This window comes from Juglans microcarpa x Juglans regia, chromosome 5S, assembly GCF_004785595.1.
Source record: "Juglans microcarpa x Juglans regia isolate MS1-56 chromosome 5S, Jm3101_v1.0, whole genome shotgun sequence".
Classification (NCBI taxonomy): Eukaryota; Viridiplantae; Streptophyta; class Magnoliopsida; order Fagales; family Juglandaceae; genus Juglans; species Juglans microcarpa x Juglans regia.
In genome coordinates, this window is record NC_054603.1 from 27,015,366 (window position 1) to 27,087,106 (window position 71,741).

Sequence of the window (71,741 nt, forward strand, 5' to 3'; positions counted from 1 at the left end):
AATTTAGTTCGAAATGAATATATATTGTTCGTACTTATAGTTAACTGTTTGAATGGGTCAGTAAATTTATTCAAACGACATGAATTTGATTGCTCCCATTAGAATAAAAAAGTGTTCGAACGCTTTCTTGTTGTTTGAACATAGATAATCTGATCGAACGTCCATGAACATAGTTTGAATGAAACTTTGTGTTTGAACGTTCAGACCGATCAAATAAGTTCGAACGGTTAAGTTACCGTTGGAATATTGATGGTTTAGTTCAAAGTAATTTTATGTGTTCAAATGCACACCATGCACTATATTTGAATGTATTAGAAATCCATTCGAATTGGATTGATGATTTTATTTTCATTCGAATGGTTTTTTATGTTGATTGTTCAGATGGTGGCACTTAATGTGTTCAAATATTAATAAATAATGATTATCGTTTGAACCGAATATTTTTAGTTCAAACAGTAAGAAATTGCACAGTAAATTATGAATTTAAAATAATAAAACCATATTTAAAAGTTATAATTAAAATATCACAATTGTTCAATTGTTTCATTAGTATAATAATTTCAAAAGACATAAATAATATGAGAATAATTTCTAAGTTGATGGTGGCATAAAGTTCTGTGACATCATTAATTGCACGCGTTTGAACATTTGTTGTGTTTGAACTTCCATCTACCCCCGCAAGTCTTCTTGGTGTTGTTCTCTTAATCATGCCTCCATATCTGATGCGTGATGTAATTATCCTCCAACTCTCATTGGTTGGACTTCAAATGTTTGATCTCGAGCCTTGCTTCATGTAAGTCCTTAGAGTTGTTATTCAATTAGCTTTGAGAATAGGATGAGGTTGAGAAGAAAGGCATTATACAACGTCCTAAACCTCTCAAATATCCAAAATGAAATCTAAAAACTTGAGTAAAAATTTGGACATCGTTAATTGAGGATTCATCATACACAACATTTTACCAAAGTGCAACCATTTTCTCCTGAAAAAAAAGAAAAAAAAAAAAGAAAAAAGAAAAATCATTATAGGTACTATAAATAACATAAATATTATTAGGCAATAAAAATGGAGTAAACTTACATAATTTGCTTCTACTTCAAGATTGGTCCAAACAGCATCGCTATTTGTATGTGAGTCCAAAGACTCGCAGTACAACCAATGGGCTTGGAGGTCAAGAGGCCCCACAACCCCTTTACTTAGCTACCAAATGCGAGTCTTAAGACTTGTGGTGCAACCAATGAGCATGGAGGTCAAGAGACCCCACGACCCCCTTACTTAGCCACCAAAGTCGAGTCCAAAGACTTGTGGTGCAGCCAATGGACATGGAGATCAAGAGACCCCACGACCCCTTTACTTAGCCACCAAAGTTGAGTTCTAAGATTCATAGTGCAGCCAATGGACGTGGAGGTCTAGAGGCCCCACAACCCTTTTACTTAGCCACCAAAGTCGAGTCCAAAGGCTCGCGGTGTAGCCAATGGGCGTGGAAGTCAAGAGGCTCCACAACCCCTTTACTTAGCCACCAAAGTCAAGTCCTAAGACTCACGATGCAACCAATGGGCGTGGAGGTCAAGCGGCTCCACAACCCCTTTACTTAGCCACCAAAGTCGAATCCAAAGACTCGCGGTGTAGCCAATGGGCGTGGAGGTCAAGAGATCCCACAATCACTTTACTTAACCACCAAAATCGAGTACAAAGACTCGCGGTTTGCGTTGCCAGCAGGCGGTGAACATGTATATCAATAACACAAAACAAAGACAAACCAAGCACCAATGTTACAAAAAGAAACCTCAAAGGAAGCTGCATATTAGTAGTGCAAAACGAGGCTAAACCAAGAGCCAACATTATAAAAGGCACAAATAGAGGTTTATCACTACAGTGGTCTAAAATATTGTTTGAAACAAGAAGAAAAAGAAAAGAAGAAGAAAGAAACAAAGAATCTTCATGAAGGTGGAGCCGCCAGAGGCTTCGAATGTAAAGGAGCGAACAAGAAGGCGTCGGGCATAGTATTGCGCTCCAAAGCGTCCACGAACTAGCTTGAAACATCATCAAGTCTGAAGGAGTCAAGGTCCAACCGCCTCAAGCTAGTCCAAGGATTAGCTAGTAGGTGAGATTGTAAGCGGGCCACGCCAGCCCCAGATCCATATCCAAAGGCCTGATCCCTAATAGTCTTGGCGGTCACTAGTTGTGGAAGCAAACGAGCCAGCTCGCCCCTTGAAGCGGCCAATTCTGATTCCATTTCCAACAATCGATGCTTTTGCTCCTTCACTTTCGTATTTAAGTGTAGCATGGTTTGGTTTATTTTGCCTTACTTGGCATCTACTTCTTCTCTGTCCATCTTGTAAGCAGTAAACTTGCCGCGTAGATCCTTATAGGACCCCCTCCATTTCCGACAATTAAAGGCCAAATTGCCTACGAGCTTCCTCATGCGATGCCTTCAATTCTGAAAGGTCAAGGGCAAGTTGCCTTCGGGCTTCCTCAAAAGAAGACAACGCTTGAGTAGACTCCAAGCATCGTTGCTCTAGGTCAGCCAACAACTATTGAGAGGAGTCCAACTCTCCACTCATGCGGGATAGCTGGGCACGAGTAGAATCTCTTTTAGAATCTGCCAATTGCAATGCAAAGTTGTTACTCACGTTGAGGGATTTGTCACAAAGTAACTCACCACGAAGCTCAGATGCTTCATCGCACAAGAGCTTGAGGTCGCCCCTCCAATGAGCGGATGTGCCTATCAGACTGCTCTAGGTGAGATTCCACCTTAATTTTCTTAGCCAATAGCCGACTCAGTTTCTTCTTAGCAAAGAACTCAAACATTTTCTTGGTACTTACCTACGACTCCAGGTTGTCACAATCATCCACAATCTAAGTCGCTAAGTCATCCACGCCCTGCAAAGCACAAGGAAACAATAAGGTATGGGTCATACATGTAAAGGAAAGTACAATCAAGCCAACAATGTCAAACTGAAGACAAAAAAATTTTAAGCGTTGAGACATCTCCGCCACTTCTCCATCCTGAGGAAGGGAACGCAGGTGAGAAGGCCCCTCAACCCCTCCCACTATGGCACGATGCCCTTCCACATGAGCTCTCCCCAAAGAATGCGTTTAAGGCGTATAAGAGATGGCTGGAACCTCGACCTCAGGCATAGATGCACGCTGGTCCGTGAAGGTGTCAAATTCAAAATTGCCAATGGGGCTGCCATCTCCTCCATCGCCATCTCCTCCATCGCCATCTCCTCCGTCTCCATCTCCTCCATCTCGATCCCCTATGTCCCCCCTTCCATTTCACCTTCCCAGGATGACCCAACCCTTCCCTAGGGTTGAGGAATCCAGATCACCACCGAAGGAAGATGGGGAAGAGGAAGGAATGGAGACACTTTCATGGTCTGTAGGTGAAATCTCACCCCCCGAGACGGTTGTAGGGAGGGAACTTAGATTGGAGCCTTAATCCCCATGATCATCAAGGTTTCGCCCTCGGGAACAAAGAGTCCACGTTATAACTTTGGGTGCCACCATTAGTAGAAGTCACAACTTCAAACGCCATAAACCCAACAATGCCCATAGAGAAGGCGTCATATATGTCAGATGCAAATTCGCTGCCATTGGAAGTCAAAACTAATGAGAGGAGAGAAGGAAACTCGAAAGGGGGTATACCTATTAAGTCCAGATCAAAGTCAAAGGCTATAGCCAAGTCGACAAGGGCATGGCCCATGAGCCCATCAAGGTCGTCAAGCCCAAGAGACGCAAGCGGCAACACCCCTGGTAGACGGGTTGGCACCAGAATCAACGGCCACTTCTGGCCCCAAATCGTCAGCTACACCTTCAACGTTTTTAGCATGGCAATTAGCAGGTGCCTTGCCCTTAGTGCAATAAAGACGTTTTTTAGGAGTCTCAGAAGGTAGAGAAGCAGGCCTCTTCTTTGAAGGAGGCGTCACGGCCTGTAATTTACATCCCTTAACATGGGAGAGGTCAGACACAACAAAGAATCTGTCCATGTTGATGAGAGTTAAGAGCTTCTCAATCCACAGGGCATCCTCATTATCTTTGGCCTAATTAAGGACTATGTCGACACAAAAATATTCTCAGTCAGTCAAATCTATAAGAATCTTTTTGTCATCAGGGACCCTGCCCCAATTAGCCCAGATAGAGAAGTCCTGAATTGTCATTTTAAAGGCGGGAAATTCTCAGCCACCACTAGAAATAAGAAAAAATTTCTTTTGCCACTATTTGACATTCGAATATTGCTGAATGTTGTGAGCGAACACAAAAACTACAGATATTACCTGGTAGCCCTTTCACAAAATAGAACGAAAGGAATTTGCAAGTAGTCAGATTTGGGTATATCTCCCCCAGAGGTTCCAGAACCATACGAAATACCACACAAGAGCACAAAAGCATAGGCCAAGCCTGTGAATGAAGTTGGGCAGTTGCTAATTGAAGGAAATCAAGGACATCGCGAACAGGGCAGATGAATGGAAGGCGCAAACCATGCATTAGGGCACAAACTGTGAGGACAACTCTCCCCAAGAAGCCTTCCTCGTCGACAGCGCCCTCCAAAGGAAGAGTGTGAACCATGGTGTCAGGGATGCGATACAAAGTCCTCAACTTTGTCAAGTCTTTGGCGATAAGTGTGGAGCGCTACGTGAACCCCTCAAAGAAAGGTAAAGTTTGACTGTCAAAGGATTCGGGCACAAAATGGCGGTAAACCCTTGATAGGACTTAGGCAGAAGCTCGACTGGGAACACGAAAAGAACCACGCTGAGCCATTGTTATATGAACTGGAAGAAACGAGGTCAAAATGGTGAAGGGTGGAGAGTGTTTCTTGAAACTTGAGAAGAGAGTCAAGGAAGGAAAAGAAATGAGAAGAGGAAATGACGCAAAAAGATAAAGAAGTGAAGCGGGAAAAAGAAACAATGATGAATAAAAGCGTCGCTGGTTATCATTTTTTGAATAAAAAAATTAATGAATAAAAGTGCAGGAACAATTACGGATGACGTGGGCACATCTTTAACATAATGGAAAGTTGAATCTTCCAAAGCCCACACCTTAGTTAGCATAGACCCCTCAACGTGGTAAAAGGAGTTACTATCTCAAGGGTCGTCCATCTACCCCAAACTAGCAGGGTAGAGTGAAAGCATGAATTGATGAATTTCCCACGTACAGGCACGAAAGAAATTAGCGGGGTAACTGGAAGGGATATTTAGGGTCTCGGAGGAATAAGCCCATGTGTTGGAGGGCCCAAGTCTGAGGCCCCAAGAATCGAGGCTGATATGCAAGCCCAGAGATTGAACCTACGGACATTTGGTGGATAATATAGAGAATAGATGTAACGCCCCAAGCCCGGTTGGCCTGGAGAATTATTACTTGTCACTTAAGAACATGAACTAAAATAAAACTCCAAAACTTTATTAGCAAAACTCAATCTCAAGTACTCTAAATAACCACATTGAAACTCTACAAAGTCATTACTGCAGCAACATAAACTAAGGAGTCCAAAATCTCCCGGTAGTCATAACAAATCAAACTAATAACTTCAAAAATCTTATTAAGCCCAAGCCCAAGATAAAATTAAATCTAAAAGACATTAAAACTAAAGGACATCAGAATTCCTTTTTCTAACATCCTCTCCCAGCTTAAACATGCTCACCAATCTAATCTAGGTCCTCAGTTGGACTTTCCACATCATCTGAAAAATATTATGAAGATAGGGGTGAGTTATCAACAACTCAGTAAACAGAAATCATATGCTAGCGTGCAAGCATGAGCATTTACAAAGTATAGCATGCAGAACAAAATATTTTCCAGAGTTATCATGCAGAACAGAACATACTTTCAAAAGTAACAGAGCGATAGTTTTAAGACAAGTAAAACCCATAATACTTTGGCATAACATAAACTGAGTATCATCATCAGATCCAAACAGAGCAGAGACCATGTTTCACCCCCGTGGTAGGGTTGTGCTAACCCCGGTGGCCAAACCAGGCAGAGACAGAGGTGAAATCTTTCATTTATTCTTCTTAGAGCCCCGAGTGTGCACACAGGAAAGACCACAATAAAACCACTTTGTTTCTAAAGTGGGTGCACTCAGAGACAGAGGAGTTGGTACCAACCCAAACAGAGCAGAGCATAACAGAACAGAGCAGAGCAAAGCAGAGACAGAGTCAGATACGAAAACCAGTACACCTTGCCAAAGGTTTTTAGATGTTATATCAAAATAATACAGAGTATCAAAACAGAATCAGACAGTTTACACACACTGAACACAAATGCCAGAATATCTTTTCAAATAAATGCACAACTTTTCATATTCTCAATATCGCTCATTTTTCAGATTTCAGAAATCACATGACAGAATTTAGCTCATGTCTACACAATGCATGCCAGAACATATTTTTCTCTTTTTCGTACAGATTTCATGAGTATGCAAATAAACGACCGAGGTTGGTTTTTTGTTTTTTTCCCAAGTTCTCATTTCACCACAAAAATATTCAAAGTTTTCAAAAAATCAACGTCAGTCTCAAATAATTCGTGTAAGGCCTAGCATAGAAACCCCGCTTACCTGACTCCTGCAGCGCATTATCTATGACTTGAATACGGTCTCTATCTGTCTCGTCACCTATTCATAAAAATAATATAAACTAAATATTAAAGTCCAACAACACAAAATTGGTCTTAGACAACTTAAGACCCAATTTCTAGACCATAATTCAGCAAGTTTAATCCAACTCAAACAACCAAATAACAATCTGGACAGCCCACACTTTGAACCAAAATATTCTATACCAATCTCAGTATTGTCCAATACAAGCATCATAACCAATGTCAACTCCGGTTATCACTAACTCACACTTATTTCAGCAGCTCATACTCCCAAGCAATCGTCAACAATTTAACCAAGACAACACTACACACTACTCTCTCTCTGTTCCCAACTCCACAACAGGAAAAAAATATCTCAACACTTCTAGATGTTAAAAGGCCCCAACAAACCCTTCTAAACATTTCCAAAACACTAAACCAATAATCCAAAAATATATCATCACTTCCTAAAATCACCAATATTCACCATGAACAACGTCAAACTCAAAACACCAATATTTAAACCCGAAACAGCCAACAAATTTCCTAGCATAAACCAATCTCACACAAACAACTCCATCATCCAATCCAATCGATCCCCTTACTCCTCGGACTCAGTCCGACACAACCAATAAATTCACAGTAAATATGAATTAGCGCAGAAATACATTTAAATCTCAAAAGTTTTTTGGGAAAAATACTTACAATGCTATAATATAATTTTTGAAAGATCACGGAGGTGCTAGAAGTGGCAACGCAGCAACAAAACAGTGCCAAAAGCACTGTGGCCGTGGGTCTCAAAAATTCACTTTTGAACGGGTGTAAACGAAGACCCGAGATTAATAGGGTAGGGCTTAGGGATGTCAGTGAAGGTAGTGGTGGTGGTGGTTGGTCGTGGGTGGCGGTGCAGAGGGCGGTCGAAGTCTAAAATACCCAAAATAGAAATATTAATGGTGTGGCTTCACCGGTGACAGATCGGAGGTGGGGTTGGGTCTATTGAGTTGCTAGGAGGTCAAGGATGATGTGGTGAAGAGATGGTGGTCGGAGGTGGCGCGACGGCAACACAGCGGCGCAAGGAATGTCGCGGCTTCAATGGGCTCGTGGTGGCTAACGGCGGTGCGGCTAGGACTGGAAATGGAGGGGTGGCATCGCCGGCGGCTGGGGAAGCTGGGGAGTCGGGCAGTGTCAGCCACTGCCGGCTCACGGCGACGCTGGGGTGAGAAGGAGGATCGGACGGAGAGAGGGAAGGGGGGTTGCGGCGCGCGGGAAAGAAACCAGGGGAGAAGAAAAAAAAAAAAGAAAGAAAAGAAGAAAAAAGAAAAAGGAAGAAAAGAAAAGAGGAAAGAGAAAAAATTAGGGAAAGAAATGAAGTCCAATTCTCACATCTTGGGTCACAAAAAAATGATCCAACGGAAACGATTTTAAAACAACAAGTGAAATAAAATAATTCAAACGCAGTGATTAAAATAAAAATAAATAATTAAACGCAACAACAAGTTAATTTAATTTGAGAAGAAATTTAAACATATAACAATAATTAATTTAAATAAAGCACTTCAAAAATAATTTTTTAAAACAAAAGAATAAATTTTGAATCAATAAAAATAATTCCTTCATTAAAAATACACTAAAAAATACGGGGTGTTACGATAGATAATACCTCCGATGGATCAGAAAAGCTATCCTACAAATTTATTCGAGACTTATCCAAGATAAACTCTGGATCTAGCCGTTATCAACACATTCATACTCTTATAAATAACACCTAAATGTAACGTATTTGTCATTCATTCATATACTTATATTGAGACAACTTCTCTCTAAGTTAGGCATCGGAGTTCCACTGAGCACCCTATGCCGCGCGCCATCTCATCTATTGCAGGCTGTCATCCGTGCAGTTGGTGGTGTGAAATACGTCCTTAATTAATAGTGATGAAAACAGAAAGATACAATACCAAAATGCAATATTAACTGGAACCAAATGGCAATGTTTTTTTTTTCTTTAAAGAATATATAACATGCAGTTCATGTGCTTCAGCATTCAACATATAATGATAAAAAAACAAAAAAGAATTTAATTTAGAGATGACAAAAACTTTTTAAAACTGAAGCATTTGTGACACAAAGAAGCTAACTATAAGCTGTGCCCAACTTTTGTGATGCGTCAATAATGATGGAAAGCTCTAGTAGTCCCAAAGGATGGATCTTAGGCTTGTTCACGATGAAACTGATTAAAAGCGGGGAATTGCACCTTCTGAAAGTCCTCCAATAACGTCTTTCTTCAAGATTAGTGGAAGGGCCTTACACATGGCTTCGCCGGAGATCAGTTGGTACTCCAAAGCATCTTTGGTTCTATCAAATTATTCGATGAACAACATATTGAACTTTTTGGCAATGGGTGATCCATGATTGCTCAGGAGAATGGAAGATCAGTCTGCAGATGAGGTCATCGACAAACAAGGAGTGACGGTCGTTGGCATGCAGCTATATTAATCACACTGTCTAGTTTGGTTTGCGTGTCTCTAACTCTAAGTTGGTCTTTGAAAGTTTACTTGCCAACATCAGACTTGCGGCCATCACCTCGATGGGAGTTTGAGTGTGCAAAGAGGCATTGTTGGCAATTTGTTTGGCATGCAGGTTTCGCACCAATGATGATTATGTGAGTGTTGCTACTAGTACGTATGACGATTGTTAAGATCAGATCACCGAGGCACATGTTGACCGGACAATTGCTGTTACAAGAAGTTTCCTTTTTAGCCTTGACGTTTCTTTGAACATGCATTGTCTCCTGCAAAAGCTTTCTTAACTTCCTTCCGATATATATTCGTAAGGTTAGTTGCTTGTGTCTTTAGCATATGATTTTCTCACTAGATCTTTTATGATGATCTTCTGTCTTCTAAAACATGTGGTAGGAGCTGCTTGTACGATGGGCTTTTGACCATGCAGTAGTGGCAACTGGTGAGCCTTGATCCACCTAAAAAAACAACAGTGAATGCTTTCATTTGGTGTCCCGTTCAACGGACCTTTGATCTATAGTGGCCAATGAACCTTGACCCATCATCATATATGCATGTATAACTGTGTTGCGACGAAATTGAGGTGAGGAACACCTAAAACCTGGAATGGATGCCTTCTTGAAAGAGAAATGGGAATGACTTGGCTATACATGACCCAAAATGATGGAACCATCAATGATAAAGTCAATTATAAATTGGAAAAGGCGAAGAAAGCTTTCTCTAATTTCCACCTGCATGTCTCTCTCCTTCCCTCCCTCCCTCCCTCTCCATCTGATCCGTCTCTCTCTAGAATAGTTATGTGTAATAGGCATTTTTTGGCAAATATAAGTACTTCACTATCCTCATAACTCTTTATATATATGTAGGAGGTCCTCCATCTGGGTTATATTATCATTTGACACATTGCATTTGCACATCGCTAAGATCATAAGATTGTCATGCTAAGCTAGGGGGAGAGGCGTTCTAATTACATTTTGCATAACATCTTAGTTTATTATTAGTATGTTTGCTTCTACTTTCTAAGGAAGTTGTAGAGGTTTGTTTCCTGACAGGATACATAGAACAAAAAGAGATCTAGATGACGTTCAGAAAATTTGATATGGATAATTGTATAAGAAGTTTGAGGACCATAATTAGTAAGTTAAAGGTAGGAAAAACTATATGGATTTGCGGTTTATATGATGTGATCTTGTGTCACCCATTGTCTGAAACTGATGTACCTTAATGTAATTCGTCAGATTGTAAAGTTATTTTTATTGTAAAATAGACATAACAAATCATATAAAATCATGTCGATCTTTGAGATTATATTTGTGACTCTAGCAGTACTCCTTAAACAAAAATTGCCACCCCTAAGAGAAACATCACATGATAAGAAACTATCTTTTTATGAAAGTCTTAAAAGATGGTTTAAATTACATGTAATAATGTTACCTTCCACTCTACTGCCATCAGATGAAATTATACTTGTGGCACCACCTACCTTGCCAAACAGTTTTTAATGAATTGAGTGAAATAATCAAAGGTTTTGGTTTGCTAAGAAATTAGGCCCTAAGCAAGCCGACCTAGTACTTAATCAGCATCATAGCCCAAATTTTAAATTCACACCTAACTCCAATAATGGGTCAGTTGTGAGATTGATAACAGCTACCACTCTTTTTTTCAGTAGAAATTTTGAAGCATTAATTCAATTAATTAATTAAGTGATTCATGAGTAGGTGCATCATCAAAATGTTACAAAGAACTCTTTAAAATGAAAATAAAAAAACAATCTAATCCCATCTAATTCGTTAAAAACAATCTAATAGTGATAAATATGTCACATCTTATAATATAATAAGATGAAAATAATATGTGAGTGTGATGTATAACATTATTCATAATAAAATAATATCCAGTCTTGTAATCATCATCTTTTAATCATTCTATGATGTGACATTAGATTATGAAAAATATCATAGATTGTGAGAATTTCTTTAAATTAGAATCTCACCTTAAAAGTTGTAAGACAACTACAATAAGAAATGTTATTAATTATCAATTCTATTATCATTAGTCATGCCCATTAATGTGTTGTAATTAATTCATCAAGATTAATCAATTGTAATTCTATTTATAAACCATAGTGATTATGATATTTGACATTTGGTTATCGTAGCATCAACGACATTAAATCATGAGAATTATATATACAAGTTATTATGTTAGTTAGTGTGTTACTACATTCATTCATAGGTCCTCTATAGTCATGATATAGGAGTTATAATATTTAGTTGATGAAAGTTAGATAATAACAGTTTATTATATATTTCATATATGCTAAGTTATATAATATGCAAAGTTATTTCATATCTATATGAATAATTCTACCTGCAATCGTGAAATGTGTAAACATCGTGTAATCGCTTTGAAAAAAAGTGAGGTCCACTATTAAAAATTTAATTTTTTTCATGTGGATCTTATATTTTTTTTATTTTTTTTCAAAACGATTATGTGGCGATTGCACAATTCACGGTTGTAAATATCTTTTCATTGTATATTTTGTATACATTTTATTTGATATATCTATCCATATAAACTTTTAAATGAAAAAATATATAGACTAGTAAGTGGATTTTATCCATTTATTTTTCAACAATATCTATCTATATAAACTTATATGAATGCTTTTTGTTTAATATTCAGATATTAGTTTTATAAACAAACTATTTATTAAATAATTGGGAGTCGGACCTACTGTTTATGATCCGAATCATTCAATAACCCTGTTGGTTTTCAAATACCGCACCAGCGGCAAAGTATAATGAGCAATGATACCACATGATATATTGTGAAATATATTTTATAATACATGTGAAATATTTTATTAAAATATTTTTTATTTTAAAATTTAATTGTATATATATTATAAAAAGTAACGTGTGTTTATTATTTAAAAAAATACTATTTTTACCACTTATTCTTATAGTTTAGAGTTATCGTTGTGATTTTTTATTTTATTTTGTAATTTTTCTATTTAATGATTAAAAAATATTTTTAATAATATTGTGATTTTCTTATTTTTTTTAAAAAATATTTAAAAATACATATAAAAATTTGATAACATAAGTAACTGTAGCTGCAGCGGGAGGTGGGAGCAGCGTAGAGCCACCCTTATTATTTTGCAAGTATAATAAGGGAGAATCTTTTAAGCTTTACAGATAAGTTTGTAGTTGGAGTTGGAAGAGTAAAATCTGTTTTTCAGTACGCGGTAAAGGGAAGGAGAACAGGGAGAGGTGTCGGGGAGACTCGCAGCATGTGATTCCTTCACCGAGAAACCGGAGGTTTTTCTTAATGAAGTGGGGTCACTCCAAGCGGAACCAGCTGGTCTTCCTCATATTCTCTCATCATTGTAATCTTCTTGGCAAGATCTGATTTTTTTTCTCCCTTACGAAGAGGAATTCGCAGGGAGAGGGAGAGATAGAGAGGTGTGCGAGTGAAAGATCCTTTCCGTTTGTTTGAGAAAGAGGATGAAGGGCTACCTGTTCAAGTGAAGAGCTTCGATCTGCCACTTTGTCTATAGGTACTTCCTCGTTTTTTCTCTTTTCTTGGACCGCCAAAGTAAAAAGAAGTAACATTTTACTTCATTTGGGGATGCTATGCGTTTTTAATTTATTTTCTTGATGATTGTTTGTAGATTCAATGTACTTGTTGATGGGTTGCCAGTTTTATTGGGACAAAATTGAAACATAAACTTTGGTCTTAGCAGCATTGTAACTAGAAGCTGGCCATTTGCAGATTTGCTATATAGACAGACATGATAAATTTGGGAAATTTTCTTTTTCTTTTCTGAGAAAATGTAGGGGGAAATTAAGAAAAAGGGTGAGTTGCTATCTTAGATTTACGGTTATTCTCACTGATAAATTAACCATTGAGCTCAACCCAAAGTAGGACATATAAATTTCTCTCCCTACCACTCCCATTTCTCCCCACCCCTTTTTCCTCCGGGATTTCTGTCAGAAACTTCAGTCCTAGAGCTGCTCCTTTTAAGAGGTGCTCTTTCTCTTCTATCTTATGTGGTCGAAGATTAAATTCATTATGTTTTGGAAATTTATTGAAGTAACTGTCAAAATGGTTCTTCAATTAGCGTTTTGAATTTGAGACTTCTAAATTTCTAATCGTCTTCATGAAGGATAACATTGAGGAATGATAAGGAGATGGCAAGGAAGGGAAATTGGTTTTCTAGTGTAAAGAAAGCTCTTAGCCCAGAGTCCAAGGAGAAGACTGACCAGGTTTGGAGAAATTCGTTATATCTTTTGAGTACCTGGATTTTTTCAATGATTAAATGGGTTTCTGATAGTTTTAGCGACTGTTTTTCAGAAATCTAGTAAAGCGAAAAAGAAATGGTTCGGGAAGCAAAAGCAATTGGGTTCAAATTCTGCCTCTTCAGGGATTGCCACAGTGCCACCTCTTCCTCAGCCGGAAGAGATGAAATTAACAAATGGAGAGAATGAGCAGAGGCAGCATGCTTACTCTGTTGCAGTCGCCACTGCTGAAGCTGCTGAGGCTGCTGTTGCTGCTGCTCAAGCAGCTGCTGAAGTAGTTCGACTCACTACAGTTACTCAGTTTGGAGGAAAACTGAGGGAGGAAGTGGCAGTAATCAGGATTCAAGCAGCATTTCGAGGATACATGGTACATGCTATGTTCTTTTTATTTATTTTCATTTTTATTCTTCACTCTGTTATTGATGCAACTTATTTTAATAGAAGCTAAGTTGATCGGCTTCTTTTAGAAGCTATATTTAATTTACAGATCGCTCAAGTTTAAAGTTATCAATGGCTGCTACAAGTTGTTACAGGAAATTTTGGGCTGAGTAATGTGGCTTTCTTAAGGATTTTGCATTTCATTGTATTCAGGCAAGAAGGGCATTGCGGGCTTTAAGGGGGCTGGTCAGGCTGAAATCAATGATGGAAGGGCCTGTTGTGAAACGCCAAGCTGCAAAAACCCTCAGATGCATGCAGACTTTAGCTCGTGTACAATCTCAGATCCGTTCCAGGAGGATCAGGATGTCAGAGGAGAATCAGGCTCTCCAAAAACAACTCCTACATAAACGAGCAAAAGAGCTTGAGAGCTTACAGGTCTCTGTTGTTTCTTTTTTATTCTGTAGCATTTAATAAAGCCATGCTAATCACATAGCAATGTTTCATCATCTAATTTTTTGCCACGGGATTATGGGATATTATTTTTATTGAAAAGACTTAGGGGCACTGTTCATGACTAGAATCGGGCAGCCAGGTTTAATTAGTTTGCCCTCATGCCTAGTAATATGTTTCATTATTTAAACTGTGAGAGTCAGCTCAAATTTTTCCATAAAATACCAGAAAAGCACGTGGAATTATAGCTTTTAGTGCTAAGTTCCAATCCTACTTTCCTCGCTGCATCTTACTTGTTTGGATGTTATAACAGATTGGGGAGGAATGGGATGACAGCCTCCAGTCAAAGGAACGAATTGAAGCAAATCTTCTTAGCAAGTATGAGGCTGCTATGAGGAGAGAGAGAGCACTAGCATATGCTTTCTCTCATCAGGTGATCTATTTCTCTTGCTAATTTATCCTATAATTTTTATGAGCCCACTTTGATTTTTCATGTCTGACCATTTTTGGTTCTCATAATTCGAGGATAATCCTTTCCCACATATTATAATTTTGAAACTTTTTTTTTGTGTATTTTACCTCTCAAACTCTCTCATAGGTAAGAGATACGTTTCAGTTTATTTAATATTTTGTTATTTTTATTACCTTTCAACCTACAAACTTCAAATCGAAATTTCATTTTTGTTGACATTTCAACCTGAATACATTCCTTGAATATACATGTAACCTATATCGTCTTTTCATTTGATATCTAGATAATTATTAACCGTTTTTACCACTAGATAGATTTGGCCCACCTTTGGAAAATCTTCTGGTCCCGCCACTGCTTTTGCATTTCATTTGTCTTACCAGTGAGGCAGTGACTCACATTTGCATTAAGTACTCTAAATGTTGAATGCACCAACCTCTGAGTCTAACCTTGGAATGAATCACTAAACAGAAAGCTTGGAAGAATGGTTCAAGATCTGTAAACCCAATGTTTATGGATCCAAGCAATCCCACCTGGGGTTGGAGCTGGTTGGAACGATGGATGGCCGCCCGCCCATGGGAGAGTCGTAGCATGAAAGAGAAAGAACTATACAATGACCACTCATCAGTAAAGAGTGCTAGCCACAGCGGTGTTGGTGGAGAGATCTGCAAATCTTTTGCCTGCTACCAGCTCAATTCTGATAATCATTCCCCAACTGCCAGCCAAAAGACAGGCCACCCTAGCTTCCAGTCCCCTTCAACCCCAAGGCCAGCTTCCTCGAAAGTAGCTAAAAAAGTGAAACCAGCAAGTCCAGGTGGAGGATATGCTCCAGATGATGATTCTAAAAGCATGGTTAGTTTGCTGTCTGGCCAGTTTCGAAGGCATAGTATTGCCGGGTCATCAGTGACGGACGATGAGAGTCTGGCAAGCTCACTAGCAGTTCCGAGTTATATGGTACCCACCAAGTCCGCAAGAGCAAAAACCAGATTGGAAAGTCCCTCAGGGGCAGAGAAGAATGGGACACCAGAAAAGGGATCTTTCGGGCCTGCAAAGAAACGGCTTTCATTCCCACCCTCACCGGCCAGGCCAAGGCGGCATTCGGGTCCTCCAAAGATTGATGTCAGTCTCAATGTGGAAAACAACATGAGCAATGAAGTGGGCAGTTAATAACATCTAGTCAAAATTGAGAGAGAAATTAAATGGATTTGGATTTGGATTTGGAGAGCTTCTGGAGGAAAGGAGAGAAATAAAGGTAATTTGATTCGTGGATTCACTATTTTTTTTTTAATAAAAAAAAATAGCCTTGAATATATCATTACTTAGTAGGTGCTCCATTGGTGGACTGGCAATTAATAAAAAAAAAATAGCCTTGAATATATCATTACTTAGTAGGTGCTCCATTGGTGGACTGGCTATAGACTGGCCTTTGCCTGTCGTCGGAGTTGGCGGGATTATATTCTTCTCCTCAAATAGTAATGCCTTTTACTCAATTCCTACTTATTTCTTCAGGTGTTCTCTCCATTTGCGTTGTCTACGTCCTGAACATAGTAGAACATGTTTGAACTTTTTCTGTCTTTGATTATTTCCTCCACGAACAGTTGCCATTCTGTTAAATTTATTGATTCTACAGACTACAGAGTGATGTATAATGGATATTTGTGAAATCGAGATGACCACCTGTGTGAATATTTTCCAATATTTTCCCAAAATAAAACTGGGTTTTTCTGTCAAGAAATAATTTGTTTAAGTCTCGTGCAAACCTTTGTAAGAAAGTGGATTCAACCTTGTAAAATTTTTCATAAAATTAACTTATTATTTTTTAATGGGACCCGCTTTTTAACAAAATGTCTATGCGGAGCTTGTTTATTTGAGACTTTTTCTTAACATTACTATAGAAGTTCTTATGAGCTATTTTTAATTGAAGGGTATTAAAACTAATTTTTTTTTCTTGTTAAAACAATTTAGAGGGTCTGAAGAAGGTCCTGTTTGGATTGAGAGTTAAGATGAAATAAATTGAGATAAAAGTTGAAAGTTGAATAAAATATTATTAGAATATTATTTTTTAATACTTTTATTGTTTTGAGATTTGAGAAAATTAAATTGTTTATTATATTTTGTGTAAAAATTTAAAAAAATTATTATGATAAGTTGAGATCATTTCTCGATCGGCGTTAAAGAGGTTTGAAAACTATAATATGAGTGGATGCACATTAAAAAAAAAAAAAAAACCGTATACAAATAATCGCAAGTAGTATATATTTAATATAACAGATAGAGGTGGAAATTCCAAACAACCGCCTAATCGAGTTCCACCAAGCTAAAAAAAAGGACCGGTAAATTGCTTTAAATGGTCTTTGGCCACACAAAAATTAATTTCTGATGACACCAAAAATCCAGTTTTTATATTAGGCATCATAGCATAGAACATAGCAAAGTTGAATAATTCATGGCAAATATTAATAACAATTAAAATGCAGATGCTGTCTGTGAATAATTCATGGCAAATATTAATAACAATTAATATGCAGATGCATGATAGACAGTTATTGGATGGCATGGTATAGCACAAAACAATCAACCACATAACAATACAAGAGTCACAATTCAACAATTTCACAAATCACAATCACACGCGTTTCCTAACTCTCCCCCCACCCTTTGGCCCACATTTGTGACAACAACTACATCTTTAATGTCCCAACATTTCACATGGCCCCAGGCCATTTCTTAATCACAACCATATTGCAACAAAGTTAGCGATAATTCCACATTAGAAAAGGCAAGGGTCGATCTGAAGATTTACTTACTACGCGGAAGGCATATTTCTAGATGATCGAGCGAACTGCCTATGGTATCTCGTGTGAGCATGCGTGTCGCTGCAAGGTGAAAAAAAGTTAGTTAAAATTGATGATGCCTAAAATATAATATGAAACAGTGGCACACAGCTTACTATGGTAGCACTGGAAATGGCGGCACACAGTGGCTGCAATGGTGGCGCACGGTGGAAAATGACAGATCCAGGTAGTAAATAGGACTCTACAGTTGAAAAAATAATGGGTGATAGATCTGATGAAAATGAAGGGAGGATGAAGGAAATCTCGTGGCAAAGGGTAGAGGTGCACGGTGGAGTAGTGGCTAAAGTGAGCTTTAGCTCACGAGTTGGGTGGAACCAAGGGTGGAGGAAGGTGGAAATCGATAGGGAAGGGCCAAGAGGTGGTTGAACGGCCACCAAAGCACAGTTGGGAGCGGTGGACAGTAGCGGACAGCGTGTTAGGGACCCCAGTCTTGTCCCTAACACTAAGGACCACAAGTTTGTCTTGGTGAGGATGATGACCGAGTGAGCTTGCCAACTTGCTTGGCCTTCCACAAAGGGTTGGTGTTTGGGTGATGGAATGATGGAGATGATGATAAACTTGGGTAGGCTAAGTGTTTAGGGAGGGCAAATCAATGTGGGCGGCTAGGAACTTGTCCTTAAGTGTGGCTCAAAGATGATGGGCTAGGGTTGGATGAGTGAGGTGAGGTTAGGGTTTTAGATGATCTAAGTGATGATTATGAGTGTTTGATACAATGTGAACGGCTTGAAGGGTACCTTTGATGTTTGGGCCACTTGGATGATAATTAGGGTTGGTATAATGAAGTGTAGCTAGGGTTTTGTGAGGTGGCTAGGGTTGATTTCGAGATTGGGAAGAGTTACTTTAGGGTTGGAGTTTATTATGATGCTAGGGTTTAGGAATGAGGTGGAAGAGTGAGGCTAGGGTTTGGAGGCTAGGGTTGCCGTAATTAAGGATGAGGGATTAGGGTTTTGGATGTTGGATGGTTAGGGTTGACGAAATGGATATGGTAAGATTAGGGTTGGCGAATTGGAAGGAGTTGGCTAAGGTTGGATGATTTGAAATAGATATGGAAAGATTCTAAGATGGAGGAATCTTTTAGGATAGGTGGAGGATTTGGGTTTATCTAGGATGACAAGTCAATGGTTGACTTGAGAGAGTTTAGGAAGAGTGATTTAAGAAATTGAAGAGGATTTACAATTCCTTAAATTAAGAGATTTGAAATGGAATTTAAATTTGAATGTGAGAAAATCAAGACTCCTAAAAGGAATGAGTTACCTTATAGAAGCTTAAGATAGGCGGCTAGGATTTTGTGGATATGGAAAAATTTATGGGCAAGTCACTTATGGTAAGTGGGACTCACGGCTAAAGCAAAATGGAATGATGAAATAATATGGTGGCCGAATATAGATAGAAGCCAAATATGAGAAGTGGACTTCGGTTAGGACAAGTTGGATGATGGGAATAATTTATGGAAAGTGACAAACACTTTAGTGGTCGAGAATGAGGGTATGGAATGATCAAATGAGCAATGAAAGAATGAAAACCAAGAACAAAATGATGAACACTCAAGAACAAAGTAAAATACTTAAGAACTTAAATGAACAAGAGGTGACAAATCAAGTAATGATTCATGGATTGCACAATAGTTGAAATAAACATCATGAATTGATAACTTGATAAAAATAAGGATAACAACAACTTAGATTCACGAATTGCACCAAGTTACAAGAATAAGATAAATGAATCATACTTATTCATGAATTGCAAGGTGTGATCCTCTCTTTGGGATTCACGAATTGCATCCAAAAAACTCAAGTGCCTAACACCGATGGTTGATCTCCTAAACAAAATAATCCTCCTTTAGGGAATTTGCCAAAAGATCCCAATGCAAAAACTAAGGGTCATATTTATAAGGATTATAATTGAAAATCTCCAATAGGTCACTTGGAAAATAAATAATTAAATTAAAATAAACAATAAGTAATAACATAGTTGGCATGGATCAAGTTGACCCATGGCATGCATGAACCCATGGTGGACTAGGCTGGCCCATGGCATGGGTCATGGGCAAGGCTGCAGGCATATGGTTGACATGGCTAGTGGCTTGGCCATGGGTCACAAAACATGGGGTCCTACCACAGCGACAGCGCAAGGGCAAAATCTCTCCTAAAATCTATGGGGTTACGAATCGAAGGATTGGGAAGACGAAAGGAGGTGGCTTGAGGGAGGAGGAGAGGCATGGAGGTGATTTTCGAGTGAGGGAAGCAGGACCTATTTATAGGTCGTGGGTTTGGGCTCAATGAATGTAGCCGAGGCTGCGATTGGGGGTGCGAGACAGTGGAGGAACCACGAGCATTGCAAGTGTGACACTCAGTGAGTGGTGGGTAGCGGCAGTGAGCAACTACCATGGCTGAGGCTTCACAAAGCACCAGACGACGAGGTGAGCGGATTGGGCAAGGTTCATGGTGGAGGCAGACGGGGAGGATGGTTGCTACGCGGGAATCACGTTGTGAAGGTGGGGTGGCGACAGGAGGAGGTGGTGCAGGTCACGAGTCGTGGAAGAGGGGAGAGAAAAAAAAAAAAAGAAGAAAAGAAGAAAAACAAAGAAGGGGAAGAGGGGTGCGACGTTGAGGGAGATTTTTTCTTCCTATGCCAAAACTGTACTGTATAGGTGGGGAGGAAAAAAAATTCACATTTTAAGCCAATCAAAACGATGCCAGTTAAGACAAAGAAGGGTTGAACTTATTTCCTGATTTTAAGCTCTCATGCACACGGATTGGACCTTCCAAAAGTACCCATATAACACCAAAATAAAAAGCCACTTATACAACCACGAGGCTAAGATTTTCCCTTAAAGAAAAGAAAAAAAAAACCTACAAGCACAAAATAACTTGGGGCTCCATGTCAATTTATTACGCTTCTTTTAATTACTCTCTTCACCTAAATTCTTATTCAAATCTTGAGCTCTTACTTTATCTCTTGCCACTTTCATTTTTTTATTAGCAAAATTAGGCTTCGTTTGGTTCATCAATTTATCTCAACTCATCTTTATAATATTTTCAAATTTCAACACAAAATATAATAAATAATTTAACTTTTTCAAATTTTAAAATAATAATAATATTAAAAAATAATATTTTAATAATATTTTATCATCTTAACTCAACTCAATTTAATTCAACATCTAAACACAATCTTAAACTCTTTATATAAATATGGTGGATCAAATTCCCTCCCTAAGCCTTGGACAATAAATCCTTACCTCCATTACTTCTCTATCTTTTTTCTTTATCTAATAGATCACTTCTTTGTCTTTATTTTAAAGAAAGCATAGTGTCGATACGTTTTGCGAAACCTAGGTTGAATTATAGCTTTAGGGCCCAAAGCCCAGCTTATGTACCCAATAAATTTGGCCTCATTTATTTTTATATAAAAAATAAATCGAAATAAAAATTAAAAATTAAATTAAATATTATTAAAAATTATTTTTTTAATATTATTTTTATTTTTAAAAAATTAAATTATTTATTTTATTTTATATAAAAATTTAAAAAAATTATAATAATAAGATAATAATAATTATAAAAACAAATGATTACGTGAAAATTTTTAATATTATTTTTTGAAAAATGCTACCTTCATATCTAATTTTGACAATTCTGATATTTTAATTTTTTTTACTTAATAATATGTTGATATTTTTTTTTAATTTATAAAAAAGATATTTAAAAAATTAATAAAAATATATGAATATAAAAAATAAAAATAAAAAAAATAAAAAGAAGCAATCAATGCACTACTCTTATTTTTTTTTCCCTCTTTTCACTTCCTCTCTCTCGCTCTGCACACCCAAAACGGTGCCCCACGTCTCCCCCTCAAACTCGCGCCGCCGTCTCCTCTCCGCGCCCCCGTCCAGCTCCGGTGGGGATAGATTTCTCTTCTCTCTCTCCCCCTTCTCTCCCCCTCGACTTCTCACCCTCCTCTCTCCCCGTCGGCGTTTGCCCTTTTGTTTTCTTTTGCTCCACCGCGCCGTGCACGACTATCGCAACGCCCCATCACCGGTAAGCTACACTGCCTCTCAATCTCTCTCCCTCGCTCGCGCTCTCCCTCCTCTCTCTAACCTTCTTTGTTTTTTTTTTCTCTCTGTGATTTTGTCCGCCGCCACGCCATTCCAGCCTTGGCCGCGCCGCCTCTCGCCGGTCAGTTCGTATGTCTCTCCTCTGTTTTTCTCTCTCTCCCTCTTACGATTTCTCTCTCTCTTGCGCTGAAGACCCAAGCACGGCTGTCGCACGGTGACCTACACCACCAAGCCGATTGGCCACCGTTTCAACCCTTCGGTTCCTCCACCAAATCCCACGCCCAAATCCGTCTAGGATCTCCGCCAGCCCCTCAAGCCCGTCGTCGCAGAGCGTCCTCGCCCTCACTGCGTCGCCGTCGATTTTCTTTCCCAGATCCGTCACCTTCATCCTCCTCCCCTCCAGACGCTGCCTCGGTAAGCTTCTCTGCCTCCTGCCTTGCCATTTTATTTTCTGGCTCACGTACAAAATCCAATTTTACCAGATGCCCCTCTGTGCAGCAACCCGTACCACACAGATTCTCTCTCAATCCGAGAGAAACCACCACGATCGGTGATTTAGGACTCAACGCCTTGTATCATCCGGAATTTCCCATCCGTGCTGTAAGTAAATTTCTAGACTGACCCTTGAAATACTAACGTGGAAAGATCATTAAATTTTATTTGTTGCAGTCGGATTGTAAATGGTTAAGTGGCCGAGTGCCTGTAGAGCATTGGGATAATAAAAATAGTTGGTGATGAATTTTTGGCCGAGGGGCGGGTAAAGCATTGGGAATCGCGTGTAATTGTGAAACTATGAAATTGTGTGCCATGCTGTTTGTTTGTTGTACTTTGCTGCGCCATGTCATCCAATATCTATCTGTTGCATATTTGCATTTTACTTATTGCTTGTCATTAAATTGTATTAATTGTGCTTTGTTCTGTGTTTGTATTGGAAACTTGGAAATCTGTAGTGTATAAATCTGAGTGACGTCTCCTGGATTGTCGTCGAGCGACAACGGGCTCAGACAAGATGGTAACACTCGCGCTGACTCTGTGGCCTCTCTGCTAGAGGAGGCTAGAGGGTGCCTGGTGACGTACGCACTGAGCGTGGAGCTGGGCATCTCTCGTTACGAAGTCACTTGCACGATCGTTACCTGTGGTGTGACACAAGGAGCCAGCGCGTGTGGATGGTCCCTACGGGAGACTATCGTGCATACCGTAATTAAATGGATGTTTTCAAAATGGAAATGTGGATATTTAAATGTGTGGCTTATTTTCTTTATTATTGAGAAGGATATTGGTTTTGTAAAATTTCGGTATTGCTAAAAATCTCTAATTTTTCCCCTTTGCTTTGGTTTATCCATATTTTTTTGTGTTTGTATTTTTGGGTGTTAATCTGTGGCTTTACTTGCTGAGATTACGAAATCTCACTATGGTGTCCCCACTTGCGGTTCCGCTCTGCGGAACTGTAGACTTTGATGCAAAGGAAGGATACGAATATGGAGGATCGGCTCCGCTTGAGGAGCGAAGACTTGGGGACTTTTCCCCTTATGTATCTTTGATTAGTGTTTTCCTCCTATTTAGTCAGATGACTGTAATTAACTTTATGTCGGTGTTTGAGAGTCTTAGTGACTTATGGTTTATTTTGCTGGGTGATGTACCTTTTAATTTTTGGTACTAAGCATTTCAGACTGCCCTTTTATTTTTCCTTGGCTTTTATAATTGCACACTTATACATTGCATGCTTACACACGCTTTCACAATGCGCTTGGGGTGTGTGATCTTAGCAGCTAGCACCCCGGCGTCGCGACTCCTGCCAAATCACACTTGGGGGTCGAGGGCGCCGCACATTTCCTGTATAAATGCCTTTATTAACAACCCAGGTAGCTGTAAGAATTTTTAAATAAGAACCCTAGTACTCTACCTTTGCACAAGGTCCTAATCTTCCCACTTTTTTTTATTTTTATTTTTATTTTCAGAGGGTTTCTAGATCCAAATTTTTTCTTAAAAATATTTGTTTTGATGAAATGCACGTATTTCTTGTTATAAAACCAGCAGGCTTATCGTGTGATTCCGGTTCAAATAAGTCGTGTTCTGAGAAAGCGTAGAACAGAAGGCTGCGCATAGCAGTGCAAAACCACACGGCCTGAAAGCCTTTGATTGTGAATGTCCACCTCAGCTTCGTCCTCTCGACGAACGTCCCGGGAAATGGTGGGCCTTCCATAACTCATCCCTTCATGTTTTTTCCTCTTGTTTTGTTTTTATTTTTTTTTTAAATTCTTTGTTGATTTCTTATGTTCTTTGCGCGAAGGAGATGCTCTACAGCGATTTTCTAGGGTTTTATTTTCTTGATTGAGATGATTCCTAGTCTAGGGGCTTTTGCTTATTTCCTGTACAAATTGGTGTTTAGCTTAGTCCCTTTGCTTGTATTCCGGATAACTGTGAGAAATTGCGAACGGGTTTGAACATTTCAGTTTTGGTTCTTTAAATGGTTTGGACACTAGCTAACAAAGGCGGCTTCTAGCATGTACCTGGTAGAGTGAAAGCTTTGTTTTTTCCTCTTTTTATTAGTTACTTAAATCTCCCTCCCTTCATCTTCGCTTCTTGGTTTTATCAGTAATCAAATGGAGTGGAATTGCATTATCCATTATGTTTTCCGTGTTTCTAACTTACTCCCATTTTCCGTTTTGATTCAATCAAACTTGTCTTCCTTTTTTCCTTCGACTTTTTAATTTTGTTGGGAAATGACCTGATCATTAGGTGTGATTATTGAAAATTTGAGAAAAGGCATCAGATTCTCTTTTAATGGCTTCCTTTTTATGTAACTCTTAAGTTTGTGATATTAATGTGCTTATTGATATCCAAGGGATGGGCTCTTTCAAGGGATCATAAAGTTCAAGATGTTTATCTTTCATTGAGAGTTAACATTTTTTTGACATAATCGAATAATGTTACATGGAAGAACTTTCATTATTCGACTATGTCATAAAAATGTTAACTCTCAATGACAACTAACAAGTTTTGAGTTTTTGTAAATACCATTATATATTTATATATATATATATATATTGACTATACTTGTTACTTGTTAGGATTCAAGCAAGACGTATAGTATTAGGCACATAATTTCATTTTATATTTTAAGTACTTACATATTCCCATTGTAAAGTGAAAGATAATACTAATAAAAATTAATAAATAAGAAGTTATTCGAGTTTGGATGAGTCGAGCCGAGTTCTATACAAGTTGTGTCATTTAATAATCGATCACAATTTTGTTTTGTATTCACAAATGACTCATTTATTAAACAAGTTGAGTGGAGCTCGAGTTTGACCAAGCTGATCTTGAGTGGCTTGTCGAAGTCTTCTTTATATGCAACCCTAAATATTGTCCATTGCTCATTTTGCTCATCCCTCATGATTTAGATTCATGATTAATTTTAACTAACAGTAGAACATGAAGCTTAAATGTTAAATCTGCATCAGGCTGCACCATTGCTAGCAGGACTTGCTATTGCAGCTGCTGCTTATGGTGGTAGGTATAGCATTCAAGCTTGGCAGGCATTCAAGGCAAGACCATCAGTACCTAGAATGCGCAAATTTTATGATGGTGGTTTCCAGACTACTATGACTAGGAGGGAAGCTGCTCTAATACTTGGAATCAGGTATATGTGACCTATTTTATGCCAGTTTATGATTTTTGTCATAGTTGCTTGATGTCTTTTGTTGAATTGAGTATTTTTAGTGAATACTTGTGTTTGTTGATTTGAATCAGAGATGATTACACTTTGCTCTTTAGATTTTCATTTATCCTGTTTACTGCATTTCAATAATATACTGAACAACAAAAGGTCCCTCCTTGGTGTGAGAAACTCCTTGATCTGCATCAAGCTGGAATGTGTGCTTGTTTAGGATGGTAACTCAGGATAAGCATGGTTTGGGCTTAGTGGTGGTGGTTTTCATTCCTGTCTCTAGTAGATGTGCTTACAAGCCAATTTGAGCTGTACATTTGGCCATCTAATCCAGAGTTTAGTAATGGAAAATGGTTTTCAGGCTCAGATCAAGCTCAAGCAATGTAAATGTTTGGATTGAAATTTCTCGTCTGTCGTTGACTCTTGAGCTTGTCTCTTCCCAATCTGACTACTCCTTCAAATCAAAGTGGGATTAGTGGAGAAACGGGTGTCATAGACGGTAGCCTTTCTTAAGCACCATTATTACCTCAGGTCCTCAATTCTCAATCCATTTGTGGACTCATCGGAATTGTTTTTCCCAGAGACGAAGTGCATGCTCAAAAAAGTATTGAGAAAAGTGATTAGAATATTAACTGATAACCAGAACGAGATTATCAGACCTTCCTCTGAACTCACATGGGATTTCCTCTTACTGATTTGTGGTAGTTTGATTCTGAAATGGAGGTTTTCAGGTTGATCAAGTCTTTGCTGTAGTAAGTAGTATTATAATAGAAAATAATACAAGGAGAAGAAGCAGCAGCATATTCCTGACCCTGGCTTTTACCCCTAATCATCCAACACCACTTTGGCCTTGCCAGCTGTCACACTGGTAATTATTTGGCAAGTTCAGTCCTCAGACCACTTTGATGGATGTTGATTCAGTTTTGAATATTAATGTGATGACTTGATAAGCTGGTGGGTTTTGTGACATAGACCTGATTTCAAATTACGTTTTGAAGGTGCCATGTTTATTTTAGCCCTCCATATTGAAAAATTGCGACCATTGTTTTTAATAAATTTCTAGATTATAGAATATCTGTTTATGCAAAGTTGTGGTTCTATCCTTTTCCCATAGGTGTTTCATATGCTTCTTCTTATTATTCCTCATTATCTGATTGTATTGCAGGGAAAGAACTCCAGTGGATAAGGTTAAGGAAGCACATAGGAGGGTGATGGTCGCCAATCACCCTGATGCCGGGGGTAGTCATTACCTCGCATCTAAAATTAATGAAGCAAAAGATCTGATGCTGGGAAAGACCAAGGGTGGCAGCTCTGCATTCTGATGGGGCTAATACTTTCCATACATGCAAGGCATTTCTGCAAAAGTTTTAGTGAGTTTAACAGCACACATGCTCCCATTACTGTCACCTCATTTTTTTTTTTCAGCCAGTTGATTCTTTATAACCTCTAGTTGGACAGATTTTGAAAAAGAAAAGTGATACCATTTGTCACGAGACTTGTGAATCTGGTGACCATGACAGAACTCGATTGAAATTCTGCATGGATGTCCATGAGAGTAAGATGAAAGATTATAATTGGGGTAAATAATTATTTAGTCCTCATCTGGTTGTGGATCGTGGTGTTGGGACTGCTGTTTGCTTTGGCTAATTTTCTCTCCTTTTTTTTATACTTTCAGTGTAGACACTAATAGCTCATTATTTGTAAGAATTGGTGGTTGTGATGACGTTGATCAAATGTATGCCAAGTTTGTAGCAATGAAGCCTTTTTGGTCTGGGATTGACACATTGATTTACCACACCAAAAATGGAAATGACCCGTATACAATTCCTGTGGTGCCAAACACGGTATATAATTCAGGGATCCTTTCCTATAGAGTTGGGCTAGGCTGCTAGATTTTCAAATTGAGAAGTGCATTCACAAATGGATCTAAGATTCTAAAGAAAATGAAAGTAAATTTACAAATTGACGTAATTTTTTGATGGGATATGTAAGGTTATGTATGTGACTTAGCATTTTTATGAATTTTTATGATTGATGTAATAGGTATCTCTATACTAATTGTGTTGCACGTGTATTTTACTAGTATGATGCTCATCTATCTCATAAATTTATAAATTTATAAACTTTATTTGTAAGAAACGAAACATCTCTCTTAATCCGACATAAATCCTGCTTCCTATCTGATCATGCGATGTGCCCGGAAAAAAAAAAAAAAAAAAAAATGCATGGACGCCTTCAAAGCAAGATATAGGGCTTTACTGTGATGCAGTCTGAGCTGGCCATCAAGAAAGCCCATTCTTTTCTGCCACGCCATAGGAGCATTAGCAAGAAAAATTGGATAAACAAAGCTATGAAGCTCCATCCTGCTCTTCGGCACGATGTTACCTCGGTCTAAAGTAAACCAGATTGTCTTCAAAGGAGCAGTGTTAAAAGGCAATCCAAAAAACGATGATCAGATTGTTGGATTCTGTATTTATTTAAAGTTTGCTGCTCATTCCAAGGTTTTAGACCTTTATAATTTGTCATCAGTCACTATTCACTATCTCATACCCAACATCTTACAACAACAACAACAACAAAAAAAAAAAAAAAAAAAAAAAAAAAAAAAAAAAAAAAAAGGGTGTCAAATATAAGGTGTGAGAGAGTGAATAGTAACTGATGTATAGAATATCCAGAATCCGGGCATATGCAATGAACTGTAGACAGTCAGTCAAATTCAACGCACAAAATAATTTGATCTATGTATAAAATAATTATTACTGCCTGACATGGAGGGGGAGGTGTAAGTTTGTAAATGAGGAAAAGTGCTGTTATTATTGTAAATGCAAAAAGGAAAAAAACACTAGAGCAGAAAATCACAGGATCCCAATAAAATTACTGCCTCCTTGCTTTTCAACTTCTCTCATTGGAATTGCTTATCATTAAAAATTATGAAAAGGAAAGTAATTAAACTCTCATCTTTCATGCTCCGAGAGAATAGGAGCAACTTGTATTTTATCCAGAATTTCATGTGAAATCTAACATATTGGTCATAATTTATCATCAGCAATAATCATTTTGTGGAAGAATCTGCAGCAGTTCTCTCACCTTCCAATGGAGTTCGATCCACTTCAACTTTTAAGTCAAGTGGACCTTGGGGACACCAAAAAGTGTGGAAAATATCTGTCTGTGGCATTGATCACAGAAGAAGAAATAAGAGAAATGGCCTTCGTTTGGGAGCTTATGCACAATGGCCTCTGGTAGACCTCGGACTATATAATCAGTCACTGGTGGTGGGACTACCTGATCATCCATTCCCTGTTCAGCATTCAGGGAAAAAAAAAAAAAAAAATTAAAATCAACATAAATATAAAAGTAAGCTGCTTAAATATTGTACCATGCTATCAAACTTAAATTTTACAGCATGTCTTGCCCTGGCCGATGTCACAGCGCATCGGACGGCAGAAAACCACAGATCAGTGAAAACTTAAAACCACTTGGGGAGGTAGAAGGTCTGATACTATTCTTTAGAGAAATTCTCAGAAAATGACTTTAGTCTCCTCTACTCATGAATTCTAGAAGCAGAACAGAATTTTGTTTTGTTTTTCTTCCTTAAGCTGCAAATATTGGGGCAGGTAATCAAGCAACAACAAAGAAGCAAGAGATAAACCTGCCAAATGTGTATTGGGCCTAGGAATCCTGCCAATTCACATTCTTCCTGGCTGTACAATGACCTTAGCCAAGAAAGAAAGCCTCTTCTCTGACACTTCCTCTGCACCTGAAGATCTGCTGGGCTAAAACCCCAATCTGATACCTGAAGCACGGCTTCCTGGATGAATGGTTTTGGATTGCCCTGGCGGATAGACTCTTCCACATCCCTATGCCAAAACTCTTCAAATATTGGCTCTTCAACCAGCATTTGATCCTGGTCATGTCCAGATTGTCATATAAATCATCATAAATTATCAAAAGCTTCTTTACGAACTGTAGCTTATGAAGGCTTCCACCTATGATTATGGAACATTATTTTTTTAATAGGTAAGATTGTGGAACATTATATATAATATTTGAGTAACTACTGAAAATTTTCAGCTGAAATATAGATAAAATCATATCATACATTCACCCAAACATCTCAGTTTTGTAAGAAACTGATTATAAAAAGTTCCATTGAGCATTCCAAAATAAGGAACAAAATGAAACTTATGTAGTTTTCGAGATTTTTATCAAAGATGACAGTATGACTCACTCTTTTTCCCAGCGACAGATACAACCTGTTCTCAATTCGATCATGCTTTCCAGATAGGAAGCTTCGCCAATAGAAATAGGAGAGTAACTTTGGGAATCTACGAGCTAAGAAGTAAAATAACTTTCTGCTTGGCACCCAGGTTTCCCAAATTTTTTTAATCTCTTCTTTATTCATGCCCTGCTCATATGGATTAATCATTGGGGCCAACATGGCTGCACCTGCATATTTAAAAACGATCCACCAAAAATTAAATTATTTTTTATTTTACCTAGTTATTGTGTTTGCATAATGAAAAGAGAAAGAATAAGCGATAAGTGCAAGAGATAAGAGGATAGGCTACCAACATGACCATGAAACCAAACACCAATTATATGTAGAAACATATAAATTGGTGGAAGCATTGACACAATACACTTTAATGCATAAACCCAATCAAACAATCAATTAATATGCATTGATTAATTGGATATCAATATATGATTTAGAAATCCTAAAACAACAATATGCTGATCATGTGAATTACCCAAATTTATTCAAAATATAGGAATAAACCAAATAAAATAAATTGATATACCTGCAATCCTGTTAGGAATGTATCTGAGAGCAGCCCAAGCATGCATCGCTCCACTTGAGTAGCCCAGCATCCAGAACTTGTCACAGATACCAACCGCATTAGCCAGGTGCAATATATCAAATGCTGATGAGTTAAGAGTCCGACTGAGATGAGGATCACTCTCCCCAAAACCAGGAAGATCATAAGTGACCAATCGAATACCATACTCTTCAAGCAATGACATTTTAACACCCGGTATACCTTTCATACAAAAAGTTTTTTGAAGATCAGTACTAAGTCTCTGTTAGTTTTCACCAAGACCACAAGCTAAAGTCCCCTAGATACCACTTGAAAGGGTCGAAGATTTATTGGTTTGTACCTGCAAGTCGTGAGGAAAGAAAAGGATGTGGAGCAATAAGGGAAAATCTTGCTCTATCAGCTGGAACACCTTGCTCATGATAAGCCATATGTCTACCATCTGGAAGTAGTATACGGCTTGCAGTGGGAGGATGTATCCGCACTTTCTTTACTGGCGGAACCCTGTCATGATTGGTATTTACGTTCATAGCTGCGCATCATTTTTAACAATGTCAATAAAACTATCTATATCTCACACCAGAAAGGGAAAAAAATGAAACCTTCATGGCTTCATGAATGGCGATTACCATGACACTACTGGAGGTTTCTGTCCAAAAAAATGAAGGTAGGTTTCAATCTCAACAAGTTTCAATAGAAAAATGTAGTGACAACAATCACACTTGCGCCGAGTTCCCCGGAATTATTGCAAACAACCCTAGAAGACGGTGCCAACCTAACCAACATGAAAGCATTGGTGTCCACCACTTACAAAACAAGTATTAAACCATGTTGAAAAACGGAATCGGGTCAATCGTATGACTGGAAAATTATCTAAATTTACAGAAGCCATAACTTTTTTTTCTTTTTTTTTTTTTTTTCAAATTTGGTGATTTTTGTTACATGAACCACAATTTTATTGTTGAATATGTAGGATCAAAATCACAAATCGTAAACCATCCATAGGGTGATCGAGGGATGGAACTTAAACCGACAAATAAGGCAAGTGATTTTCATAAATCTGACTACAAGCAAACTACAGACAAATATTAACTAACACCTTCTTCTACTTAAGCTTTTGAAGTAGATTTTGATAGACCATTTTCATGCAAATTGCGTAGTTTCTTATACATACTTAAACCGAAGGGAAAAAAGATAATTTATTGCCATAATGCATTGAAATTCACCTGCAAGTGCAAGAATGAAAACGAAGAACAGAACGGACCACGCATGAGCCGGATCGCGATCCTCAGGTAAAAACTCATTCAGGTACTTCAATCTACCCGAAACCTTAGAGTACGGCCTCCGAAACTTTCGAACGAGATACGAATCCTCGGTCAGAAGGCTCTGCTGAGCAATGTCCCTGCAGCCTCGACCAAACTCCAGGAGTATTTCGCCCCAAGCCATCATGAATCCCTTGGCCTGATCCTTGAGGCTCTCCGATTCACGGGTATGCGAGTAACCCGATACGTAGTCAGAGCTCGTCGTTGCAAACGAGGGCGTCAAGATTCCGATTGGTTCCCCGGCGTATCGTATCCCCGAGTCCTCCACAACACTCGCCAGGTCGTCCCGCCAAGTATACGATCCTCCCACTTCCGACATTTCCACTCAAAAAGCTCCGAGTACAGAACTGGGAAACCCACAAAAGTGTCTCAAAGTCCAATTCAGTTGAGCTAGTCAGAGAATGAGGGAGGGAGATGAGTTTGCAACTTTGCAAGAGTGAAACTGAAGCCTGCAGTTTTGTTGAATCCAAAAAGAAAAGAACCTAACCGACCACCATGTTTGCAAAGCGAAAGAAACTATTTGTTGCGAAGAAAAAGGCAACAAAATCACATTTTCTGATATGCTATATATAAGTCTTTTCAACTTTCCAACAATGAAATCGTTAGGCTGTGAGAATCTGAGATTGGTCCTCGTTGATTACCAACTTTATTCTGTCGAATTGACCCGACTGCTTTAGTTTTAACTGATCTTCAGTCTGTCCGTGATCTTCTGAAGATGATGAATACGAACCGCAGGATGAGGCCACTGTCTGTTCTGTGAAGAAATTGGGGGGGCCTGACGTTGAGGGATCGAGCCACGTGGTGAACATCAACGCCGTGCGCGTAACGGCTGTCGGCTGGCAAAAGGTTCGGTCGGTGCCTGGTTGCGTGAGCGCATGTGACTTGGGGGAATGTTCTCTCTGCTTAATCCTCTTTTTCTTTTTTTTTGGATAAAGTAATTTAATCCTCTTTTCTTTTCATCTCGGGATTTTCCTTTGTTATTTTTAAAATAAATAATAAAAAAATTGTATAATCAGTTTTTAAATTTTTTGACTAATATAAAATTAAAATTTTCACCTTTTTATAACAGCTACTCTTTGGAACAACCCGTCCGAAGTTATTAATAAAACAATCCCCAATTATATTAAGACACGCAGGAAATTTATCTAAATAAACACTACAGAAACACACACCTAATTAAAATTCATTTGAAATGAAACCCAATCTTTCCCGCTCCTGCCCCAGCTGCCCCGCCCTGCTTTTGCTCTGCCCCAGTTTAATGGGGCGGAGCCCCCCGTCCGTCAGATGCGGGGGGCGGGTGGCCCTGTCCGCATCTGACCCCCAAGGCAGGGGCGTGGGCAGGATAGGAGTGACCCCCACCCCGCAAATCCCTCGCACCGCCCCGTTATATATATATATATATAATTATATATATATAAAAATAACCCAGGCATGAAACAACACTGGGTTTCTTTCTTTAAATATACAAATAATGAAACAACACTGTTTTGTTAATGGAAAAATGGCGTCGTTTCATTTTTTGTTTAGATCCCCCTGCGAGATTACCCTACCCAGATTCTCTCTCCCTCTCTCTCTCTCTCTCTCTTGGTTGCTTGCCGCTCGGTCGCTTGCATTCATCAATCTACATCTTCGTCACCGTCTTCATCTCCGTCACCGAAGGTAAGAAACCCTAAATCTACTTTTATTTTTTGTGATATTTATTTTATAGAATGAAGATTGGAGGAATGATGGGGTGTAATCGAAAATGGAGGATGTGATTTTGTGAACTGTGTGCTGTGGAGACTTCATTGTGCATGTGGTTTGAATGATTGATAAACAATGTGTACTGTGTAATCGTGTGTGAATCTGTCTGTGACTAATGACTCTGTGGTTTATTTTTTCATTTTTTTTGAAATTCTCTAAAATAATTTAGGGGTTTCAAAGATTGAAACCCTAAATTAAGTTAGGGTTTCCCAAGTAATCATTGTGAAGATGACTGTCATTGCGAGAGATTTTGGATATTTGGTTTTGAGAGTCGTTTTTATTGTTTGTTAGGTTTTGATTTTCTGCTTTCGAGATAGTTTCAGTACATAGAATTCCAAAGTATGAGCAAAAGGTTGTTGTGACCACAACTCTATGGTGGTCTTTTTAAAGAGGTGTCACTGAGCTGTGTTTAACTTAAAAGGTGATAAATAATGTTTTAGTAAAATCTCTGGTCAAGGGGGGGGGTCTTTATCATAGCATCCTGATTTAGAGATATGTTCATGATTCTATGTTTAATTGCTTGATTTCATATCCTTTACTAGTAGAAATTTCTCAATACATTTGTTCTTTTTACCTGTAAAAAGAAAGTTCTAAATCAAAACATGTGGTGTTTGTTACATCACAAAAGACAAATGCTAGACCGGAAAACAGTAGTGAATTGACTTTTTTAAGTATTTAAATGAAATTATATATATTTTATAAATGAAAAATGTTATTATCAATTTATCAAAATATATTTATGGAATGATTTTTTATTTTTTAAATACTTTTTATTTTTATTTTGATAGCGTCCAATAATGATATTCTTTTTCATCAATTGAATCCAACTAAGGGTGTAAACATTTTCATTTTTTTTTTACGTTTGATGTTTATAATTTGGGTATTTCATATTTTTTATGTTTGATGTTTTTAATTTGGATATTTCATTTTTTTTTTATGTTTGATGTTTGATGTTTGATGTTTGATCATTGATATTTGATCTTCCAACTTCCAATATATATGCTAATGCTTATATGTTAATTGTTTGACATGCTGCTATATTTGCTATAATTTTAGATTTCTTGTTTGCTTGAGTTCATAGATATGCCAGCAGATTCTAGTGTGAGCTCTCATTTCCATGCCTAGGGTACCCCTACACCTATCCATACTTTTACTTCTACTCCTACCCCTACCCCTAGCCCAACACCTACCCCTACGACACCTTTCCCCACTCCCAAGCCCAGCAAACATGCTTCTATAGTTTGGACTCATTTCAACAAACTAGAGGGTGGTGGCCCTAATAACCTTAAAGCCAAGTGTAACCATTGTGGAAAAATCTATAGATGCTACTATAGGAAACATGACACCTCACAATTAAAGGTGTACTTAGAAGAGCAATGTAAAAAAAATCTAATATTAAGATTATTACAAAAGAAGAGCCAATTTAGACTAGAAATTGGACTTCAAAAAATAGTGAATGAGACTAGTGGGGGTGCAACTTTGAGGAGTATACTAAGTATGATCTCGATGAGTGTAGAAGATACCTAACTCGTATGGTCATCATGGACGAGCTATCTTTTCAAGTTGTTGATGGGAAAGGGTTTCAAGCGTTTGCTCGCTACTTGGAACGAAGGTTTAATATTCATTCTCGCCACATGGCGGCAAATGATGTAAAAAAAATTTTTTGGTCTGAAAAAGAGAAGTTGAGGGGTGAATTGGCCGGTCAATTTGTTTGCCTTACCACTGATACTTGGACATCAGTCCAAAATTTTAATTATATGTCTTTAATTGTACATTTTGTTGATTATAATTGGACATTGCATAAGAAAATTATAAAATTTTGTTAAATTACCGATCATAAGGGTTAGACAATTGGGAAGGCATTGGAGGTCACAATAAAGGAGTGGGGGTTGACCCGAGTTGTTACAGTCATAGTTTATAATGTCTCGTCTAATGATGTCACATTGGGATATCTGAAAACCTATCTTAGAGAGGTAGATAAGACAATTTTGGGTGGTGAGTGTCTGCATGTGAAATGTACGACACATATTCTGAATCTTATTGTTACTGATAGTTTGAGGGATCTTCATGACTCGATTGCTTGGGTCAAGACTGCTATGAGATGGTGAGATCTTCTCCTTCGAGATTGGAGAAACTCAAGGTTGTTTTGAGGTCTGCTAGCCTAACATCTAAGAAGGACCTTTGTACTAATATGCCTACACGATGGAACTCAACATTTTTTATGTTGGAGGCGGCCCAAGAATATAAGCTGGCATTTGCACTATTGGGTGATGAAAACATCCAATATGTTAAATATTTTGATGATCACTGGGGATTGGGGAAACCTGTATATGATGATTGGGAAATTATATATATTTTTATAGAGTTTTTAAGGCTTTTTTATGAGGTCACCACGATGATATCTGGAACTTTGTACCCTAGATCCTATCAATTATGTCAGTAAATATGTAGAGTAAAAGAAGAATTAGATAACATAGTCGCGGGTGGTTACATTAGGTTGCAGGAGATGACATTAGTTATGAGGTCAAAGTACGACAAGTATTTGGGAGATTTTACTAAGGCTAATATTTTGTTATATGTAGCTGTCGTCCATGACTAGAGGTTTAAGGTGGATGACATGATATTTGGATTGGGCCTTACGTACGTGCAAGTATGGACGGAGCTTATTGCAGCAAGGGTTCGAGAAACCCTTAGTAGATTATTTGATGAGCTTACCTTCCTGCGGGGTGGTAATATTGCGATGCCCACACCTACCCCCCATCGGTTCAAGAAGTCGGTAGTGGGAAAAGACGTAGATTGGATTGGGGTGAGAGGTTTGAGCTAAGGGTGGGCAACGGGGCCTCGCCCTCGCTACCCCGCCCCGCTTCCGCTCTGCCCCCGCATGGCGGGGCGGGCAACCCCGCTCCGCCCATGCGGGGGCGAGGCCCCCCGCCCCACATCTAGGGCCCCTAGCGGGGGCGGGTGGCGGGGAGGGCCCAACCCCGCTTTGCCCCCGCCCCCATTTATATATATATATATATTATATACATATATATAAACATAAATATATATTTATATTTTAAAAATTGTGTATATACAAATATATATTACAATTTGTTAGACTTGTTCTCAAAATATATATTGGTAAATTTAAAAACTACATAGTTTAAAAATTAATACACTACAATTTATACAAAATATGCACTAGCAAATTTAAAAATTACATAGTTTTTAAATTATAGTCATATTTACAAAATTTAAATTTATAATTTGGATCTAAAAATGTATTTTTAATTACTTTTACACTTATAAATAATTTTTAAATCAAATAAATGTAATATTTTTTTTTAAGTGGAAAGAGGCTGGGCGTGCCCCCGCCCCCGCATCCTGGGGGTGAGGGACGGGGGTGAAAGCCCTACCCCCTGCCCTATGCTGGGTGGGGAAGGGGTGCCCCCGCCCCGTAGGGGGCGGGTAGCACCCCTAGTTTGAGCAGACCCCCTTCATCCGAAATTCTGTAGAAGTTCAGTCAGAGATAGATAGATACTTAGCAGCGGAGTTTTTACCATTTTCACGAGACTTTGTTGTATTAAGTTGGTAGAAGGTGAATGCCATGAAGTATCTCATCCTTGGAGAGATAGCCTGCAATCTTTTGGCCATCTCTGTTAGCACTGTAGCCTCAGAGTCAGCCTTTAGCACCGGGGGGTGTGTATTGGATTCATTTCGGAGTTCATTAACTCCTACCTCTGTGGAGGCTTTATTTGCACACAAAATTAGATCAAGGGAACTCAAATTCATGTTCCGGATGTTCTTGAGTATGAGGAGGAGGAGGGTGGTGATCAACCTAGATCTGGTATTTATTTTAATTTCATTTTCTAATTTCTTATTAATTGATTTATTTTCATTTAATTGGTATTCATTAATTTCATTTCAAATTTTATTGTTATAGTGACACATGAGACAGTGTTTACGGCTACCTCCGATGCAATATGACTTTGTATTGGACCCACCATTACCATGGTTTGCACAATTTGTCCCTTATTTATTTTTTGCATTTATAATTTTATTTCATATTTTAGTATCTAATTATTTTGCTTGTATGTTTTTTAGTTTTTATATTCTCAATATACATATGCCGAATCCTAATGACCCATCCATACTCATCTGCCTCATCTTCATCTCAAATTTCAATTGCCCAATCCCAAATTTCTAATCTCATCTTGGTTAGTATTTTTAATATTTTGTATTTTCATTTTTTAAATTTTTGTTTCATTTTATAACTTTATAATTCTAATTTGTTTTATTTTTAACTTAATAATATTTCAGGTTTTATAACTTATTAACTTTTATGATCTTGATTTTTAGTCTCACAGCAGTTGATACAACTCACCACTCAGTGAACTCACCACCATAGCGCCATCCCAAATTGATCAAATTGAAAAGTTATGAGTTATAATTGTTAATTTACAATTAAGTGTAATGTTTCTACAATAGTTAATAGTACAATTTGTAATATTTAATATTTTTAGGGGAGTTTATAATATTGTAATAGTTTATTAATTCTCTTAGAGTTTTAATTTGTATAATTGTAAATTGTAATTTGTAATAGTTTAGTGCCTTAGTGATGATTATTACTTAATCAGTTAATAGTTGAAATTTAGTATATAGTTAATAGTTATATATATATATATATATTAATTTTTAAATATATTTATTTTTTAGTTAAATTTTAGGCCTAAAGTGGCCCAAAAATGGATTCTGGATCCAAAGTTGTCCAAAAATAGATTCTGGGCCATTTAGGGCCCAGAAAATTGAGTTGGGCCGAAAGCCCAGTAGGGAGGGGGGGGGGGGGGGCAGACGGATGGGAGTCCACCCCCTCACCCTGACAAGCGGACGGGGTACCCCGCCCCCGCCCATGCGGAGGCAGGGTACGGGGAACAATTTTCCATCCTCGCCTATGCAAGGGCGGGGGGCGGGGATGGTGGCCCTGCACTGTAGGGGCGGGTAGCACTCCTAGCCGAAACCCCTTGCCCTTGCAAACCTGTGAAACCCCTCGCTTCCCTTGCGAAATTGAAGCCTCTTCCCCCTGCAAACATGTGAAACCCATTCCCCAAACTTGTGATTTTTGATCTAATTGTAATACTTTGCTATTGCGAAACCCGGCCATCTACTTTAGCATTGAAAGTCAATAATATATCGCCGTTGCCCCCACAATATGCCCACTCAATGGTTTGAATATTGCACTTTCTAATTTTTTCTTGGTCTGCTTGTAATCTGGGCTAGCAAGTATTTGTAAAAATGCTTGTAATTTTCTCTTGTAATAATTTTCTAATTTTCTATTGATCTGCTTGTAATCTGGTGCTTTTTTAGACGCATTCTGATATGCCTGCTATCTTCTATTCTCTTTCCATTCTTCTATTGCCAACTGTTCGTTCTATTTCATTTCAAACTCCTATAAAAGATTCCACCCCCATTATCATTTCCTAATTGCTTATCATTTTTTTAAGAGTACAAAGGAATTTATAGAACATTATATAAGAGATTATTACTTATTTTTAAGTAATTATTGTAATGTCAATTACGGCAATATCTTGTAATATTGGAGTAGTTGAATTTTGTGAGGAGGAACAACAGAATTTACATGGGTTCGAGGTTTTTCCTGTTTCATTGAAAACTCTAAGCTCACCAACACATGAATGAAATAATAATTAATTATTATTGTTGCTTTGATTTTAAGAAACAACAAAGTAATGAACCATTCGAAGTTAGATGGCACAGGCACAACAACCTTTTTATTAGAAAACGACGTGACCAGATCAGGTACTTCTCCAACTGAATATATAAACAAGTTAATCCAAATCGAAGTCGTAGTGTGTGAGTATTATGTATGATCTTTCTTTCTCTTGCTCTGCTGTGACGAAATACCTGTGTAGGGATTGTTTTTGGAATACTTCTGCTCTTCTCTTTTAAATTCACTTAGAACTAGTGATGTTCTCACAATGCTTATAAAACCATTCTCTTTTAAAATCACTCATAGAATTCCATTGCTGAATTGAACCAATGCTCATTTACAATTATGAATTTATGAACCAAGCTGGCTGACTGTAAATGTATTTACATGCATATAACAGAACTGTTTAATTACTTGTGCTAGTTCAAAATAAAACTAATACATTCCCCTCCATTGCTGAATGAGTCCAGTGTACCGACAAGGAAGATAATATCGTTGTTGAGTAAAGAAGCAGTGGGTGATTTTAACGTTGGTTGTATTAGCAAGGATGTGAAAAATTACTTGGAAAACAAAAGGAGAAAATTATTTAAAGAGGGAGATGCACAAAGGTTATATGCCTATTTTTTTAATCGACAATGCAAAGAGTTTGTATTTGTGTACTCCATGGAAGTTGATGAGAATGTGTGTATGAGAAATTATTTTGGGGCATATGCAAGATTAAGGGTGTTATACCAATATTTTGGTGTCACATTTGATGCCACATTTTGACAAATATTTATAAGATGCCTTTTGTGTCATTTTTAGAGTTAACCATCATCATCAAACCATAATGTCTGGTTGTGCCTTGTTGGTTAATGAAACAACTGAGTCATATACATAGTTATTGAGAACATGGCAAAAGTCAATGCTTTTTTATTTTTTATTTTTTTAAGAGGCAATGCTTGGACGTGCCCCTTCAACCATAGTTACCGATGATGCACGTTATTTTAAATAGAGAAAATGACGTGCGAACAAAATTTACCCGGGCCATATTGAAAACATGTCACAAAATTGAAGAAGAAGTTGTCATAGTCTACACAATAAAGTCTTTCATGATCTTTCAAGATGAGTATTTCAGTAGTCAACGCTACAAATCAACCAAATTTTTCTATGAGGGCGAAAGCAAGACTTATAGAGTGACAGCTCATGGCAAAGAAACCCCTCTCTATTATGCGACTTTGGAAAGTGGAGGAGATAAGGCGACTTGTACATGCCATATATTTGAGTTTATGGGAATTCTCTGTATGCATATCATGTGTGTACTTGGGTAAGAAATCAAAATTAGATAGTTTGTCACAACACTATATTCTAGAAAGATGGACTATCAATGCTAAGAGTCGACCTATTATTGACATACCCATTGTCGAAGGGCACGTAACACCATAAGATGATCTAACAATGAGAAAAAATAAGTTGATGATGCAATTTTACGTCATTGTGGAACTTAGGGCGAAGTCAACAGAAAAACTCAACCACTTCTCCTTTGCCTTAGACAAGGTCCATAAAGAGCTACTTTTGATGGAAGATCATGACGATATTGAAGATTCAAATTGCCCATTTGGAAGGGAGTCAACCAATGATTCACATAAGAAAAGAAGTCAGGTTGTTTCTAATTTTTCACATACAGTACATAATCTTTCATGGGTGCCTATGAAAGGGCGCCTAAAGTTTTTGAGAGCAAAGAACCTAAAAGAGATGCAACCAACCAAGAAAATGCATTTTAGAATTTGTAAAAATGAGAGACATGCTAGAAACATCTATCTTTCAGTGAGGTATTGTAGCTTTTGAATATTTTTTATTTATTGATTTTTAATCAAAGATCTAAACTTATTTTGTTGTATTTGTTGTTGTTTATGTAGGAATATTGGGCATACAGTTGAGGTTGATTGCACTAACTTGGATTCTTAATCAAAATTTGCTTGTGTATGTGATTATTATTATTATTATTATTATTTATGTTATGTAGATAACTCCTTAAATGTAATATGATGTTTTAAAAACTTAAGTTGTATATAATTATTGGTTTTGTGATTAATGTAATAGAAGGGTTGTGAAGCTTTTGAAGCTTATGATTCTTGGGATGACAAGGATCTATTGTGATGGATTACATCCAACTGAATCTGTTAATATTCAGATAGCAAGCAAGGCCTATGAATGGCTACTGATTTTGTGTACTCCAGGATATATGTTGTTTCTAAGAAAATCTCTCATTTTGATCTTTGTTCTGCAATTCAAATTGGACACCAGCGGTGGATCTTAGATATTTTGGATGATTTTATTACTTTAGTTTGAGATTGGATGGCCAGTTTTGTTAGTAATAACTGTGATGTGCCGAGATGTGCCAAAAGGTTGTAAAAATCATGTTATATATCAAGTTTTTGTACTTTGATGGCATAGTGTATCAGTTTTTTTATATTATAGAAGGACTACATTTACTAGTTACTTCTTCCTTTAGTTTGATATAATGTTTCTTTGCTCAAGATTTTGGAAGATCATGACAATCAAATGGCAGAATAAGGTCCCGTTTGGATAATGAAAGTGGGGAAGCCAATTATTTCTAAAGCAATGGTCGCATGCTAACTTAAAAATAAGAATAGAATTTTTAGCAAACAACGCGGAAGCCAAACATAACTAATTACATCACATATTCATTACAAATCAGCTGTCCAAAGCTAAAGCTAAAACAACTTACATGAATCGAAGTACTGCCCGACATACACCAATATTTTTGAGATACATAAGAATTACAACAAAAATTCCAATAAAAAAAAACCACTATGTCAACAATGCTTTCAAGGTTCTCTTATATTTATTCTCCATTACTTTATATTTGGCTTGTTCAATCAACTGATGTTCATGAAGTAATCTCTCATTCCTTCGTTGAGCTATATTTGGCATGTTCAATCAATTGAGGTTCATGAAGTAACCTCTCATTCATTCGTTGAGCTAACTCCAACGTCATCTTGCAGCATGAATTTTGTTCACTTTCAAGATCAATCCATCCAAAAAAGTCATATTATTTATTGATCTTATAGTTTGGACAGTTGTAAAATCTTCTACCAAAACTATTACCTTTTCCAAAGATTCGGAACTTCGATAGAATGCCACATTAGCAAAGTGGCTTTGTCCAAACTTGCTTTGTCTCTCTCTTGAAGTCCACGAACTTGAACTAGAATGAGAACTCGAACTTGTCATTTGTTGAAAAATTAGGAAGAAAGTAAGCATATATGAGACAAAAACTCAAATATGATGTCAAAGAACATGTCAGATGCCAAAATGAACAACTTAAGTGAAAATGAGTTGTCTCAAAGACATATGAGAAAAGAACAGTAGTCTAGTGGTCCAATCTACAATGATATTCATGACACAATAGAAAAGCAAAATGTATACCAGAGCATTCCAGAATTAAACGAGAATTAAACAAGTTGTACTGTGAAGATAATATGGAAGAAGAAAATATCACATTCCAAAGAATAATCCAAATTGGGATGGGTGACTGGTGGAGATTTGTATCAGGAAAATGAATATTATTATCCTAATCATAGAAAAAAATAATAAAAAAAAGGTCACAAAAGAAAATAATGCAAATGTTCCCTGGATAGAAGTTACTGTGACCTCAAACATAAATCTTCCAACTCACTCCTAAACAGTTTACTTTTTTTTTTTTTTCTTCTCTTTAGTCCAGGTAAGAGGCATTACAGCTCAACAGAAAACAAACACAGCATTCAACTTTCAATATACTTAAGGAATAACATGCATGGGAGTATGATGCTAACTGCCCATCAAGAAAAGTAAGACATTACCTGAAGACAACGTACGTATCTCTTTGTATATCCGAAATCATTTACCAAAGGCACTTCCAAGGCTTTCGCTAACTGTCGAGCCGATGCTACAAACCTAAAGAAAAATTCCACCCAAAAGGAATTAATGAGATCAGGACTTGAAACATTCATATGAACAAGATATAAGAAGGAATCCATCAAATATTTTCTTTTTGTTATCAGTTCCATTCTTTTCGGAAAAAAATAAATAAATCAAAAAGACAAATTTCACAAGCAAGAGTAAAGCATCACTCAGAGGCTCAAAGATAGTACACGAACCAGGAACCATATTAATTATGGGCTTACATCTTACAAGTAGTTTGGAACTCTGAAACAGGTTCATTGGATGATGCATTTTGAGCAGCAGCTCCAAGTTGACTAACCTGTGTAGCACAAATAACAGCTGTCAAATATGTTCAATATCTGGAGGCAAAAGAAGGTAATCCTCACACATACATTATCACCCCAATCAATTACTTCTTCACCAATTGGACGGGGAAGATTTGACAATTAAAGATTCGATATTACCAAGCATTCCAGAATTAAACAAGAATTAAACTTGTATCAGAGGGTCAATCCCAAACCCTTGGAACTATATAGTATAAGATTAAAAAAAAAGAGAATATATCTTAAACAATTAAGGAAATGAGTTTTCACCTTCGGATAAATAAAAAATAGAGGTTTCCGGCGCAGTACCCAAATTGAAATCAGTCCGTCGTAGTACCCAATTTGAAATCAGCCCGCCGCAATACCCAATTCGAAATCAGTCTGTCGATGGAGCTCTGGGTTTGGGATGGGTGCTTGGGGGTCGATCTCCATCCGTTGCGCTTGGCAGGATCAAGGTTCGTCTCGACTCAACAGAGTCGAGCTCTGGGTTTGGTCAGGGTCCTTTGGTGGAAGATGAAGAGGGCACGGGAGAAAGATTACGGAGTTTTGTATTTTTTGATCAGGTGTAGGCAGGCGCATGATATTTAAATTGAAGGACTTACATGAAGGGTTGTTATTTGAGGTTGGACAACCCCAACGGCAGGAAGGTATTCTCTAAACAACCTGACCGGTAGGAAAGTATTCTCTTTTATAAACAAGGTTATGGTTTTTAACTTAATAATTAAAAAATAAATATAATTCTTTCAACCTCCTATCAAAAATTTATTGAGGAAATTGCTAACATTGCACGCTAATGTGCGTCAGTATGCCATATCATCAATAGTATGCCATATGGAGTCCTATTATATTTTGGAAAAACTCAAATTATAAAATGATTACGTAAAAATAATGTCACAAATTGACATGACTTGACGTGACTTAGATTTTTAACCAGAGATTTACTTAGGTGCTTAATTACAAGTTTATTTTATTCTCAAGTACCATTAATGAAAGGTGTGATTTCAATTTGTAAAAACATGAAAAAGTCGGTGACCCCCGGCTAGTGCCTCAGGCTGGGTGCCTTTTTTAATTTATAAATCATATATTTTTATATATTATAAAAGTTTTAAGATTTTTGGATTTTCAATTATTTTTATGTTTTATCTTATTATTTCTCAATAAAATAGACTTATTAATATTTTAATTAGTTTGTTAATATTTTTCTATTTTTCAATTTTTCCTCAAATTTTACTTTCTTTTTCATTTATTATAGGCTTTTTAGGAATTTTGTATTATATCTTTTTAGTCTTTTATTGTTTAAATGATTTTTTTACTTTCATTTTTATAAGTATTTAGCCTTTTCAATACTTTTTTTTTTTTCATATTCGGTCTATTTGTTTGTTTGCTTATTTAATTTTTATTTCTTTTGTTTATTCTTCTGTTTAAACATTGATAATTTTCTATGTAGTGTTTTGTGTCAGCGTGCTGGACCATGGCTCGGTGTGATATTAAGGAAAGTTACATGAGACTCGTTTTGTTAGACACTTCAAACGAGATAATATAAGATGTTTTGTTGAAATTAAATAAAATATTATTATAATATAATTTTTATTTTAAAATTTAAAAAAGTTGAATTGTTTATTATATTTTATGTGAGAGTTTGAAAAAATTGTAATAATTATATGAAATGAAATAAGATAATTTAATTTTATATAATCAAACCAACTGTGAGATGCTACGATTGCATCTTTCGACCATGAGATTGAAACTTTATTCATATTTGTGAGAGGAAAAAAAATACAAAAACAAAAACGTTGTTCACAAGACTCTTTCAATATTCCGAGATTTTGACCTTTTAAAATTTCTGTCCAAATTCTAGAGTAAGAGATATAGTACATGTTTGGATTTACAGTGAGAAATATAGCTTATAATTTATAATTTAAGTTTTTGTCCAAATTCTAGAGTAAGAGATATAGTACATGTTTGGATTTACGGTGTGAAATATAGCTTATAACTTATAATTTAAGTAATAAGTTTAACTATTAAAAAGTTATTTATTATTTAGTAACCATATGTTTAAAGTACTTTCAATCATATTACATTTGTTTGAAAACAAATTAAAAAATTGCTTAGAAATGAAAATTATTTAAATTTTTAAAGATGATGACCATATGCCTGAAAGTTTGAAAGTTATAATTATCTGAAAGTTGTATAGATATTTTCGTTTATTGACAATTTTTTTAAAAGTCGAATTAGGTTCCGCATTATCCGGAAAAACACCTTTGAGGGAAAATATCAAAATTATGTTTTTCTTCAAATATACTTTTAGTTTATTTGAGATTAAAAATACTTTATTAAATAACACCCAAACAATTTAATTTTTCTAAAAACTTTTACGACTATTTAAACATTTTTTTAAGAACCATACCGCAATCTTAAATAGGTTCATAGACTCATAAAGCGGACCCACAACATTTATATAGTAATTTCTTTAGGAGCATTAAATGTTTAGCAAATATTGTAAGTTCTACTTATATATTTATATATACACATCCACACACGTACGTGTATATCTCTTCAATTCTAATCCTTAGAGTTTAAATAAGAACTCTAAAGAACCTAAACCCTATGGTCCAACTTTCGATTGAATTATAGGATAGTGCAAAAACTTGATTGGCATAATTGCCTCTTTAGGGATTTAAGTGAATTATTTTGGTTACCTAATAGTTAAGATAGTTTGGTGTTGTTTTTAAGTTCTGATATATACAATCATTTTTATATATTTTTTATGTATTCTATTGATGTGATTGACCAAAACAGTTATTTTATATTAAAAAAAATGACGCAGCTAGTCACATTAGTAGAGTGTATAAATAATACGTAAAAATAACTGCATGTAAAATTTTTGATTATTTTTTAGATAGATAACTATGACAAGAAGGACAACCTCTCTTCGAGGGGATTTAACAACGATGCGGTGTTTATGCGGCAGTACTTCATGACACGAGTAATCCAAATTGTAACACTATCGTGAGCACAACACTCGTATAACATTATTGTTATGGGAGAGATGCATTAATCGTAAAAAATTTGAAGTTAAAAAATGAAACCATAACCTCTAATATATTTCTGCCTAGGAAACGATATATTGCGAGTCTTACACTGATGGTAAAACTTCAAGTCAAAAAATCAAACCATAACCTCTAATATGTTTCTGCCACATCAACGATGTTTTGCGAGTGTTACACTGATAGTCTTATAAGTAACACTACTCTATCAATACATCAATTAGTAGACAATAATACAAAATAGGCATAACAAATAATATTGGTTAGGATCATTATTAGGACTACTCAACGGGGCCGGATTTCATCTTGGCTCGATTTGGAAATTGGGTAACCAGATTTCAGTTCTGATTTCTTTTTTTCCAGGTAAAATCTGGGCAGGGTATGATTATGATACAAGGGTATCAGTTTTTTTATTTTTTATTTTTTAAATGAAGAAATTAAGTTAGTATCAAAAAGACGTTGTTTCATGCTTAATATATAGTTAACTTTTCAGCCCTAACATCCCCGATTTCTCTCTCTCTCTCTCTCTCTCGCACGCACGCGCGCGGCATGGTGAAAGTTGAAACTCTAGCTTTCAGGCTTTTGCCACAGTCTCTCTCTCACTTCCACGTCCTCATTTCTTTTCTACACTCTCCAATGTGTGCACTATTACAAAATTTATAGAGATTATTCGATTGATTTCCTTGAGTCTGCTTTCGCCCTAAGTTACTCCCTTCATTTCTCTTTTTCCACAGCCTTTGATCCATACCCGAGGATCCTTGTGGAGTAGCTCTCTTTCTCGATTCTTGCAATTCCAATCCTCTCTTAATATTTTGCTCTACCAACATTGCCTTGTGCACTAATTCTGAAAAACTCTGAATCTGCAAGACCATTACCCATTCATATATCTGGAAATTTAGACCTTCCTCAAACTTCCTGGCCTTCTTCTCTTCATCTGGAATCAAATATGAAGCGAAACGTGATAATTTCATAAATTTTGTAGCATACTGGTGTACAGTCATAGTCCCCTGTACCATGTTGGTGAATTCTCGAACTTTGGCTTCCCTGTCCACTTTAGGGAAGAAACGATCAAAGAAATTCTGCTTAAAGTGAGGCCAGCTAGCTACTCCTGTCCCTTCAGCTTCCCTAATGGTCTTCTCAGAATTCCACCACCTCTTCGCTTCCTCAACCAATTTAAAAGCTGCGAATCTTACTTTCTACTGATCAATGCATTCAAAGACACTAAATATCTCCTCCATATCTTGAATCCAATCCTCCGCTGCGTTTGAATCACTCCTTCCATCAAAAGTGGGGGGATGGGTACGATTAAATTGTTTGAAAGTACATCCTTCTTCACTATTGTTATGTTGACGACCCGGAGGATTCTGCGCAAGATCATCTATTAGTTGATATGCCGCTGCTTGGAGTACTTCGAAAGAACTCGTATTTTCTTCCCTCTCGTTATTGGTTGCATTTAGATCCGATACATTTCTTTCCCGACGACGAGGTGGCATCCTAAAAAAATTTAAAACTTCACTAATTGTTTAATGGACTACAAGACTTATACTGATGGACTAATTGTTTAATGGATTACAAGACTTATACTAACGGGCTTAGTTTTAACTTATTGGTGTTTAAATCTAGTGAGCTATTTTTCTAGTGGGTTGGGCTTGAGATTAATTAGACATACAACATTTTGATAGACTTGTGTATTTTTTTTATTAGGCTTGATTTTATTATGTTTGATAAACTGTTTTAGTAATTTCAGTGGGCTGAGATTTTTTATCAAGCTAAAGTTTCATTGTTATAAATATGAGAAATTGGACTCAAATTTTTTATAATTATATTATCTAGTATTAGATTTTATAGTTACACTTCAGTAGTAAATAAGTTAGATTTTTAATGTTTTAGTCAAAGTTATTAAATGGACATTGATGATTTTAGAAATTGATGAGATATTTTGAGGTTTTGAGAATTTTAGGTTTTGAGGAATTAAAATAAGTTATTTGAGAAGTTTAAGCTTAAATATTGAAATACATGTTCAATTGAAATTTACAGGATTGCGTGATTATCTTATAGGTAATGATTAATATTTGTTTGGCATTGTTGAATAAATTTTTGGAAAGCTAAGAAGTTCAAGTAAGCGGGGTTCCTATACTAGACTTTGCATAAAAGTAAAATGGACTGAGGTTGATTTTTGAAAAATATGCATGTTTGTTTATAAAAAGAAATTTGAACTATCTCAGTTATTTGTTCTGCATTACTTACGAGATTATGTTTAAGAATAAAGTTTTTTCTAGCATGACTAGTGTAGACATGAGCTATTTTGACATTTTGTTTTTAAACTGTGCAAAAGAGAGCGAGTATGAAATTTTGTGCATAAATTATGTTTTTGTGATCTGATTTTGTTATGTTTTGAAGATGTTTTGTACTCTAATATGATATGTTGTGATTTCTGAAAACCTCTGGCATAACATTCTATTTCTGTTCCGTTCTGACCTTATCACTGGTGTAAAACGGTGGCCTCTGTTCAGGTTGGTACCAACCTTTCTTTTTTTGGTGTTTGGAAGCAAAGTGGTTTTCAGCGTGGTCTTTCCTGTGTGCACACTCGGGGTTCCAAGAATAATAAGGAGAACATTCACATTCTGTTTTTGCTCAACTGCTAGGATTTGCACAACTCTACCACAGGAGTTAAATATGGTATCTGTTGACCATTAAATTGTTTGAAAGAACATCGTCCTTCACTATGGTTACATTGACGACCCGAAGGATTCTGTGCAAGATCATCTATTAGTTGATGTGCCATTACTCAGAGTACTTCGGAAGAACTCGTATTTGCTTCTCTCTTGCCGTTGACATTTCGTTAAGTCTCTCTCTCTTTCTCTTCCATTAAAATGTTTGAAGACGCTACAAAGACTACTATATTTCATGGGTTGATTATCACCACCTGACATATTTTTCACATATCTCAATTAACCCACAAACAAGCCTAGAGGCAATAACTGACTTGCTTTGTTTATCTTAAATCCCTTAAGTGGAAATAGTTTTTAAAAAAGGGTTTTTCTGTACGTTTGTGTGCGCGCAAGTGGGGAGATGGGGCTTATGATATCATGGATAAGTACATGACAAATTCTTTTGGTGCTTTTAATGGTAGTTTTGGACCCCTGGCCATTGTCTGAAAGCTTATGGCATCATTTATTTAGACCCAAATTCATTCTGTTTGTATTTCTCGTTTATTGGAGTTTCCCAAATTAGAGTGACTTTCTTTGAAAACTTGTCTCCTTTGAATTTAGAGATAAGTTAAAATGATTTTAGATGAGATAAATAAAATATTATTAGAATATTATTATTATTTTAAAATTTAAAAAAGTTGAATTATTTTGTATGGAAATTTAGAAAAATTATAATGATAAGATGAGATGAGTTAAGATGAATTTTAAATCCAAACAACTCTGAGCTCCATATTTGTTTTAGAGAAGGCATAATTTATTTGGACCCAAATTCATTCTATTTGTGTTGCTTGTTCATTTTCTGTCTTGCTTTTATTAGGTTTTCCATTAGTGGTTGTATACATCATTATTTCCAAAATAGGAAATTCCTGATTTTTTTGCTAATAATAATTCCACACTGTTCACAGACTAGATAGTAGGCCTGGGCATATGGCCCGGAGATCCGAGCAACCCGACCCGGCATTTGATGGGTTACTAATAATCGGTTCACCAATCCGATAAAAGCAACGGGTTTGAGTTTTGGTGTAAACCAGCTGATAAAAGCAACTTAAACCACTACCTAATTACTGAGAATGGTCTACTTGGCATGGGGTCCACTTTTCAGAAAATTAATTGAGCAATTAAACAAAGAATGACCATAATAATTGCGAGGGAGAGATGGTGATTAACGGATGTAGATTCACAGAATTGCCGAGAGGGACGTTGGCACAGAATCAATTCTTCTTTGGCAGAGAAAAAAATAAAACCAGGTAAAAAAATCATCTAGAAAAACCAGCTCACTTTTTAGAGCTGCAACCCAAAAGCCTTCAAGGGAGAAAACTAAGGAGCAGACCTTCAAGCCCGGTGGTGTCCAAAGGGGCCTGGTACCTCCGCTGTCTTTTTTTTTCCTGTTTCCTTGAGTCCAGTGATTTTGTTTGTTTATTGGGTTTATGATTTCATTTGTTATAGATCTGTTGTTGTTGGAGGATTTGTTGGGGGCTTTTTGTGTTGGGGATTTCTTATAGATCTCATTGTTGTTGGAGGATTTGTTGGGGGCTTTCTGGGTTTCATTTGTTGGGGTATTTGTTGTCTTCAATAAATTTTTTCTTGTCTATAGATCTCGTGTTTGGTCGATGAGAGTTTTAAAAAATAACAGAACTTATTGGCTGAATGATCTGAAAATGTATAAGCTTAATCTATCATGCAACTTGCTTTTCTTGGTTGGATTGAGAATTTTCATCAGTAGAAAATGGGTACAAACAAGGTCCTCTGTCGATGAAGAAAACAAGGTCATTTGTTGGGGTAAAGACGAGATCGAGTCATACGGGTTCGACCCGATATTGTTTTGATGGGTCGGTTTGGTTCGGGTTGGTGCCTTAAATAATGATTTTAAAGTCGGGTCGGGCACAATCCTGGTATTTTCAACTCGGGTTGCAGGCCTACTAGATAGGAAAACTAAAATTATAGAAAAAGGAGCTCCATATTTTATTCAATTGACATAAATATAGGAGCATTGAGATTATCACGGTATAGAATTATTACATAGTGAAATATAGAATTTCTTATCATTAGTAATTTTGTTTAGTTACCTCTATCTTTGCCACCGGATTCCTTTGTTTTGATATAGCTTATGTATTTTGAACTTTCACAATGATAATTACTTTGAGAACTCTGATTCTGTTGATTTGTTCCAAATGCTGAAGTAATTCTGTTGAATACACCGGGATTATATCTTATTTTGGTCTCTACTTGCTAAAAGAGGTAACTTAGTTTTGGTTTCCTCATGCTACCTGTCTTGTTTTGGGGTGGAGTTGCTCATAATTAGAGCATTGGCAATGGTCTAGCCATTGTCAAGTCTAAAGTTTGGCTAGAATCTTAACTTTTGGCTATAATATCAACTTTTGACTAGGTGAATCCACATTGAACTAGCAATTATAAAGTTAAAATAATAATATAATATTATATTTTTTATTTCTTTTATTTTTATTTTTTACAAATACAATTTATATATTTCTTAGATCTTCATGCTTTGTAGAAATAATGTGTCTACTCTATCAATCAGTAGAAATAATGTGCATGCCATGCATGTTTTACCATTCAAAGAGAGATGGAAGTGATGAAATAATTAAATATTGCTTTCCATTGTGAATAGTAGCTAGCCATGTTTAGAGAGAACTTAAGATTTACTATTCATCAAGTCTTAAACTTTGGACTATTGGCTAGTCCAATGTGGAGGCTTTTTCTCACATCTAGCTAAAGTTTGGACTTGCATTGGCATTTGGCTAGTCCATTGCCAATGCTCTTAGATTAGTGAAGACTAAAAGACTATTTGGGGCTGTGTTTTGTTCTGAACCTCAATTGACTCGAGTTTTGCAAACACTCAAGTGTATTGTGATATTTATTTTTCTCATTTTGATATTTTGGTGATTTGTTATTTATTACTCAATAACACATGAAGAAGATATATTGAGTCGTAATGTTAATACAATACAGGGAGGTGGTGGTGACTCCTTTTCTATTCCAGTGGATGTAGAGGAGTATGGGAATCTTGCAACCCCTTATCCACATATAGAGAAAACTCTACCCAGTCTGTCCCACTTTTACCAAAGAAATTCAAAAACCACTTAGCAACCAATTAGTGGTATGTAAGCACTTTATTAAAGTAGAACTTATTGACTGTGGTAACTCGAAAGCCCAGTACAATTATTGCGCTAAGCTATTCAATTGCCACTATAAGAATGGACTTCATCCATGATGTGTATGAAACTTCTCCTCTTAGAATTGAAGAAGTTCAAAAAAGTCAAACCTCTAATGTTAAGAGGGATGTGGAGGGAAGAATGTGTATTCCACAATGACTTATGAAATATGATGCAGAAAAACTTAGGGTGTCAACCGTTACGTTTTTTATTAGGTGTGAATTGTTTTTTAGGCTTGTGGAGCACGATGTGTTTATTGAGTATGTGATTGATTTGGAATCTAGATCAAACCACTTTACGAATGGATTATGTTAAGTTGTATAATGAAAAGAAGATATAGTTAAAGAAATTGTTGGATTGTGAAAGAATTTATCTTATCACCAATAATTGGACATCAGTGTAAAATATGAACTACATATGCGTTACTCACATTTTATTAATTGCAATAAGAGATTATATACAAATATACTCAACTTTTGCTAAATTTTTTACCATGGGGGTGAAATTATTGGGAGGGTGTTGGAATTAAGATTGCATGTGTGAGGGATTGATAAGATTTTCACCACTACTAATGATAACACATTTTCTAATGATGTTGTCGTTGATTACATGAGGAAGAGATAAAGGATAATGATTGTACTATATTGGGTGGTGAATTTCTTCACATGCGGTGTGTTGTCCATATATTAAATTTAATTGTTATGAATGGTTTGGAAGATGTTTATAGATTTGTAACAAAAATTAGAGATGTTGCCAAACGTGAAGTATCCACCATCAAGATTTGCCAAGATCAAGGCTTATGCGGCAAAGGAAAAGATTAGTAGGAGGATGATTTGTTTAGATGTTCCTATTAGATGGAACCATCGTACATGTCCCAACCAAGCCCCTCGTCTCGGTCAAGCCGCTCGTCCCGGCCATGTAGCCACCATCCTAGCATTGATCGGACACAACCTCCTCCGCCTTGATAGTCCTCTGGCCACAACTCCATAGCAACACTGTCAAGACAACTTGCCCATGAAGTTACATGGCCGAGAGAGGGGCAGCAATGGTGACATGTTGCATGTCGCACATTGCATGGGACAGACAATAGTCAACCCAAGTGGTCAAAACTACATAGCATATGCCAGTGAAGCTATTTAAAACAGAACGAAGAAGGAGAGAGAATGACCAAGTAAAAGAATGAACAACAATCAGCAGCAGGCAATTCCAGTCAAGCAAAAATTAGTTACAGCGGCTAAAATACCCTAATTTGTCTGTCTCAAAATTTGTGTGAATTTTATTTTTACTAACATAATTGATTTCGGTGGCGTGAAACACCGGCTACATAGCCCGGCTCGGACACCACTCGGACGTGTCAATATGCATGAGGGTGGCCCTAGACCTCTGTCATTGCCAAAACTGGCTGCTCACGGGCCTCTCCAACACTCCTCAAACCTCCGCCACACTCCAACGGGACGATTCAAGTGCACAAGTTTTACACTTGTGATTGAAAATTATCTACGTTAACCGGTTTGGCTTCTGTAGCAAGATCAAGCACCGGGGCTACTTACCGCAAAGAGGCGAGTCCAGTCTTACAAACTACTCGACCTTCGCTCGACTTCCCTCACTTCTACTAGGGTCAACGAGGTGAGTCTAGTTTACGAATTGCTCAACCTCCGCAAAGCAGGTTCAGTCTTGCGCACTACTTGGCCTTACTCCCAGGAAGACATCTCCACCAGCAAATGTCATGTATCCACACTCATGCCAAAACTGCAACTAGAGGATTGCCTTTGTGAACGTGCCTCTGAGCTCCACCATCTCCTTGTGCGGGTTACCTTCAGGAACAAGTCAACTTGCTCGGCAACTACCTAAGGTGGACTGATCTCCAGTACTACACTAATGATCTAAGAATGCTATAAGAGTAAAATGGAATTATATGATATGGATTTTCACAAGTAAAAGGGTATTCATTAATCAATCAATTAATTGTTTATCACTAACTTACTCATGAGTTGCCTCTTATTTATAAGAAGACTACATGAGAATATTGTTCCTTCATATGTATAAGACCACAAAGCATGGAAGCACAGCCCTTGGATTCAAAACCAGAAGCTCTTCCGACCCATACTTTGACTGATCTCCAGTTGATCCCGTTACTGCAGAATTCGACCTTACTTCTTTCCCATGCATGTGGTGACGAGCAACATCAGTACGCCCTGCAATCACTCGGCATAAAACGATGGCCTTCCTTGCACATGATACCCTTTTGGTAATGCATTCTCTGCTCACTTTCTCATGTGCCTTCCAACTGCTCCCATGGACTGATATTGGTGGTCCATCTTCAACCCCAAATCTGAAAGAGATCATTTGTCTGCAAATCCCACAGCATTTCTTGTCACATAATCTTGAATACCCTGATATAGTTCCCAGAGAACAAGTTATAAGGGCACTTTGAAACCGTAGCAGTTCATTCCCATCAGCAATCAGTCTCTCCATTAATGTCTTTGTACTATGGCAAGAGTTTGCAGCATTGAGTTTCACTTTCTTCCTGTACTCTTCAAACTTGCTTAGAAAACTTGCGCTGTGATTCACCTTTAACACCTTGTGAATCTTGAGGCCTATATCTTTCGGCCATCCTGATCGGAATATGGTTTTCACAATGCCAAGCGAGGGATCTCCTTCAACAACTTCAGAGAATACTGCTTCTGAAAGTTTGTGATCAGTTCTTGATGGACTGATGAGCCGACGTTGCAGATTGAGAGTTGCAGATGGAGAAGGTTTTTCATGGGGATCCAGTTTTTTCTTGGATTTTGAAGGCACTTTCTTCAAGGATGGAGGTTTTGGTTTTACTTTCTGTGGGGAGATAGTACTGCTTGACTTGAAACACTTGATGGTTGTGCTGGGATGGCATGCCAGTGCTGCCAGAGAAGCTGCTAATAAGCATTTTTCTTCCATGGTTCATCTGTGAAAGCTCATTTTCTTGCAAAACTCCCATTAAAAATTTAAGCTTCCGAGGTTTTGGTCCCAAATTAACGTAATCTTTAATGCAGTACGCATCCGATCATGGAAACATGCATATTCGAAAGAGCTTAAATTATGGGGAAACCGCTAAAAACATGCATTTCATTGACCATACAGATTGTAGGGTGTTTTAAAATCTTGTGAATTGATCCCAAGTTCAAAATATTTTTGGCACTCGGCATAATTACTTGGGCTGGTGATGGGCTCTAAAATTGGACTGAAGTTCTGTGCTGAATTTTCAACGTATCCTACCCATATAATACGTGTAGACGTGCTGTTGATGCATGACCCTTTTTTTTGGTTACTTTTACTATTAAATAAAAAAATAATAATTAAAAAAAATAGTTATAGGATTACTATTCATTTACTACTTATATTGTATTTGAAGTTTTTTTTTTTTATCATTTTCTTTTAAGTATTTGTTTAATATCTTTAATCATTATGAAAAAAATTTTAATAGTAATAATCATGACTTCCTTAACCATTAAATAAAAAAAATTAAAAAAAAAATTTAATACAAAAAGGATAGTAAATGGATAATAAGAGGTTAGTAGTTCTATCATTATCCATTAAAAAATAATGAGATTTTTGGGATTTCTTATGGTAAATATTCCAAGATCTAGATTTTTTTTTCCAAATCCTGGGATCTTGATCATTAATTTATCTTAATCTCAATAACTTATAATTTGTTTTGTTTCCTTCGGAACGTAGATGTTACTATGATTATTATCACTATTAATTATGTGTTTGGCAGTGGCAGAACACTTATAATTATTTTTTGGCTGAAGCAAAAGTTTTAATTATTATTTTGTGGACGAGGGTTCTTTAGAGCTTTTATATAGATTTAGGGGTACTTAGAGTGAGAGCTAGATACATGAATTATGTCCCAATTCCTTTTACAACTTTTTACAATGAATATTAATGCTCCTATGTCGTCTCATTTTACGTCTTCATTTTGATCACTCATGTATTTATTTATTTTTTAATTTTTTTTTCTATTACTTACTAATTAAAGAAGTAACTATTAGTGTATTGATGTATTTCTTATTTTTTTAAAATATTTAAATTGTTAAAAAATGTAAAAAAATAAAAATAAATAAAAAGTGAAATTTGTTCCAGTAGGCATGCCTAACGATCAAAACTGATCGACACACTAGCACTACCCCTTTTACAATCAATAATGCTAGGCTCACGGCTCCCAGCTCGCTATGAGTTGCCACTCACTTTTTTGTTTTGTTTTTTTGTTATTTTTTTTACTTAATAATTAAGGAAGTGTTTTTTAATAATGTTATGAATTTTTTGAAAAAAATATTTAAAAATACATACAAAAAAAAAAAAACCCACCAAAAGCTACCAATAGTGGTTGTAGTGCCTTGTTTTTTTGTAATCTTTTAAAGAAAATGATATTCTACCACTGGTTTTTACTGCTCGCTATTATCGTTAGAATTTTTCATTTTATTTTTTAATTTTTAATTTACTTAATTATTAAAGAAGTATTTTTTTAATAATATTTTAGTTGTTTTATTTTTTTTAAAAATATTTTAAAATCTTAAAAGATACAGCCGTCTTTTTACAATAGATTTTAAGTGAATAACATCTTTGTAAAATAATAATACTTTGTGAAAAACAATATATCTCGCTTATACATGTACATGTGAGTTAACAATAAATATTGTAATGATCATTTTGTCTTTTCTTAACACTCTCTCCCTCATAGATGAGAATAACATCTTAATCGGTCTCCTAGCATGGGCGGAGGAGCTCTTTTGCTCTAGGCAAGACAAGTCTTGCAGTTTACACTGAGGAGGGAGGACGTGCACCCTTTTTTATGCGAAATCGTCATTGCAAAGGTGAGGTGATTGGGAGAATGGCAGACGAGATCATTGACAAGTGGGGCAAACTTTGACTGACCGAGGCAGAACAATATGAGTTACAGGTTGACATCACAGAACAGAAGGGAGCATGGTTGCTAGGCGCGAAAAATTGTCTGATTGGCCTCGTTGTGACAGAGAAGAACATAGACAAAGAAGCCTTTAAGACAACAATGCAGAATGTATGGAAGCCGAAGGGGAGAATATAGTTCAAAGAAGTAGGTGACAGTCTTTTCATCATCGAGCTTCAACATGAACAAGACATCCAAAAAGTTTAAAACGGAAGACCATGGACTTTTGATCGTAATCTTCTCTGCCTTAACAATTTCGATGGTTTTTCTACTCCAAAAGACATTTCTTTCAATAAGGAATCAAAAGGGACATTGGTGAAGAAATAGGGAATAAGATTGGTGAGGTGGAGGAGGTGGATGTTGATGATGATGGGATTGGATGGGGCCCTTATCTCAGAGTTAAGAATTTTGTCGACATTACCAAGCCACTTGGGAGAGGCATACTTCTAAATCTTCAAGGTAACAAGTATTGAATTTCTTTTAAGTATGAAAGATTGCCAAATTTCTGTTTTAGATGTGGTATTATCAAACATGGTGCAAATGGTTGTGTAAAAGATTTTGTTGAAAGAACTATGCATAGTAGTATCCAAAGTCAATATGGGGCATGGCTTCGTGCACCTAATCATAGGGTTGTGACACAGAATCATCAAAGTGCCAATGGTGGAAGGGGTCAACCAGCTTCACAATTCTCATAATCGCAGGTCGAAGATGATGTTGTGGAAAGACATCAAGTCCATTGGGAGAGGAGGCTGAATCATAGGAAGATATTAGAAGGAAAGAGGATTTTTAGGAAGGTTTCCTTCCAAGAAAAATGGAGGCAATCAAGGGTCAAAACTTGACTATGGATACAAGGATCCCTATGTAGGCACAATCTCAGGAATTTGCTGACCCAATTTTGGGAAGGGAGGAGTGCATAAGGGAAACCTATATGGTAACTAATGCCATTGAGGATACAAGGTGCGGGAAGGATCCTCATAATCATGCTATTAATGAGCAAAATCTTGATGCCCGTGAAACCACAAAAGAGGATCTATCCATAAAAAAGTCTTTCACTGAGAAAATGATGGATTATATTGAGCCCCAAGTGACAAATGATGACATGATTAATAAACAAAATGAAGCTTTGAACCATTTGCATAGTAATGGAAAGGGTGGAGCTTACTAATAATGAGAAACAAAGTGAAAAGAAGGGCTAGAAATAAACAGTTCACTATCAATGATGATCCTAACATGTGGAGTGGTGCCCAGAAAAGAAGGTTGTCACCCACAATAGAAACTATGCTAGATGAGCAGGGGTGGCCATTGAGGAGAGGTTTTTTTCAAAGAAAAGCAAAACTAATGTATGTATGGAAGAGAAGCGAAATGATCTAATGGCAGAGGCTGGTCACCAGCCTTGCCAATACCAATGAGTCTCCTCAGATGGAAATGCCGAGGGCTTGCAAACCCTCGGATAGTTAGAATCCTCAGTTTGTTGGCTAAGGAAGTGTGTCCCAACCTAGTCTTCCTTATGGAAACGAAATGTAATAAGAATAAAATGAAAGATATTAAGGTTAAATTGAAGTTTGATAGTTGTATGACAGTAGAGAGTCGAGGGAGTAGTGGAAGGTTAGCCCTTTTGTGGAATAATAATATTATGTTTAGATTTGTAGCTTCACCAAATGGCACATTAGTGCAATTATAAAAGAGAAACACAATGCTATCCAGTGTATGTTCTCTGGTTTTTATGGTCATCCAGAAACTTCAAAGAGGGAGAGCAGTTAGAAGTTACTAAAATTTCTTAAAGATGGTAATTCTTTGCCATGGATCTGTATAAGAGACTTCAATGAAATTACTTGCGAAAGTGAAAATGTGGGAGTAGCCTCAAGACCATACAAGCAAATGGAAGCTTTTAGAGAAGCTATTGAATTATGCTCCCTTAATGACTTTCCTACAAAGGGACAGAAGTTCACCTGGTCTAATAACAGGCTAGGATGGGGTTTCACCAAAGAAAGACTTGATCGAGCTATGGCTAATCCAGAGTGGCAGCAACTTTTCCCAAACAACAACTATTATGCATTGCCTGTTATCAAATCAGATCACTCTCCACTCCACCTAACACAGGTCAGCAATAACATGAGAAGCAGAAGTAAGCAATACATCTTCAGATATGAAGCTTCTTGGGCTCTAAGGAAAGATTGCTCAAATACTATTAAAGAAGCATGGAGGAAGATGGTAGTAGGTGATTCAATTGCAAAATGGTCATTCAAAAGTGGAATTCTGACAATAACAGGAAGACCCCAACACATATTAAAAGGAAGATGGAGACAATTAGAGATTTACAGGAAGGTGGTAGCGGAGATCACATAAGCAATGTTCAACAGCTCCAAGAAGAAGTGGAACTTCATTTAGCAAAAGAGGAATTAAAGTAGAAGCAACGTGCAAAACAACATAGGTTGCAACATGGGGATAGAAAAACGAATCATACCACATGTATGCAACCCAAAGGAAAAACAACCAACTTATTAGTCAGATTCTTGATCAACAACGAAACTTGCTTACTAAACAGGATCTGATAGGTGATCTATTCACTGTTTTTTCTCTGATTTATTTACTTCCTCTAATCCATCTGCTATTGACAGTGGTCTTTATGGCATGAACACAAAAATTACAGTTGACTTGAATTCAAGGCTTCTACTTAAAGTTTCTGATCTATATGTGAAAGAAGTTGTTTTCCAAATGACTCCATTAAGCTCCCTAGGTCCTGATGGTTTCCCAACTCAGTTCTACCAATCTAATTGGGATACCATTGGGAACGATGTATGCAATTTTGTACTTCAAATTCTCGATCAGGGTGGTTCCTTAAAGGGTGTCAATGACACATTTATCACACTCATTCCCAAGACCAATGAGCCAAAGAAAGTTTCTGACTTCAGACCAATCAGTCTATGCAATGTCATTTACAAAATTGTTGCTAAGGTGCTAGAAACTAGATTAAAGGTTATTCTCCCTGAAATCATCTCCCTTAATCAAAGTGCTTTTATTCCAGGCAGGTTAATTACAGATAATATTCATGTAGCATATGAAACATTTCATGTTCTAAATTCATGTATGTAGGGTAAGTCAGGCTATATGGCTCTTAAGCTATATATGAGCATACGTTATGATTGACTTGAGTGGAGCTTTCTTGAAGCAGTTATGAGCAGATTGCGTTTTGACTTAAGACGGATATCACTTCTAATTGAATGCATCACCTCACTCTCTTATTCAATTCTGCTCAATGGAGAACCTCAAAGGTCTTTCGCTCCATCTCAAGGTCTTAGACAGGGAGATTCTCTCTCCCCTACCTATTCATTATTTGTGCAAAAGCATTGACCTCCCTATTGAATTAAGCAGAAGCAAATGGCAGTATCTCTAGTGTTCCAATTGGCAAAGGCCCCCATCTGTATCAATCACTTGTTTTTTGCAGATGACAACCTTATTTTTTGTAAAGCTAATTCCTTGGAGTTAGGGGTGTAAATCGGTCCAGTTCGATCCAGTTCGGGGGGGGGGGGGGTGATGGACCACAATTTTCGGTCCATTACTTTCCCCAGACTAGACCAGATTGAACCGGTAGCTATTAGTTCGATCTGGTCCGTTCAGTTCGGCCCAATTATTTTTTTATTTTTTTCTTCTCCTTTTTAAATAAATTAATAACAAAATTATTTAAAATAATAAATTAAAATTAAGTGAATTATTAATATAGATTATGTAACTAACTCAATAAAAAAATATTTTATATGGTCAATGATAATAAATTAGATAAAAATTACATTATTAACTTATATAATTATTTAATTGATATTATACATTAGTTAATTGATAGAATATTAATTTGTTAATAACATATTTAAAACTTTATATTTTTAATGGTGATAGGTTAGATGAAAATTACATAATTAATTATACAATTATTATATAAATAATATATATATAATATATTTTTTATTTATTTTTTGAATTCGGTGGGTCCGATCTAGTTCAGGGTGGGAAACCCTTCGACCGGCACCAAACCAAAAAGTTTCGATCCTCTTTTTCAGGGATTGAGACGATCCCGAGTCAAACCGGTCTGGACTGAACCAACCGGTCCGGTCAGATTCTTCATTTCAGACCGACCGAGTTTCACCCCTACTTGGAGTGGAGTAGAGTAATTCAAATCATAGAGACTTATGAAAAAGTCTCTGGTCAAATGTTGAATATGGAGAAGACTTTAATCTTCTTCAGTAGGAATACTCTTGCTGATATACAACAAACTATTCTGAAGATTGCTAGGGTAAAGTCAAATGGCTCTTATAAGAAGTACTTGGGTCTACCTGGGAAGAAAGAAGGTGGCTGCCTTCCATTCCCTCATTAACAAGACTTGGGCTCAAATTACAGGAAAACAAGTTGCAGCAGGCAAAGAAGTTGAAAGCTGTCCTCCAAGCTATACCAACCTACACCATGGGGATTTTCCTTCTTCCAAACTCAATAACACAAAGGCTCAACAAGCTTTTGAAAATGTTCTAGTGGGGTTATAATGAAGATCACTCAAAGATCTAATGGGTTAAATGGAACCAGTTGGGGCAATCAAATGATAGAGGTGACATGGGTTTCAGAGATTTTAGAAGTTTCAACATTGCAGTGTTGTCAAAGCAAAGTTGGCGCATATTAAAAAATCCAAACTCCCTTCTAGCTAAAACCTTTAAACAAAAGTATTTTCCCCAGATTGATTTGCTTGATGCCAAGTTGGGATACAAGCCTTCCTTTGCATGAAGGAGTATTCTTGCTGAACATAAACTATTAAAGGCAAGCTTGGTGTGGAGAATTGGCAATGGACAGAAAGTTAGAATTTGGGAAGATAAATGGATCTTAAGATCCCATTCCCATATGATCTAGTCTCGAGGTCAGGCAAATGAAGACTATGCACTGGTGGCTGACCTTATAGACTCTAATATGAAGAGATGGAGGGAAGATGTCCTTCAAAACATCTCTCTCTCAGAAGTTGATCTTATTGCGCAACTGATCTTGTATAGAAGGAATAATACTATACATGGGAAAGGTTTCTCTCTCCCAAACTCTATTGTCAACAAAGCAAAAGTGGAGCTTCAAAACTTTAAGAATACTAAGGGAAGCCATCATAATCTTGTTGCTACTAATGAAGACTCGATATGTTTATGGAAGAAACCACCAGAATGAGTCTACAAGGTGAATTGGGATGCTGCCACAAACAGTGCTAATGGAAAAATTGGCATAGGTACTAACATAAAGGACATAAAAGGCAATGTCATTGGCACACTCAGAGCTCCACAAATCTTATCTGTCAACCCTTTACTACAGAATCCTATGCTTTAATAGTAGCAGTAATATTCTATCGAGACATGGGAGTTCAAAAGCTTATTATGGAAGGAGATGTTCTCCAAGTGCTAAATAATCTTAGTAAGAACAAAACTGATTGGAGCCAAGGGGTCTATTGATTGAAGATGCAAAAAACTTGCTTAACTCCTTTGTTAGTTGGCCTGCTCACCACACATTGAATTTTTTCTTTTGTCAATAAATAAGTTTTGTTAGTTGACCCGTGAAGGTGGCTAGAGGGGTTCGTGAATGGAGAAATGGTCTTCGTGGTTGCCTCAAACAAAGAGTACCATTGGCAACAAATGATGCAGACCAAAGTGGGATTAAACAAAAACGATACCACCATTTGTGATACATCTGTTGCTTATAGTCGAGGAGAAGCTACAACTTTCATCCCATACACTACTACCAGTTTATGTGAGAGATGAAGACGAAAACACCAGACCACATGAAGACAAAGACGCAAGATCCAAACGAAGAATGAGCTCTATTTTGGTCTGAATGTTTGAATGTATTTCTTCATATTTCATCTATTTTTTTTAATATATCACACGTCAGCCGAATCCCCAACCGTTGTGTGCCCCGACTATGCCTAGAAGAACTGTTTTCTTTTAATGTTTGTTGTTGTGGTAAATTGCAGCAAAACCTACAGTACCCATTACATGCTAGACCTAGCCCTCCGATGATGCTCACCACTACAAATCCAAGAGAAGTTCAATCACTATGTAGTTCCTTTTTACCACCTTTTGTTCCTCGTCCATGGAACAGTTCGGTGATGCATTCGACTTGCAAATATTTTGCTTGTACTTTAATTTTTAACAACGAAGTTCTTTGATTCATTTATATTTTCGTTCTTATTCATTGTAGTCAAATATTGCATACCTATTTCAATTTGCAATTAGCCCTCTGACTAGGCTTAATGCTAAAAGCTCTGCTACAAGCTCAAGACCTGTAAAGAAATTAAAGAGGCCACACCAGATTCTAGGGAAACTGAAGCACTGTATAAGTCCTCTTTGGCTAATGCTATTGAAATCAAGAATGACGATGGCAATTCTAGGTTACCTCAAATAATGGTGCATAATGACAGGAATGATAGCATTGACGAGACAAAGTTGAGGATGATTTTTACTTTTGAGGAAGAATTAATCGCTTATGATAAGCGATAAGCTAAACAATGCATTTTTGGGATAATGAAATAAGGGAGTGTTAGATATGAGGATGAGTGTGTCAGATATGTCATGATTGGTTGTGCTCGTGGTGGTAAGGCACGTAATCGGATGTCAAATGTCTCCAAGCCACGTCCAACAACAAAGACGAACTGTAAGGCAAAAATAAATGCTATAAAAATTGAGGCGATGTTGTGGGTGAAACGGTTTATAATACACATTATCACGACCTAAGTCTACAAAAATCAAGATTCTTTCAATGCAATAGAGAAGTGAGCGAGTCCATAAAGAGAGTGTTAGATACAAATGACCAAGCTAGTATCCGAATGAACAAGAGTTACAGCTCTGTTGTGGTTAACGTGGGTGGGTTCGTAATATTGTCATTCTTAGAGAAAGATTATCATAATTACATTGACAAGGCACGATACCTACAACTTAGGAAAGATAGTGCTGGAGTACTTTGTGAATATTTTTGTAGGATGCAATACAGGAATGATGTTTTTTTGCACTAATGGATTTTGATGATAATGGCAGGTTGAGGAATGCATTTTGGATAGATGCACGAAGCAGGGCAGCCTACAAATATTTTGGTGATGCCGTAACATTCGACACCATATATTTGACAAATAAATATATAATGCCCTTTGCACCGTTCGTGGGTGTAAACCACTATGGCCAGTCAATTTTGTTGGGAGCATGTTTGATTTTTAGTGAGGATATAGAGACCTTTGCATTGTTATTTCAGACTTGGTTGCATTGTATGGATGGTAAAATTTTAAAGGCTATTATCACATATCAAGATAAAGCGATGAAAAATGCAATTGTTATTATCTTTTCAGATAGCCGACATAAATTTTGCTTGTAACACATTGAAAAAAGTGCCTGAGAAGTTTGGTTCCCATGGTCCATATAAAACCGGATTGAAAAGTCAGTTGATAATATGTGTGTATGACTCTCAAACTATTGAAGAGTTTGAGAAATATTAAGACATGTTAATAATTTCGAACGATATAAGATTAAACTTGTTGCCGAGAGTTTCATTGAAAAGAGGGCATTGATGACAAATAATCATTTTCTCTTGTAACCAAAAATGAATCTTTGTGATGTTCGTTGTTTATTTTGATTTAAAGTTACACATCAAATATATGAAAATGAGCTATTTAAATGGAATTATGGATGAAGAGCTTTACAAGTGCTCAGAAAAGCTAAAGACCACTTGGTCTCGAAACCAATTAGAAATCAAATTTTGGATTTAAAAAGCCTCTCTCGACAATGATATATAAATTGTAAAAATATCACGAATGCTTTTAGAGTAAAGGCACACATTCTTTATTGATGCATATATCTAAAAGATTAGTACGAGTGAGTTTATGTTTGTTATCCTATATGTAGACGGTATCTTGTTGGCAAGTAGGATTTTTGTCTAGCATGTAAAAATAAGGTTTTGTTCTCTAAGAACTTTGAAACGAAAGATATCGATGTCGAAACATAATCGTAATTGGAATAAAATATTTTGATACAAAAAATGAGAAGAGTTAGGATTGTCTAAAACAAGCTAAAATTAATTGGGAACGTAAAGACAGGGAGGATCTCGTATGTGCTAATTTTAATGAGTTTGATAATTGCATAGACTTGTATGAGGTTGTAAATCAGTTCTGCAATTGGTTTGCTTGTTGCCAAAATAGCCTAGGAATGATTTACTGAAAAGACGTGAAAAATGTGTCATGTTATTTGCAAAGAACTAGAAAACATAGTGTTTCATTTAAAACAATTGATAATCTTAAAATAATTGCTTATGCTCCAATTTCGATGATTGCTCTGCTAATAAAAAGTATAATTTTAATTATGTATTTTATGAAAAAATATGAAGTACCTATTGTGCAATAGAGGATGAAGATTTTTTTTTTCTCAAGACTTGGAGTGCTTGAATTTATAGCTAAGCCACTAGAAATTTATTGGATAATTCCTCTTCAAATATCCAAGTGCAAAAAAGAAAGTACAAAAGTAGAAAATGTCCACATATGGCACTTCAAGACTAAGGCCCACCAGATTAGAAAGCCAATTGGATCAGTATCTTGAGAAAACTCCTTCTCTATCTAGAAAAAATCCTCTCCCTTCTCTTTAAAAGTCTCCAAAACTCCAGATCAAACGAAAGGGGGTGAGAGCTTCGGCTCCTCCCCCCCCCCCCCCCCCCCCCCCCCCCACCCTTCCCTCTCCTCTATCCATTTTATTTTCTTGTAATGTTTTTTTATTTTGTTTTGTGTTTTTTAGGCCAAATAAGGGAAGATCGTCGTTCGAGTCTTTCCAGCCGTCGCACTTCTACACGCGCCTCCACCGGCATGACGCCCAGCCGCCGATCTTCAAGACCACCAAATCCAGTGTCCATCAGAGTGGAGCGTAGCCCACACGCGTGTGACGAAGTTCTGGATATCATCGGTGCGTGGCCATCACGCGCTACTGAGGAGTCCTCTGCCGACACCACGCTCAGTTTTTGTGGAACCTCTGACTCCAGGACTTCCAAGTCTAACCATCGGCTTTCCTCCCAGAGTGAATAGTGTTATGCACGAGCCACTACCGACCCATTGTGCACTATTCATCCGTTTTTGTTTTTTCTGTTTCTTTCTTGTTTCTATTTCAGTGTTTTGTAGTTGTTTTGTTTTTTTGTTTTTGTTGTTGTTTTTTGTTAACCCGAGTGAGGTGTTAGGCCTTTGGATCGGACGTAATCTGAGGCAAGAGCCGTTCGAGAGTGGTGGGCAATGCTACAATTGGTGGTCATACGGCCGAGTTGTTGTGGTCCATGCGTGAGCTGGGTGCTCGTTCCGTCAGGACTCGAGATGCCGATACTTGCGGTGGGCGTGACGCCAGGGGTCTCACCAATGCTTGTGGTCATGTAGTTATTAATGTGTTTATTTGTAGTTTTTTGTTAGTTTAGTTATTAATAAAATATAAATAGGTTATTGGATTTGGTATCCAGAGTAATGTCCCATATCTTCCTCCCTAGAAGGATAGAGTGGGCCTTTAAGTTCTGTTTTACAAAGCGTTTTTTTTAGTTATGAGAGAGTTTGTTTAGAAGTTAAGACAATGTCCGCCACAAAGAAATTTGTGTGTGGGGAAGCCCTAGAACTGATGCACAGTTTGGCTTATAGTCTGGATTTTTAATGTATTAGATTTTTCATGTATTGATAAGTCTCAGTTGTAACTTCGGTTCATTAATGAAATGAGTCTGTTTCTATAAAAAAAAAAAAAAAAAAAGACTAAGGCCTTATCTGGATAGTGAGAAGAGATGAAATGGTTTTAAATAAAAATTAAAAGTTGAATAAAATATTATTAAATATTATTTTTTAATAATATTATTATTTTGATATTTAAAAAAGTTAAATTATTTATTATATTTTATATAAAAATTTGATAAAATTGTAATGATTGAGCACGTATATTTTTTCTTGTTCTAAACTAATAAAGAATCGATTAAAGGAAGTCTTTTAAAGAAGATTTTCAAATTATAAAATAAGCATTTATTTTTATAAGTTTACTGGCCAAGTGGGAGAATGTAATAATTTCTAATTCTATAAAGTATAACACATCTATTCGTTCGTTTAAAATTATAGGTTTATACTAGTTTTAATTAAATAAATTAAAATTTTGAGTAATAATGGGACAAAAATGTCCCTAAAAGTTTCCTAGATGACCATGAAAACTATTTTAAATAATAAAATGGATAAAATTTTCACATTATATAATTTGTGCCTCAACGCTCTTCTTCATATCAAATTTGTAGCAATTGAGTAAGAGAAATATTACAAAAAAACCTTACACTACATATCTTCACTTAATTAACATATAATTTGTCATTTTTTCATTCTATTTGATCACACGCATATTTAAGCATTAGGATAAAAGGAAAAAAAATAAATCACATGTTGATTAGGTGGATGTGTGTGGTGTAAGACTTTCATGTAGAATTTCTCTTTAAATAATAATTTGTACAAGTTTCGTGTAGTACTTTTGTAAAGATATGGAATCTACCGTAAAAAAAAAAGTATAAAAATATCTATTTTTTTATTAATAGGAAATTTTTTACAAATGTGAGATTTTTCTATTTGAAACTTATACCCAATATTACTCTTTAGCAATTAAGAAATAATATTTGCAGTTATGGAGTGCGTAAACACTACGTAATTCTTTTAAAAAAAATGAATAAATACATGATTCATATGAAAAAGAAAATTAATATTTAATAATAGATCTCACTATTCTTTTTCAAAATTATTATGCGACATTTACATATTATACTACTGTATCTAACTTGACTCTTACACTCTTAACAATTTCAAAAGGAGAGTTACATTTGCTTTCCATATTATTTTATTAATCTATGGGCCCAATGGTGGCTCTAACCACCTAAATAAAAGCCCAAATTGGGCAAACGACATTGGTCCCAAACTAGTATTTCTTGGTCCAGTTCAAGAAATACTAGTTATCACGCCCTATTAATTCCTCGTATATAAAGGCTTATTCTACTTCATTCTAAGGGTTAGGGTTCTACACTGCGGCTGCTTGCTTCAACCTCTTCTTCGCCCTCCGATCCCTCGTAGCAGTTGAAGAAGTCCTCGTCCCTCCGTCACCATGGGGTATGTGGCCGAATGAATCTCTTTGATTCTCTCTCATTTTCATAATACTGCTTTACTTGATTTGTTAATTTATTTCCATTTTTATGATATTTAGTCGCTGAAGATTTCCTATTTACTTTGAATATGGGGTCTTGTGATCTGTTATACGTTTCTTCAAACGAAATCTGCGTATCGAATGGCTTCAATCTGCAAAGCCATGCTTAGATTTAGGTTTTTATAATTTCCGTACTCTACGTCGGCTGTTGGAGAAGTTATGGAATAATGTATGGGAATAAAATATTAGCTCATGATAAATGTCGATTTGATTGGCTGGGTTTTTACAAAAAACTTGAAACTCACATTAGAGGACATAGGATGATTACGTTAGGGTTTTAGCTTTTGGACTTAGTTGACGCAGAATGTTTCCTTTTCCAAATTTTTATTTCGGTCATATGTAAAATGGAATCCGTGACTATCGAGGGCTTAAGTAAAAGGAAGCCATCCTGTCTAAAGCAAGAAAAAATGAACATGTAGAATAGGGGTAAGGGCTTTGATTAGTTACCGGAGGCTTGCTAGATCTCAAGGTCAATGTGGTTTTTTGTTTTGTAAGTTGAACGTTAGTACTGCTTCAAAATGTAGTTTATCTCCTGTCTAATATCGGGATACTAATCATAAGAAACTAATAGATTTTTTTTTTCGGAGTTGATGATTTGGTTTACATATTTTTACAAGCTTTCCTTGGTATAGAGAATTTGATTTAGATGCCTTTTTCGTAATTAAATTCGTAGAAATAAACAAAACTCTGCCAAAGTGAATGAAATAAGTTAAATTCCCTGTGGTCTGTTGGTAAAATAAATTAGGTATTAGCCAAAACACTTGTTGAAACTGATAACGTTTTTTATCCACTGTTGTATTTCTGATCTCTGATCTGTTAGTACTTGTTAATTGTTTGATTACATAGGTGGCCTAGATAGCCTCCGATTCAACTGGTTGATTTTTTTTTCTTTGAAATGGTTTCCTATATGATTACTTGGAACAATAATAAACAAACTAGGACCTGGAGTTTTGTTACGGATGATGGTTTAAGGCTCCGTTTGAATGTTGAGCTGAGTTGAGATGAGTTGATTTCTTTATGAATAGTAGTGAGTTGAGATGGTGAAGTGAGTTTTGTGGGACCCACCTAAGACTTTCAATTTTTGTTTCTTGCCCTCTGGCAATCTATTAGACTTGAACTGTTGTTCAGGATTTGATATGTTAACCATCCTCTATTGAGATGCTGAGCTCATGATCTATTGCAAATTTTTCTAACAGGAAGACACGTGGTATGGGAGCTGGTCGCAAGCTGAAGTCCCACCGTAGGAGGCAAAGGTGGGCTGACAAGTCTTACAAAAAGTCCCACCTTGGAAATGAATGGAAGAAGCCATTTGCTGGGTCTTCCCATGCAAAAGGCATTGTCCTTGAGAAGATGTAAGACTATTAGGTCATTTTTTCCATTCACTCGTGCATAATTGATCATTTAGTTTACTAGTAATTATGAGTGAGTGAAGATATGTTTGAAAGTTGAGCATTTGCTAACTTCTCCATACGGTTTTCTGGGATGTTTAGAGGTATCGAGGCCAAGCAGCCAAACTCTGCTATCAGGAAATGTGCCAGAGTCCAACTGATCAAAAATGGGAAGAAGATTGCTGCATTTGTCCCCAACGATGGTTGCTTGAACTACATCGAAGAAAATGTGAGTATTCTTGGCCTCAAACAAGGCATGGTCCTTTCTGGCAGATGCTTCATCTTCAATCCCTTCCTACTTATGGTTGACCACTATTACACATGATATTTGTATGTAGGATGAGGTGTTGATCGCCGGATTTGGTCGAAAAGGTCATGCTGTTGGTGATATTCCCGGAGTTAGGTTCAAAGTCGTGAAGGTTTCTGGTGTCTCCCTCCTGGCTCTATTCAAGGAGAAAAAGGAGAAGCCTAGGTCCTAAGTTTGTTGGGAATGGCAGCGTATTTGTGTTTTACATGGATTTTTCAAAGAACCGAGCTGTTGCAACCTTTTATCAACTAGATTTTGTGGACTTATCTTTATTAATCTTTAAGTATTTTTTGGGTAATTAAATCTTGAGTTATTACAACGAATTTGTGAAAATCTTTTTTGATTCAAGAAATCCATTACTCCAACCCACACATGCAAACGAAAGTAATTTGAGAATAGAAAATAATTTTTTTTTCCTTTTTTGAGTTTACAATGCTTGATTCGCTCATCCGAATCCTTTAATTGATCAGCATATCCTGTGCGACTGTCTTCTCCGTATTAATGATTGGAATGATTCTTTATCTTTTCCTTCTTGAGGTAGCAGTAGTTTTGTAAATTTTCTCCACTGCAAAACACATGCAAACAACCCATAGCCAAGAAGTCGACAACTCAACAGGAGTGTCCTTAATATCCATGCATGTCACATTTTTGTTAAGTCAATGTTTCTCATTATCCATGCATGTAACATTTTTGTAATGAATAACATACATGAATGACTAGAAGTTGCAAAGAGAACTATTACAGATACAAAGAGATAACATAAAAGTAAACACACAAATCAACGTGGTTTTATGTGATCCTTTAGATCTATTTTATATTAAAATGAACTTTACAATCTGACGTATTGCATCAAGTCACGTCAGTTTATGGATTTACTTTTTTGTGTAATCCCTTTGTGATTAAAGTATTTCTCAATTGCAAAACAACGATATGGTGAAACAAATGATTGTGGATTATTTTGGCAATTAAAAAGTAGATTTTCCAAGATCCTAAATGAAGATTTTCTTGCATATTTTCGATTAAAAGATAAAATAACACCCATGAATGTCCGAAGATTCAAACCATGCGTTACTACTTGGAACAATGAGAATGAGCCTGTTCTGGTAAAAGAAAAAGTAGGGACTTGTTAATTATATGTTCTGAGGCTCTCAGTTGCTTATTAAACAAAGCTAAAAGGGATGACATTCTCACTGGGCTAAAAATAGGAAGATACCAAGTTTTAATCAATCATCTGTTATTTGCATATGACAGCTTTTTGTTTTGTAAAGCTAATTGCATTGAGTGGAGCAGATAGGCCAAGCTATTGGATCTATATGAAAAAGCCTCGGATTAGAGGCTTAACAAGGAAAAGACCTCAATTTTCTTCTGTAGTAACACAAGACAAGAGCCAAAAGACTTGATCATTCGAGCTGCAGGAATTCATGCAACTGATTCTTATGAAAAGTACCTAGGATTGCCTACCACTATAGGCATAACTAGAGCCAACTCATTTAGGAATATTATTGATAAAGTCAAGGCTAGGTTGAGCAACTGGAAAACACAATTTTTGTCTCAAGCAGGTAAATAGGTGTTGCTTAAATCCATTATTCAGGCTATACCAGCTTATTGTATGGGACTTTTTAATTACTAAAACAGCTTGTCAATCAAATGAACAAAGCTGTAAGGAGCTACTGGTGGGGTCAACAGGCTAATGAGAGTAGAATCCATTGGATCAAATGGGATCATATGAGGAAGTCCAAGAAGATGTGGGGCCTTGGCTTCATGGATTTTGAAGATTTTAATATAGCTATGTTGGCAAAACAATGTTGGAGAGTTCTTAAAAATCTAGAT

General features: G+C 36.7%; 5 protein-coding genes and 1 long non-coding RNA gene across 8 annotated transcripts; 3 read left to right on the forward strand and 3 right to left on the reverse strand.

Moving 5' to 3' along the window:
* Nucleotides 1-12,279: 12,279 nt before the first annotated feature.
* LOC121268102 (protein IQ-DOMAIN 1-like) lies at nt 12,280-16,376 on the forward strand. 3 transcript variants are annotated; one of them, XM_041172232.1, is made up of 7 exons: nt 12,280-12,649; nt 13,259-13,358; nt 13,447-13,758; nt 13,983-14,204; nt 14,533-14,652; nt 15,160-16,014; nt 16,081-16,376. In XM_041172232.1, exons 2-6 carry the CDS (start codon nt 13,284-13,286, stop codon nt 15,853-15,855), a joined length of 1,425 nt encoding a protein of 474 aa, XP_041028166.1. In that variant the 5' UTR covers nt 12,280-12,649; nt 13,259-13,283; the 3' UTR covers nt 15,856-16,014; nt 16,081-16,376. The 3 variants fall into 3 exon arrangements, with proteins under 3 accessions (XP_041028166.1, XP_041028168.1, XP_041028167.1); XM_041172234.1 differs by having other exon boundaries at nt 15,160-15,940; XM_041172233.1 differs by having other exon boundaries at nt 15,160-15,940; nt 16,198-16,376.
* Nucleotides 16,377-21,500: 5,124 nt separating this feature from the next.
* On the reverse strand, nt 21,501-23,774 carry LOC121267837. Its single transcript, XR_005941088.1, has 2 exons — nt 23,632-23,774; nt 21,501-22,198 (listed from the first exon to the last, which is right to left on the reverse strand). It is a non-coding gene; the product is annotated as an uncharacterized LOC121267837 (long non-coding RNA).
* On the forward strand, nt 23,657-27,025 carry LOC121267836 (mitochondrial import inner membrane translocase subunit TIM14-3-like). The gene is made up of 3 exons (XM_041171925.1): nt 23,657-23,790; nt 25,065-25,243; nt 26,436-27,025. The coding sequence occupies exons 1-3, from the start codon at nt 23,746-23,748 to the stop codon at nt 26,590-26,592; spliced, it is 381 nt and encodes a 126-aa protein (XP_041027859.1). The 5' UTR covers nt 23,657-23,745; the 3' UTR covers nt 26,593-27,025.
* Nucleotides 27,026-28,065: 1,040 nt separating this feature from the next.
* Nucleotides 28,066-32,266, reverse strand: LOC121268159. Its single transcript, XM_041172289.1, has 6 exons — nt 31,314-32,266; nt 30,431-30,619; nt 30,073-30,312; nt 29,499-29,716; nt 28,920-29,174; nt 28,066-28,567 (listed from the first exon to the last, which is right to left on the reverse strand). The coding sequence occupies exons 1-6, from the start codon at nt 31,726-31,728 to the stop codon at nt 28,388-28,390; spliced, it is 1,497 nt and encodes a 498-aa protein (XP_041028223.1). The 5' UTR covers nt 31,729-32,266; the 3' UTR covers nt 28,066-28,387.
* A 21,805-nt stretch (nt 32,267-54,071) lies between these two features.
* Nucleotides 54,072-54,971, reverse strand: LOC121267261. The gene has a single exon (XM_041171110.1). The coding sequence runs from the start codon at nt 54,969-54,971 to the stop codon at nt 54,072-54,074; it is 900 nt and encodes a 299-aa protein (XP_041027044.1).
* A 13,001-nt stretch (nt 54,972-67,972) lies between these two features.
* Nucleotides 67,973-70,214, forward strand: LOC121266919 (40S ribosomal protein S23). The gene is made up of 4 exons (XM_041170769.1): nt 67,973-68,122; nt 69,413-69,568; nt 69,707-69,833; nt 69,943-70,214. Exons 1-4 carry the CDS (start codon nt 68,118-68,120, stop codon nt 70,081-70,083), a joined length of 429 nt encoding a protein of 142 aa, XP_041026703.1. The 5' UTR covers nt 67,973-68,117; the 3' UTR covers nt 70,084-70,214.
* The last annotated feature ends 1,527 nt before the right edge of the window (nt 70,215-71,741 follow it).

Excerpts from the sequence above, each read along its gene's own strand:
- LOC121268159 (XM_041172289.1), bottom strand. The coding sequence starts at position 31,728 with ATGTCGGAAGTGGGAGGATCGTATACTTGGCGGGACGACCTGGCGAGT. Across the intron at positions 30,313-30,430 it reads TCTTTCCTCACGACTTGCAG|GTATACCGGGTGTTAAAATG; the intron begins GTACAAACCAAT and ends TTTGTATGAAAG. Across the intron at positions 29,175-29,498 it reads ATCTGTCGCTGGGAAAAAGA|GATCAAATGCTGGTTGAAGA; the intron begins GTGAGTCATACT and ends GGACATGACCAG.
- LOC121267836 (XM_041171925.1), top strand. The coding sequence starts at position 23,746 with ATGTCCACCTCAGCTTCGTCCTCTCGACGAACGTCCCGGGAAATG. Across the intron at positions 23,791-25,064 it reads GACGAACGTCCCGGGAAATG|GCTGCACCATTGCTAGCAGG; the intron begins GTGGGCCTTCCA and ends AATCTGCATCAG. Across the intron at positions 25,244-26,435 it reads GCTCTAATACTTGGAATCAG|GGAAAGAACTCCAGTGGATA; the intron begins GTATATGTGACC and ends ATTGTATTGCAG.
- LOC121268102 (XM_041172232.1), top strand. The coding sequence starts at position 13,284 with ATGGCAAGGAAGGGAAATTGGTTTTCTAGTGTAAAGAAAGCTCTTAGC. Across the intron at positions 13,359-13,446 it reads CCAAGGAGAAGACTGACCAG|AAATCTAGTAAAGCGAAAAA; the intron begins GTTTGGAGAAAT and ends ACTGTTTTTCAG. Across the intron at positions 13,759-13,982 it reads CAGCATTTCGAGGATACATG|GCAAGAAGGGCATTGCGGGC; the intron begins GTACATGCTATG and ends CATTGTATTCAG.
- LOC121266919 (XM_041170769.1), top strand. Across the intron at positions 69,569-69,706 it reads GGCATTGTCCTTGAGAAGAT|AGGTATCGAGGCCAAGCAGC; the intron begins GTAAGACTATTA and ends TGGGATGTTTAG. Across the intron at positions 69,834-69,942 it reads TGAACTACATCGAAGAAAAT|GATGAGGTGTTGATCGCCGG; the intron begins GTGAGTATTCTT and ends ATTTGTATGTAG.
- LOC121267261 (XM_041171110.1), bottom strand. The coding sequence starts at position 54,971 with ATGGAAGAAAAATGCTTATTAGCAGCTTCTCTGGCAGCACTGGCATGC.